This window comes from Mytilus galloprovincialis, chromosome 11, assembly GCF_965363235.1.
Source record: "Mytilus galloprovincialis chromosome 11, xbMytGall1.hap1.1, whole genome shotgun sequence".
Lineage (NCBI taxonomy): Eukaryota > Metazoa > Mollusca > Bivalvia > Mytilida > Mytilidae > Mytilus > Mytilus galloprovincialis.
In genome coordinates, this window is record NC_134848.1 from 73,111,005 (window position 1) to 73,171,952 (window position 60,948).

The window sequence follows — 60,948 nt, forward strand, 5'->3', positions numbered from 1 at the left end:
CTCTATTGCTCGATTTATTTGGCAAATTAAATTCATATCATTAACAATCAGCATTGCTGTCATTATTTAGTATTAACGGGGTAACATATTTCTGGTTTATCCCTGCACAATGTCGATCACTATGACGCTTGATGAACATTAAAAATGCAGGACTTCAGGCGTCCCCCTGCATCCAGTAAATGACGTCAAACATGCGCGCACCCTTGACGATGAAACTTATCTTGAAAGTAGTACAATTAAGAATTAGACAGTTTTTTTATTATGATAATGTTATTCATTCACAGGAGTATCATGCGATGCGCAACCTTGTAAAAACGGAGGCACATGTAGTTACCGGGGGAACAGCTATTTATGCACTTGTGCAGATGAATGGACTGGTCAAAACTGTGAAAGTAGGTTTTATTTATTATGTATTATGTTCGTTATAAAAGCCCTATTGTTATACTGGCTAGTTTGGAAAATATTGGAAAGAGTTATTATAGAAAGATTGACAAAATTAAAGAATTTGTAAATCATGTTCTTCAATTTTCAAATTAAAATGAAATTAAATTTCTTATTGACAGTTCAGCATTCGAACAACGACAAGTAATCTTAGGTTCTGATTTAAGAAATCTAAATGCAGAACACATTTTAATTCTGCTTCTCTCTTTTGAACCTGAGGTTTATTTAACTGTTCGGCTCTATTCGTTAAAAAATGCAGTAAGAAAACAAGTGCTATGGTTAACATCGTTAAATCCTTATGATTATAAGTTTTAATGATTGTACGTTTCTCTATAATCATTGCATGACACATGTCTTGTATTGGTCGATAAATGGATTAAGGTAGCACAATACAAAGATTTTTCATCCCTAATCAGACATCTTTAAACTGATGTAATTCCACTCATCTTTCTTTAAATTTTATAAATGATGTACCAAAAGAAAGAAGAAGGATTAATCTTTCAAATTGTGATAATTTCATTGTGACATATTTATTACATAATTAATTGTTATGTAATTAGTTGCCATATTGTGATGTCCATACTTGAATGAATTAAGCTTCTTTGTTATTCATAGCATCCCAAAATATTTTATAGATTATTGCCAAACACAGTTTGACCTCCAAAACTGTGTCTCAGATTTTTCCTATTGCATTTCATTCTCTCATAATTCTTTAATGAAGTTTGCAACATCAATTCATAGGAGACCACTAAATTCAAGTGGGTATAGAATAAGTTCTATTTGTGTTTTTGGAAATCTGAGACACAGTTTTGGAGGTAAGGCTGTGTTGTACAAGAATCTTTAAAATATTGTGGGATGCTATGAAGAACAAAGACGCTAAATTAATTCAGTGTCGACATCACAATTTACCAACTAATTACATAATAATTAATTATGTAATAATTATGTCATAATGAAATTATCACAATTTGAAATATGTACGTGTCCGGTTGAATGGACTGGTCCTCAATGTGAAAGTAAGTTTAAGATATAATCTCATATAAGCCATATTGCTAGACTGACTAAGTTTTAAAAACTGAATAAGGTCGTTATAGAAGAATAACAAAAATTATAAAAAATAATAAATTGTGTTCATCAACATTAATAAAAAAATTCGGATGGAGAGCTCGGCAGTCGATCAACAGTCTATTTGAAGATGTTGGCCATACGATTGATTGCCGTTATGTATATTATTGATTTCTAATTTCCAATTAGTGTCAACCAACTGATATACAAAAGAATTGAGTGTATGGTACGGGACGAATAACTGGACACTGCATTGATGAGTTCCCCCCCCAAAAAAAAACCTGTCTATAGATGGACTGGTCTTAAATTAAAACAAAAAAACGGTTAAATCCCGCCAAGTCAAGTGAACTAAATCAAGTAATGATTGCATGTAAACATGTTATTATGTCGTATTACGTTTAATTCATGAACTCAGAAATAAGAATAAATTTGAAACAATGATTGACATAGATAGATACTTAGATAAGATAACAAATTATAATAGAAAAGTATGCCAAAAAACACAGACGACAAGACAAATTTCCGTAAACAAAATTTGGTTTTAGTGAACATCATTAGTGAGTGAAGATTCACTATCACTTCCGTTCACAAGTGGAGCGAGTGATTGAAATTATGATCCTCTATTGCTCGATTTATTTGGCAAATTAAATTCATATCATTAACAATCAGCATTGCTGTCATTATTTAGTATTAACGGGGTAACATATTTCTGGTTTATCCCTGCACAATGTCGATCACTATGACGCTTGATGAACATTAAAAATGCAGGACTTAAGGCGTCCCCCTGCATCCAGTAAAAGACGTCAAACATGCGCGCACCCTTGACGATGAAACTTATCTTGAAAGTGGTACAATTAAGAATTAGACAGTTTTTTTATTATGATAATGTTATTCATTCACAGAAGTATCATGCGGTGCGCAACCTTGTCAAAACGGAGGAACATGTAGTTACCAGGGGAACAGCTATTTATGCACTTGTGCAGATGAATGGACTGGTCAAAACTGTGAAAGTAGGTTTTATTTTTATTATTTATTATGTTCGTTATAAAAGCCCTATTGTTATACTGGCTAGTTTGGAAAATATTGGAACGAGTTATTATAGAAAGATTGACAAAATTAAAGAATTTGTAAATCATGTTCTTCAATTTTCAAATTAAAATGAAATTAAATTTCTTATTGACAGTTCAGCATTCGAACAACGATTAGTAATCTTAGGTTCTGCTTTAAGAAATCTAAATGCAGAACACATTTTAATTCTGCTTCTCTCTTTTGAACCTGAGGTTTATTTAACTGTTCGGCTCTATTCGTTAAAAAATGCAGTAAGAAAACAAGTGCTATGGTTAACATCGTTAAATCCTTAAGATTACAAGTTTTAATGATTGTACGTTTCGCTATTGTTATCATTGCATGACACATGTCTTGTGTTGGTCGATAAATGGATTAAGGTAGCACAATACAAAGATTTTTCATCCCCAATCAGACATCTTTAAACTGATGTAATTCCACTCATCTTTCCTTAAATTTTATAAATGAGGTACCAAAAGAAAGAAGAAGGATTAATCTTTCAAATTGTGATAATTTCATTGTGACATAATTATTACATAATTAATTGTTATGTAATTAGTTGCCATATTGTGATGTCCATACTTGAATGAATTAAGCTTCTTTGTTATTCATAGCATCCCAAAATATTTTATAGATTATTGCCAAACACAGTTTGACCTCCAAAACTGTGTCTCAGATTTTTCCTATTGCATTTCATTCTTTCATAATTCTTTAATGAAGTTTGCAACATCAATTCATAGGAGACCACTAAATTCAAGTGGATATAGAATTAGTTCTATTTGTGTTTTTGGAAATCTGAGACACAGTTTTGGAGGTCAGGCTGTGTTGTACAAGAATCTATAAAATATTTTGGGATGCTATGAAGAACAAAGACGCTAAATTAATTCAGTGTCGACATCACAATTTACCAACTAATTACATAATAATTAATTATGTAATAATTATGTCATAATGAAATTATCACAATTTGAAATATGTACGTGTCCGGTTGAATGGACTGGTCCTCAATGTGAAAGTAAGTTTAAGATATAATCTCATATAAGCCATATTGCTAGACTGACTAAGTTTTAAAAACTGAATAAGGTCGTTATAGAAGAATAACAAAAATTATAAAAAATAATAAATTGTGTTCATCAACATTTATTGAAAAATTCGAATGGAGAGCTCGGCGGCCGATCAACAGTCTATTTGAAGATGTTGGCCATACGATTGATTGCCGTTATGTATATTATTGATTTCTAATTTCCAATTAGTGTCAACCAACTGATATACAAAAGAATTGAGTGTATGGTACGGGACAAATAACTGGACACTGCATTGATGAGTCCCCCCCCCCCAAATCCTGTCTATAGATGGACTGGTCTTAAATTAAAACAAAAAAACGGTTAAATCCCGCCAAGTCAAGTGAACTAAATCAAGTAATATTGCATGTAAACATGTTATTATGTCGTATTACGTTCAATTCATGAACTCAGAAATAAGAATAAATTTGAAACAATGATTGACATAGATAGATACTTAGATAAGATAACAAATTATAATAGAAAAGTATGCCAAAAAACAAAGACGACAAGACAAATTTCCGTAAACAAAATTTGGTTTAAGTAAACATCATTAGTGAGTAAAGATTCACTGTCACTTCCGTTCCCAAGTGGAGCGAGTGATTGAAATTATGATCCTCTTTTGTTCAATGTATTTGGCAAATTAAATTCATATCATTAACAATCAGCATTGCTGTCATTATTTAGTATTAACGGGGTAACATATTTCTGGTTTATCCCTGCACAATGTCGATCACTATGACGCTTGATTAACATTAAAAATGCAGGACTTCAGGCGTCCCCCTGCATCCAGTAAATGACGTCAAACATGCGCGCACCCTTGACGATGAAACTTATCTTGAAAGTGGTACAATTAAGAATTAGACAGTTTTTTTATTATGATAATGTTATTCATTCACAGGAGTATCATGCGATGCGCAGCCTTGTCAAAACGGAGGCACATGTAGTTATCGGGGGAACAGCTATTTATGCACTTGCGCAGATGAATGGACTGGTCAAAACTGTGAAAGTAGGTTTTATTTATTATGTATTATGTTCGTTATAAAAGCCCTATTGTTATACTGGCTAGTTTGGAAAATATTGGAAAGAGTTATTATAGAAAGATTGACAAAATTAAAGAATTTGTAAATCATGTTCTTCAATTTTCAAATTAAAATGATATTAAATTTCTTATTGACAGTTCAGCATTCGAACAACGACAGGTAATCTTAGGTTCTGCTTTAAGAAATCTAACTGCAGAACACATTTTAATTCTGCTTCTCTCTTTTGAACCTGAGGTTTATTTAACTGTTCGGCTCTATTCGTTAAAAAATGCAGTAAGAAAACAAGTGCTATGGTTAACATCGTTAAATCCTTATGATTATAAGTTTTAATGATTGTACGTTTCTCTATAATCATTGCATGACACATGTCTTGTGTTGGTCGATAAATGGATTAAGGTAGCACAAAACAAAGATTTTTCATCCCTAATCAGACATCTTTAAACTGATGTAATTCCACTCATCTTTCTTTAAATTTTATAAATGATGTACCAAAAGAAAGAAGAAGGATTAATCTTTCAAATTGTGATAATTTCATTGTGACATAATTATTACATAATTAATTGTTATGTAATTAGTTGCCATATTGTGATGTCCATACTTGAATGAATTAACGCAGGGGTGTTAAGGTCGTTTCAAGAAAATTTCCATTTTTATACACAAAAAAAAATCATATTGTACTCAAAGTGAGTTTTCTCTGCCTAAAAGCCAAAATACACGTCATATGAGTAATCGGGGGAAAAAGGGTCTATTCTTATTTATATTACAAACTTTTATTTTTAGAAAAATATAAATACACTAGTGTCACGTGACTTTAAACTGAAAGTAAAGACATTTCCCAAAAAAGTCAAAAGTGCAGGTGCAAGATGAAATCGGATCGCCCTGATTTTGGGCTCGTTGTAATCAGGATAACTTGTTTTACTGGAAAAGTGCTGCCACTTAATTTTCATTAGAAAGGTTTTGTAATTAAAAAACAATAAAACATGGAGAATTTAATCGATTTATTGATTTTTTGGCACTTCGGGTTGTGAAATTTCTTTTACACGAACGCTATATAACTAGTAGCAGCACTTTTCGAAAAGTTTGAAATGTGGCCTTTCTACCAATACCAGCATGCAGTGGGTTAGTATAGCTCTTGCACCTGCACTTTTCAATTATTCTAACATGTTGTAGCATAATCGCCCTAAAATGCACGAAAAAAGCGTTTGAAAGACCCTCTAGTAGTCGGATCGGCTGACGGGAAAACTACGGTATATTTTGTTTTCACCGGCGTTTCATTTAATAATATGTTTGTGCGAAGTTTGAAACAACTATTGTCTTATTGCTATTTAAATTTTTGAAGGCAAAAAACATAATTATTCAGGTCATTATTATACACCCCAAACGTGGGTTACATGCATGTAGTGTTGGGGCATGCACCCTTCCCCCCTTTTTTGTTCAAATCCGGAATCGCATCTCGGGTGCTTGTATAGTTCTTGTTCTACAAATCAAAGTTCAATATATAAATTAATTTAATAGATAAGCCTACAAGGTCATTATTATACACCCCATACGTGGGTTACATGCATGTAGTGTTGGGGCATGCAGCCTTCCCCCCTTTTTTTGGTTCAAATCCGGAATCGCATCTCGTGTGCTTGTATAGTTCTCGTTCTGCAAGTAAAAGTTCATTATATAAATTTTAATAGATTAGCCTACTAGGTCTCTTCTAGTGTTTGTGTATTGTGAATCATTAACATTTTAATGAAAAAAGCTGCATTAATAAAGAAATTGGGTGTGTCATTGGTAATGTTTAAATTATAAATATACTTAACTCCTACCTGCATCACATCAATAGATGGAGATTTTATTTGTTGAATATCTCCTGCTTATCAAGTGTGCCTGGTATCAATTGTAAATCATGATTTGTCACTTTTAGATTCATTCTGGTGATTCTTTTGCATCTATTTTCACCAGCTGCTATGCCAGTTTTTTTGTATGGCTTGCTTTTTTTTTTATTATGTCGGACTCCATAGTTATTTCCTGCGTCTTATTACACAGAATATTCCCTTTCAACCAATCTGGAGCAGTATTTGACTTATTCTAATATCATTACAGTTACTTGGTAAAATTATTCTGCCCTACTTTTACTGATTTTATTATGTTTGTAATTCAAAGGCATACATTTTAAAATTTGTACACCAGCATTAACATTGGGGATATAATTCCTTTTTTCATAGAATGTGCGAGTTTCAATATTTGCACAAACTACCTTTTGGAGTAAAGATTAAAAGATAAGACATTGAGTACCCCAAATTTAAAAAAAACAAACTTTTTGCTCTATAATTTATGCTTCCACTACATGTATATACCAGTTTCAAAAATTATTTCAGATGCATACATTGTATACGACTTATTTTAATCTCATCTGATTTGTTTCAGATTTAGGTATATATGTACAGTGTACATTGTACCTATGATTCAATCTGCAGCCTTGTAAATATATCATCTTAATTTCTCAACCTCAAAAGACATCAAAGAATACAATTCTATCATGAAGTTGGAAATAGGGACCTATTTTTTACTGCCGCTCATTTCATATTAAATTCCTGCCTTCTGTGCAAAGTGTCCACCAATACAAATGGACAGCAAAGAAATAGTCGTATGTGCTTATGTGACATTCAGCACAATCAATCAATTGTGTTTTCATTATTAAGTGCCATAATATTTTAATTCAGGTTCATCATGTTCATCTCAAAGATGTTAAAATCAGAAAACTTATTTCTTATCAACTGCTGAGATTGGAGTCAACTGAAATGGTATTTCTTTTCTGTCCTAATAGAATAAATTTTATGTACCAGAATATACATCTAAATACAGAATTAACTAACTTAATATAATTTATACATAACCACAATCCCGAAGTGTCAGATCAATCAGAATGAATCGATTTCCATGATATAGGGGAAAGGACAATTAGTCAGACGGAAACTCATAAAATGATACAATGTACATTTTTGTATGTACGTGTTAACCATGGTAACGGTTATAGAACTACAATGTACTGCCTACCAAAAATCATGGGTTAATCTTTACCTGACCCAATCACAAAAAATAACACAACTTAATTGTTAATCAAAACTTCATTGGCAATTATACCAAATCATCTTTTTTTTTAATGAAATTCTAGCTGTACTACATATACATACATGTAATTACATGTATGATGCATTCAAATTTAAAATATATAGAAAGTAATTTCTGTCTGTGTGTTGGAAATGCTGTCTCATTGCCATACAAATGTACATGTAAAATGTATTATGTATGCACATGATACATATGGTAATATAATGCTGTACATGTATATCTAACATCAGTTGCTAATCTTGCTAGATATAAGAATTTTTTATATTGTGGAAATATTCCATCACAAGTTTCCAAGTATACCATGTATACCAGTAGAAAATTAAATGCATATGAACATGTTAATGTACATATGTACAAAAGAGCAGCTACATGATAAATGCAAGCAAAGAAAAATATCCAACATTTTTTGGTTCAAATATTCTGTGGATGTTACATTTGTACATTTGTACAGAGGTCTTGCTCAGTATTGAAGGCCAACATCAATATGACCAACAACTGAAATCAAAACACTTTATAATGCTTTTGAACATTTTGTAAACCTGTATAGTCTGTGTTATGAAATGAGATTGAAATATAAACCATGACAAACTATGATTTTCTTGTTCTCTGGTGGCTAATACATGTACATGTATATGACTAGTTGTTCTCTGATTGAGAGTTGTTTCATTGGCAATCATATGTCATGTATGTCATATTCTTACTTTTATAATTACATGTACATGTAACTACATAGGTGGTGCATCAGTGAATTGCATGCTTACATTTGTACATGTACAATGTACATGATGTAATTTGTATATGTCTGAAATGTACATATGATATCTGTAAGTTTTCTGGTAGGATTAATATCTATATTGAATTACTTTTTACATCGCTTTCCTGTAATTGCCATAAAAATAACAAAACACTCATAGAAGTCTTATAAATGAATATTTCAAAATTCCCCTTTACCATGTTTACAGTTCAACTGAATATCATATGTCTATCTGTAGATCTCTCACTCGTCTTGGTTAGATATTTCAGATTTTTTAAAACATTTCATGAAAGAGACATAAAATTACATTTCTGACATCTGTGAAATACAATATTTTAACTGAAATCCTTTTTGAAACTCCTATTTTAAGACTATTCACAAATCTCCAAACGGCCTTTATTATGTATATTTGGTATTCCTTTTAACTGTCACATGTGTCAAGTAAAAACTCTTTAAGATGGTATACATCAACTTCAATAATGATGAAAAAGAAGTTAAATTGTCCAATTAATAATATTCCTCTCTATTTCAGCATCAATACACTAAATTCCAATTCATTTGGTTTTGAAACAGTCAATGCTTCTACTTAGTACGGTGCATTATGTAGAATTGCTGTCATTTTTCTATTTTTCATGGACATATTTGGTGGCTTTCTAGACAAATTTTAATCAGATCTTCCATAATGGCCATGATGAGTTATAAGTAACTTTCAACTGGTGTCTGACTGCAGGTCTTCATCCCTGAAATATGAAAATGCAAATATAATACAAGTACAATGTATATATCAAATGAAATTTTCAATATGAGAAAAGTAATCAAAAGTTAGTGCAAACATACTTCTTCAAAAAGTACTGTTAAAATGCTAACAAAATAATTCTCGTCCTTTTTTACCAGTAGTAATGTCTTCATTCAACATTTGAACAAAAAATAAATTTTCCAAACACATTTTAATAAGGCGCACTATGTAAAATGTAATAAATATTTAAATATTATGTTGAACTTCATTATTTTGTATCTCCTTTTCCAAATGTGAACAGTGACAGGAATACGTCAATATCAACATGATCAATATCAAGAATCCACAAGAAATTTTAGCTAGCAAGTTCAGTATATTATTATTATCATGGTTATAGGCATATCTGTCATGTCTGTGTAAATAAATATTACTGCTCGTACATATATATACAGACACTGAAGGACGCCTCCGGGTGCGGGAATTACATGTTGGTGACCTTCTGCTGTTATTTTTTTTTATTTGGTCGGGTTGTTGTCTCTTTGACACATTCCCCATTTCCATTCTCAATTTTACTTCATTTTGAATTCAGAAATTATCATGATTTATATTAAGTACATTAATTATTGTATTGCAATTCTTGAAGAATGGAAAAAAAAAGTGAATTTGTAGGATACTTATACAAGTGAATCTTATTTACTTGTACATGTTGTATGGGTAAACCAAAAAATGGCATAGTTATGTCCCTTACACATTCAGAATGTTTTACATTGTACTTGTTTTACATCCTTTTTTCTTTCTTGTATTCTTGAGATTTCTTTGCACTAATCGAATTTTAAATTGTGTACTCTCTGCAGATGTCTTTACCAATCATTTAAGTGTAATTTCATAGACAATGAAAATCCCATTTGTCTGTTATCTTCACAACACTGCTCATTTACAAGCCTCAAAGGAGCAATTTTTGAAGGCCTTGCACAAATATACAAGATCTTTGCTCAATCAATTTCTTTGATGGATTCATATAATGAGATGAAACATTGAACTTAAAATAAAAAAAAAATTGAGCTAAACTGGGAAAAATCACCATGATCATTAAAGGCATGATTCACATCTCAAAACTTGAGGATTGTTTTTAGGATTGAAAGAAATGTTTACATGGTTTACTTGTACAAGTAAATTTTTGAGAAAACTAAGGCTAGATTATTCAAACATTATCTATTTACTTATACGTGTTATGTGTATTTTTTTTACTTCTTCAAGTAAATAAAATAAACTTGTACAAATACATGTAGTACCCCTGACTATGTATGTGTCTGTAATATTTAATTGAGCACTTGTTTGTTGCTGTTTGTTTGTTTGTTTGTTCATTCACTTTTTTCTCACATAAATAAGGCCATTAGTTTTCTACTTCAACAGGGCGTCCGTTTGGCTATGCTGGATAAACTAGATTGCATCCACGTCCGGTCAGAATGGGAACGTTTAATCTGATGACACGTGTGAAGAAAGTGCCTCTCTCAATGCCCGTAAAAAACCCTTGCACCAACTCTTTGAGGGGTGCGTAGGTGGCCTGTTGCAAAAGAACTTTTCTGTTCCTTTTTAATATATCCTCATTTTCCAGTGGCAGTCCAACTATCCCGACTATTATCTCGGATGGCCTCTATAACAAGACCTACCTATTTTATTTATTGTTACCTTGTTCTCGTCCTGAGCATGCATGAAATAATTGCCACTGGACGTTAAGCAACCAACAATCAATCAATATCAAATTCCATTTAGAGGTTATTTAAGAGTGTGCTGTAATAATAAATTGACATTATATGGCACTTTATAACAAACACGTCGAATTTGAATTAAAGAAAGAAAAGAAATTATGCTTTCAAAAAGCAGACAAAATATATTTTTTCCTAGTTTGGTATTAACCATTCTTTTAATGATCATATATTAACATAAATGTATATATTTTAACAGTCTCAAAACAATAGGCGTTAAATATATTTATTAATAGTATCGGAAGCACATGTCTGTGTTTGTTTATGTTCAACACGTGTTGATGAGCACATGGTTGCATACCTGGTTTGTTATTGTATGATTTGATTGGCTATTGTATGTCGCAATGCAGGTATCCTACCCGTTTTTACGAGGGTAGGATCGTGATTCTCGTGCAGAATCTTAATATAAATAATAGATATTTTTATAACCAGTTATTCGACGTTCTGCCTTTTCCGAGTAGCATACCTTCCGTTTCGTTATACATATCCCCCACACTAGCCAACCCCACCCGTTTTATAGATTTGAGTTAAACAGTTTAATGATGTGACAAGATGAATTCTAATAATAATGTATTTATTGTGTTTTGTAGATTGTTGTTGATTTTGATTTTTAGTTGGATGGAGTCCCAATACGGACTTTGTTGTATTGAACAATGAGCTAATTGAATTACATTTCTAAGATCAAGTATTACTTTTGAACATATCTTTATTGTAGCAAATATATGTGATGTAAAGATGGACTGTTCTGATCTCAAAAGCCCTATCTGTAAAACTGGTATATACCAACTCAATATAAATGGCACCATTAATGTACTCTGTGAAATGAATGATAATGGAGGCGGTTGGACTGTAAGTATTCCAAGTTAATGGTAAAAAGTTATCAAAGGTACCAGTATTATAATTTTATACGCCAGACGCGCCTTTCGTCTTCATAATACTCATCAGTGACGCTCGGATCAAAATAGTAATAATGCCAATAAAGTACAAAGTTGAAGATCATTGAGACCAAGTATTGAAAGTTAATAGTAAAATGTCCTTAAAAAATGGAGGAAAGATGCCAGAGGGACAGTCAAACTCATAAATCGAAAATAAACTGACAACGCCATGGCTAAAAATGAAAAAGACGAACAGACAAACAATAGAACACATGAAACAACATAGAAAACTAAAGAATAAGTAACACGAATCCCAACAAAAACTCAGTAATCTCAGGTGCTCCGGAAGGGTAAGCAGATCCAGCTCCACATGTGGCACCCGTTTATTTTGAACAAATAGAGCTCTTGTTTTAAAATTTCACAACTATGCAAAACAAATCCTAGGTTCAACAAGCCTCAAAAAGGAAAGGGAGTGATCATGACGTTAAACGATGATCAAGCAATGATTGGGACATGATAAATGCATTATTCGTGATCTGAAAATATGTGTGGCCTCATAATTGCATTATACGTGATCTGACACTAAATATTACTTCGTATGTGCTTTATCCGGGATCTTACAATGATTGTTATTCCTTACGTGAATTATCCATGGTCTGATAACAATGGCAACGTCGTAAGTGCATAATCCGTGATTTGACAAGAAGCATTATTCCGTTAGTGCATATTCTGTGAGTGACACTCTGTATGACTTTATAGGAACATATGTCTCTTTTTTCTTTCTTTTTTTTTAGCAATGGCGTAGTCAGTTTATTTTTGATCTATGAGTCTGTATGTTCCTCTGGTATCTTTTACCCCTCTTTTAAAATATCATTTGTTATGTATTATTGATAATATATTTTACGCCCTCAATTTGGCTTCAAATTTTAACAATTATAAAAATTGTCTCTAACAAACGGGCATTGTCAATTATCGTTAATTAATTTGAGAAGGTATATAGAGTATTTTTTCATGTAAACATGTGAAAAGTGCCTTTGACATTTAAATAAAATAGAGTATTTACATTGTTATAAAATAGAATCCACTTATATTTTACGCTTCATCCGCAAGTGTAGAAGTCATCAAATAACCAGCTTAACAATTTCACACATAATTTATTTTATCAATAAACGGTTTTAAATCATGTACTAAATGTCAAAACTACAAAAAAGATAGATTTGGCAATCGAGAACGCAAAGCTTTTCAGAGCGTATATCTTTACAGGGCCTCAATATTATTCAACCTGAAATAAAACAAAAACAAAAAATTTACATTTAAAAATGGTGTAATTAGACATCATATAATATCTCCTTATTTGGATATAAAATATTTATTAAGGCATGATTGAAGGGAACTGAAAACTTGCATACTAGTAATAATTTCTCAATGTATAACTACTATTTCAAAACCATTATTCTGTTTTTTTCTGACTGTTACCATGTTCGATTTGTGAGATTTTCCGTCTGTATATTCGTGCATTTATGTATTATGCAATTCATATGTATTTATAAGCCTTGCATCTTTGAAAACTATAAATACAAATACAATTTACACAATACATTATTTTTATAATTACAGATACCTTTTGTAAGTAGTTAATCTTGTTTAAATTCCCTGTTGATAGGTTATATCACAATTTGTATGTTGACAAAACTGCTGTCATTATACCTGCAATTAAATTGATTAAGGAGAAAGAAAATAAACTCTTTTTTGTTGACAATATAATTGGTTGAAGTCAACTTTAATCACGTGATCATAACTTGATATCTTTTATATCATTGTTTCTGTAAAAATAACATAGCCAGTAGTTTATTATCCGAGTTTAAAGATTAAAAAAGACAAGAATAACAATTTGACAAATGCCATTTTATTGAATTCAATGTGGAATTCTTATTTGGGGTCCCCAAGGATGACTGGGGAATAAAAATATGCTCATTTGGTCTTCTCCCGACCGGCAGTAAAACGCTTGCCGATGTGGGGCGTCCGTTTGGCTGTGCGGGATGTATTTAGTTTGCAGTCACGTCCGGTCAGAATGGGGACGTTAAATCCGATGTCTCGTGTAAAGATAGTGCCATGCTCTTTGCACGTTAAGAACCCTTGCAACAACTCTTTGCGGGGTCCGTAGGTGGCCTGTTGCAAGGCAAAATTTCTGTTCCTATCCATTATACCCTCATTTTCCAGTGGCAGTCAAAATTTCCCCGACCATCATCCCGAATGGCCTCCATTATAACAAGACCTACCTATTGTATTTATTGTGAACTTGTTCTCGTCCTGAATATGCATTAAGTATTTGCCACTGGACGTTAAGCAACCAACAATAAATCAATCTCATTTGGGGTTTAACCACAGTCAATTAGAATAATAATAATGTCAACCAAAAGAAATCGAGAAACCATGTTTTTTGTAAACAATGGTAATTTACTGAGACTATCTTTTTTAAGATACATGTAGCTGATAATTATGACGGTCCACTAATAGGTTACTAATTTAGGTGCAAATATAAAAAAAAATAGAAGCTGTGGTATGCTTGCCAATGAGACAACTGTCCACAAGAGACCAATTTGCAAATTGATTGTCTGTATCGATAATAGGATGTGTCAAAATCCATGTGATTAAAAAGATTTCACTATTTTTTTAAGGTATTCCAGAAAAGACAGAACGGCAATGTTGACTTTTACAGGGATTGGAATTCTTACAAACTCGGATTTGGAAATATGAGTTCTGGCTAGGTAGGCTGTATTTCTACGTATTTGAATTATTATTTAAATTCGTATAGAAAGTGCATTACAAAAGTAACACAAATGCTTGGCTTGTCTGATCAGATCGTGAGTCTTGAGTACGGACGCCTATAGAAAATATAAAAGTGTTTTTTGAACTGTTCTATTGTTCAGAAAAAAATGTAATATACATGTACAATAAACAACATTACGTCTCTTAGCCAGTAAGCATGATAAGATGCAAAATATTTTTATGAACGTTTTTCAACAACGATGATACTCAAAAACTAAGGGAATTGCAAATTTTTCAAATTTATATCCTTTTTTATACGCCCGTCAAAATTTTGACGGGACGTATTATGGTATACAAATGTCCGGTGTCCGTCCGTCTGTCCGTCTGTCTGTCTGTCTGTCCGTCTGTCTGTCCAGCGTAAGCATGTCGCACCGTAACTTGAGAACGACTTATCCAAATTTAATGAAACTTAATATAGTTGTTTCTTATGATGGTCAAATGATCTGTATACTTTTTGGTGAAAATAAGATTTAAACTTTTTGAGTTACGGCACTTTGTAACTAAAACAGGGGTGTGTTTTTTTTTTTCACATGTCGCACCGTATCTCAAAAACGATTCTTGATTATTGCTTAAAACTTTACACACTTCTTAGTTATATTAATCTTAATATCTGTATACTTTTTGGTGATGAATCAAAATTTCATTTTTGAGTTGTTGAGTATTTTGTAAAAAAGGGGGAGGGTTTTTACAAGTCGCGTCGTATCTCAAAAACAATTTATGATTATTGCTTGAAACTGTAAAAACGTATATAACACTTCTTTGTTATGTTAATCTAAATATCTGTATACTTTTTGGTTTGATTCAAAATTTTATTTTAGTGATATTTGTAAAAAACAAACAGGGTGGGGGGGGGGGGGGGGTTTACATGTCCCGCCGTGTCTCAAAAGCAATAAATGGTAATTGCTTAAAACTTTCTCAGAAACTATTTATGATTATTGCATAAAACTTCCACACAAGACGTCGGGCGTATCATGCGCTCATGGCGCAGCTGTTTATTTAATCAGTTATTAAGTGGACGAAACGCGCGTCTGGCGTAATTAATTATAATCCTGGTAGTAGACGAAGCGGGCGTCTGGCGTTATAAACCTGGTACCTTTGAAAACATTAAAGGAAACGAAATAGAATTCGGTTAAATCCACATATTTCAATCAATTGAATACATCTATTTACATTTTTGGAAATATATTGCGTTTAACATTTGATGCTACAACTAAATAGAGTATAATAATTAAAACTACCAAGTTAATCAAACTCCCTTTGTACACGTTTGATTAATCTTACTGTACTGGTAAAACATACGGGCATTTGAGTCACCTTTGGGTTCAGAAACAGATCAGGACACGCATCCAGTCTATTCATAAAAGAGGGGCGAATGAAAGTTGTCAATATTCAAAGTTGTAATGCCAATTGTTTTTTTTTTTTTAATTTATCTTGGAAAAGATCTTGCTAGATGAACAATTATTTGCCAAGGATAAATTTCAAATTAAATCTAAATAGCGTAGCATTATCTATCTTATCCTTTATCTTATTTTGGTTAAATGAAAGAAATGCCTATTGGAAAATTTTTAAAAATGTTAAAGGCCCGAGTGAAATCGAATTCGAAATTAAAACTTGTCAATTACAGTAGAACATGCCAATAACGGTCTTCCTAGGGAGTTGGGAACACTGATCTAACATGAGGGTTGATATAGATTATTTAAGAATTGAATGCTTCTTTTTGTAACTTTATTGGGGTGTAAAAGCGTTGACCAAAGTACATTTTGTATGAAGTGCGGAAACGCTTCATTCTAAAAATGTGCACAGTGCAAGGTCAGCGCTTTTACAACTCTATGAAGTTGCAAAAAGAAGCATTCAAAACTTATAATTACATTTTTTAGCTAGGATCATAAAAACACGATTTTTAACGATTTTATCAAATTAACCTGTGCACTTTATTGTGGGACCTCGTGTTATCATGAATGATAAGTTTTATTGGGGAATGTAATTGCTTAATGAATAACACGTGATGCGCAGTTAGCCAATCAGAATAACGTATTTTAATGTAATTATTCAGGTTTAAACTTTATGAGGTACTCATGTAACTACAGTGACAAAAGACAAAGAATAGTGACAAGAAAGTTGATATTTATAACAGCTTTGACTGTACTTTAAAAATTCGTTTAATTTCCACATAGCACGAATAACAAACCCTACTGTCAATTAAAATATAATCCATTTAATTTTCGGTAATACATATCTACATCTTTTAACAAACCCAGGCAACTTTACAATGAGAATCGAATTAGAGGATTTTGACGGTAATCATCGTTATGCTGAATACACCCACTTCTCTATCAGCGATGAAAGTTCTGGATTCAAACTGAAGTTCAGTACCTATACAGGAGATGCAGGTATTATTTGAAAAAAATGGGAAAAGTTGTTACAGTTTAAATCTTAGAGGTTGTTTACATAACCTTAAACACGTCTGACGTCAATTAGTCTAAGGGAGTGTTAATTAAGAAACTACAATTAAAACAAATATTTGAACAAGGTAGACTTCAAGGTTGCACGAGTGTCCTCCGCCAGTTTGTATAGTAAAACAGCAGTAACTATTGCATTAAAATTGAGAATGGAAATTGGGAATGTGCCAAAGAGACAATAACCCTACCATAGAAAAAAACAACAGCAGAAGATCACCAACCGTTTTGTGCAATTAAAACTTTTTAATGCTTTTTGTAAAAATACCCAGTCAACAGAGTCAAATGCCTTTTCAAAATCAACCAATAAAAGTAAGTTTGTGATATTCAAGATAATACATCAAATCATACAAAAATCTAGTACTCTCCCCAATGAATCTCCCCTTGCTAAATTCCTTTTGAGTGTCACTAATAATAAATGGTAATACAGACTTGACTCTGCAGAAGCTATCTTAATGTCTGTATTTAATAGGCTTGGGCTAATAGGTCGCCGATTGCCAATATATCGCCTATCTTTTCCTTCTTTTGGTATACAAGTTATGATATTGGAAATCTGATAAAAGTCCATACTCATATCCATAGAATAATGATTGATAAACAAATGGTTCAAGATCTCTCCGAAAGAATTTGTAAAAAACGACAGTAAATCCATCGCTTCCTGTGGATTTACCATTTTTCATCTTACTTTATGCTATAGCACACTCCTCATATGTCAAGTTACCCTCAAACAGGTCATGTTGTTCCTGTGTGAGGGCAACATCGTGAGAAAAAAAGCCTTCACTTGAACAATCAATGTTTCTCTTTGAATACAATTTTCTATAAAAATTATGTTGTTCTGAGAGAATCGTGGATTGGTCTGATATATGATTACCCGGATCACCAATCATTTAAACCATTGTCTTCTTTATAAAATTTCTCTTATGAAATGATATGCGATGATGTGAACTACATTTGTCAAATTATTAAAAGATTATATTGATTTGAAGTGAGCCATTTACGTAGTATACAACATGCGAAAAAGGGTCAAAAACAATAATCCCCTAAAATTAACAGTTGTAGGTATTTAATCCTACATTTCGTTGACGTAAAAAAAAAATATTGGGTCATAAACATATGTATTGGTTGTGTCAAAGCACCATTTTTTTTTTAGTTTGTGTTTTCCTGTTTTTTAGAGAATATATCAGGAACTTGAAGTTACATGCTCACTAAAACTGGTACACAGGTAAACAAAATAGGCGAAAATTTGATTTTTTAACCAGTGATGGTTATTTTCCTACATACAATGATATCTTTGTGAAATGTGATCTATAGTACTGGACAAGACAAATCTTTACGCATGCCAAGTATTTCTTTATTTCAAACAAAGATAAATTTTGCACATATTTTTAAAGGTGCAAACTGAACAATCTTTAATAGGGGTAAATCAATGGTGGTATTAAATATTTATCAACATTGCGGGTCTTCCTATCGGTAATCGATTACACCAAATCAAATTAATATATAAATATATTTTAGGAGATTGCCTTGCGTATCATAATGGACAGATATTTTCGACTAAAGATAAAAACAACAAAGGTTGTGCCAAGGGATTTAAAGGCGGTTGGTGGTACAATAATTGTCACCATACCAACCTGAATGGTCTGTATCTGAGCGGAACATTTGCATCAACTGCAGATGGTGTTACCTGGAAGCTGTGGAGAGGACAGCAGTACTCACTTAAATCGACAAGAATGATGTTCCGTAGAGCATAACAATCGATCATATGTAACTTACAGTACAGAACATTGTTAACGTCATGTCAGACTCTCAATCGTATTATGTACCTCAATAAAAACAAAAAAATCATTTGAAAATGTGTGACACTTCGACTCTGCTATTCATCTGCGAATTTTTTATCTATTAAAATGATTAAAATACTACTAAATGTATATATTTTTGTTGACATGAGTGCCCTATAAAAAAAATATTTTACAATTTGAAATGTGAAAAATACAGTACCTGGCAAAAAGTATTCGTCACCTTCATTTTTTTGCTATCTATTTATATAAAAACACATTTTTTCAAAAAATTGTTTTGAGGGCATTTATCATGTTTATGGTTAGGTTTGATTAACAAGGCCTTAAAAGACGTAGAATTGTCTAAAGTATGTTTGTTTATTTGGTTAAAGTTTTGTCCTCAGTTGTTTTTTTGTTTTCTCTTGATATAAACACATACACTAAATTTTTATAATTTAATTTGGTTGAATATATAGCGAATTTTTTAACAGAAAAAAATATTTTGTGTTTATCTTGTGAAAAAAAAAATGATCCACAAAACAATATATAACCAAATAAACAAATATACCTGTGACAAATCTGCTTTTATTGGTACCAAGTTGCTTAAAATCAGACCAAAATTGACCCCAAAATATTTTTTTGAAAAAAAAAGTTTTATATATAATATATAGGAAAAAATCTCAAGTGACGAATACTTTTGGCCACACTCTGTACTTTGATTAAAAGACAATCGGAAACTTTAATAACAGGCCAGTGTGTTATTCAGATTAACACAGTGTAGAAACGGAATTGTACGGGTTTATATTAAATATTTTGGTCATTCGGGTTTTTTTTTCAAGTGGCATTTTCGACATTCGAAAAAACAGCAAGTTGCAAAATGTAAGTTTTGATTGACGCACACATTACAATATTAGTTTTCTGCTTCAAGATTTGGTAACGAAAACATTCTACATATATATAGAGACCAACCAAATACTGAAAACGACATATGCAGCCACACGTTTTCTCTTAAATGGTTGAGCTCCGAGTAACTCGCTCAAATTCTTCATCAACAGGGAATAAGATTGTTTTTTAAAACGCAAAGAGACAATCGTCACTACAAAAGAGGGACGAAAGATACCAAAGGGACAGTACAACACTTTTTACAATTAACCTTTTTCTGATGTATAGTTTAATAATTCTTTGAAAATCATCGATTTTTTTTTGTTCAAGCACTTGACCAAAATAATAGAATAGATTGCATAATTTTTTTTTTCTTCTATTTCTTCACTCAATAGTGATGTTTTTAATATCCAAATAAGAATGAACATAAATGTAGCTAATGCTTGCCAATTAAGCTTCTATCAATAACACCAATCTAACGCACACGTCGTTTTTCTATACCAGAGAGACAGAAAATCTAAAATCAGTATGCAAAACAAAAAGTACAGCACACATGATAAAAGATCTCGATTCAAAAAACAAAGCTCGTCACACAAAATATATTCAATAAAGTCATTATTTTGAATATTTCATTATTTTCAATATAAAAAAATGACTGTTTTGCATTGATTTTAGCTTTTATTCCTAATGCAAAAAAGGGACATGCAAATTCCTTGATAGTTCGAATCCATTCAATGGTTTTGGAATGGAGAGGCCTTCTCAAATATAACAACAATATACAAGAAATTATGAGGTTATTTTTTAAGAAAGAAATCTCCAGCATGGATATGCAATGTTAAGCGCTTTAGTTCAGCAGTCCAGCGCTGGAGATATAAATAAAGTCCACCTCTTTAGAAAACAAGTCAAGAGCTTGCGGTGTAAAGTCCAGCGCTGATGATGAAAATGTCCAGCGATGAAGTATTAAACTGATAATCGTAACTGGAATTATGACGATCAAAATATGGCGACGGCAGAAATAGGTAAAATCTTTTCAGTCATTTTTTTCAAATGAAGCCTGTGGTTGTCAAGAGTTAATTGGCTGCAAGGTTTTTCTATACCATAATCAGCATATTTAAATCGTTACAGTGTACTATAATTGTCTAAGCGCTTTGAAAATTGCCGTCGAAAAATACGGGATGATAATCGTATTTCGAAAAAAAGATAATCGTAATTCCGGTAGTAAAAAATAAGAAGATAATCGTAATTGGATAGTGTTTAATTGATATTGACATTAAAACAGCTATCTGATAGCATATGATTAAAATATGGTGATGAATTAATCACGAAAAAACATCCAACATCTTATGATTTGTTTTTGTGCATAATTATATGATTAATAGTTCTAATGTAAAATGCTATATACTACCATATCATAAAATTGGAAGGGGGACAATAAATTTATCAAAGGTACCAGGATTATAATTTAGTACACCAGACGCGTATTTCGTCTACATAAGACTCATCAGTGACGCTCATATCAAATTATTTATAAAGCAAACAAGTACAACGTTGAAGAGCATTGAGGATCCAAAATTACAAAAGTTGTGCCATATACATCTAAGGTAATCTATGCCTGGAATAAGAAAATCCTTAGTTTTTCGAAAAATTCAAAGTTTTGTAAACAGGAAATTTACAAAAATGACCACATTATCGATATTCATGTCAACACCGAAGTGTTGACTACTGGGCTGGTGATACCATCGGGGACGAAATGTCCACCAGCAGTGGCATCGACCCAGTGGTGTAAATAGTTATCAAAGTTAAAAGGTTCAAAGGTTATGCATACTGTTGTCATTTATAAATCGAAATTTTTATGTAAATTTGTTCCAGATATTAACCTGTAAGTCGATTCATTTTTTTTTTATTTCGCGTAAATGTCAAACTGGGCATTTCTGTCTTTACACACAACATATCATTAAAAAGCTGGAAGACACATTTAATTATTTTTCAGTTACTAATAGACAATTGCGGAGACTAGTTTTTTACCTAGGTTTACACTTTAGACTAACGATTACAGGCGACAAAAAAAACGGGTCATGTCAAAATACAAAAAAAACAACAACACAGATACAAAATAGCAAATGGTGTCTTCTATAAAATAAAAAACAAAAGATGTAAGCAAAACATTAGGATTTCATGTGTTCGAAGCGCTTTTTTGAATTGAACATCATGACCGCACAAAGCCAAATATTTGAAGACAAGGATTTAAAAGGACCGAAGCTGTAGATATATGTAAGATATATATATATTATCAGCAGGAACAATAGACTTTCCATGCGAAACAAGGTACTTTAAATACAATGGTTAGGTATACACGTACGAAAACCAGCAATAATATTGTTCAGAGGATACTCCACAAACTGTTTCATTTGAAATAGTAATGTTGATGTCTTTTTTGTTATTATTACAACTTTGTATCCGAAACCGTTGCTTTGCCGATTAAAATAGATCGTGATTTTATAACAATTTCTTCTCGCCTGCTACACTTTTGAATTTTTTATCCCTTACAATCAATTGTATAGATTTGCGTATTAACTTTGTGCTGAAATGAAACACGTCTTAGAGAGAGATCACAGGCTGGTCCGGGGCTTGGAACACTCCTTTTCTTGCCGGTCAATGTTTTGGATGAATAGGGACACATGGTCTGACCCCCTCCCCCTTTATCTTGGGGTGGATTCCCCATTTGAAAATGGCTGGATCGACCCCTGCGTCGTCAGTGCACTCTATATTACAATTCAATAAAAAAAAAAGTATCAGTCTCGGAACAGGGATTATAGCTCATGTTTCAAGCATACCAGTCCCAGCCATGTTCACGGGGGGACAATTTTCGACACCGCGAAAAGTAACATCCATACTTAATAATTCCCAAGATCTCTTATAATAATTGTATAAAAGAAAAACAACTTGGAACTCGTTTGTTATTTCTTATTTGTTGCTGTTGAAAACATAGGTAACAAATATTTAACTTTCTTACTTATAATGGGGTCATTTCATCAATAAAATCATATAAAAAGGCTTTAAAAAACTATATATCCACAAACAATTGTTATAAAACACTAGGACCAATTATGCCAAATAATATAAGAATATTTTTTTTATCAAGAAAAGGCTCGAAAGATATGTATAATGTTTTATTTGAAAAAAGCAGTACTAAACTTAGATGTGAAGAAAAATGGTCCTTAACACTCAACAAAAATTTTGATTGGAAAACTGTACATAATATGTCTTTTTACTCCACAAAAAGCTCAAAACTCCACTGGTTCCAATATAGAATAATACACAGAATATTGGGCACAAATAAATTTTTATTTAAGATCAAAATAAAACAAAGCGATAAATGTACTTTCTGCAGTGAAGTTACTGAAGATATTGAACACATATTTTGGACATGCCATAAAATAGCAGATCTGTGGATAAGACTCATGGACTGGATTTATAACCAAACACAAATAATTATTCCATTTAACATGGATATTATTTTATTCGGAAATTTAGGAAAAACAGAAAATAATAAAATAAAAAACTTAATAATACTTTTATCAAAATTCTTTATCTATAGAACAAAACTGTGTGAAAATCAAGTAAATTTTGCAGGGCTAAAAAACTATCTAAAAGAAAATATAATACTAGAAAAGAATATATTTTTTAAAACAAAGCCTCTTCACATTGCCAACCTCTACTGGGACCCCTGGCTTCCATTATTAGAATAATTTACACTTAAGCAACTTAATTAGCATTACCCTATGTAATGTTATTGTGCATTATATTTTAGCCTTCTCACACCAACATATATGTTTTTATATAATATACTGTTATATGTTGTTTATTGTTTATTGTCTTTTGTTCTTGTTTTGTGCCTTAAATGCATATACATTCTCTAATATCTGTTTTGTGTTTGTATGAATTATTTACAATGGAAAACCAACTTTGCCAAATTTATTTAATGTTGTATCTTAAGAAAAAAATACTGCTGCCAAATTCCAAATTTCAAGGACTTTCTATTTGTTATTTTTATTTTTTTTCTCTAGTTTTTATTTTTTTTTGTTTTTGTTTTGCATTTGTGTTTTAATTATTTATTATTTTCTCTTCTCTTCTCACATTCTCTCTTAAATAAAATCCTCACTTTATTGATCAATATTGAAATAATTGATACACAATAATATACTGTATATATATTTTATAATTTTGAGTACTAACAATTACTAACAATTTTTCTAAATATACAATCTAATGTTTAACGAGGCCGGGATAAGGTACCGGTACTTTCTGTATCAAACTAACAAATGTGAAAGTTTTCAATAAAGTATGTATAATTTAAAAAAAAAAAAAAAAAAAAAAAAAAAAAAAAAAAAAAAAAAACAAATATTTTTAAACTATTTGAGTACACCTATTCTTACTGGCGAACAGTTTAAAATATATTTCCGACACAGAGAAGTTCGTTGTAACTTTTTTTGTTGTTGTTTTTATCTCGAATAACTGTTATATTTTTTTGTCTATTTAAACCAAAAACGTAGACGTGTTTATCCTATTCAGGAAACATAAATGATTTCAAAATTATACCGAACGGCATGTGAAATTTTATGAAGAATAAATAGCTCAAAAACACCCGTCCGCTGTATTTCCTCATTCTCTTAAAAAACAAAACAAAACAAAAGAGAGAAAGTATGTCTTAGCATTAACATGCTAACAGGCTCCATGGTTTCCTAACACAAAGTATTGCTTAATTTTTTTTTTCGGCAATTGTCCCAATCTAGCTATTGCAACGACAATTGCGATATTTTCAGTTTGTGTGTCTCACGATAAAGGTATTTTAAAAATAATGTTAGGTCCCTCTATAACAATTCGTACAATTACAGCATTTTCAACCTGGATAATACCGTATACAATAATTAATGTTAACGTATTGCTGCAAATATATTAGAAAAGAAATCGTTGTTCAACTACAGAAGATTATCACTACTATATCATTACATTGTTTTGGATCGACAGTTTATTTTTTACACTTTGAGAAAGCCCAAGATTTATATGCTTCCTGTAAGTATAATTGTAATCCTAATCGTAGACAGTTTCCGCAAATGTCTATTATGAGATAACGAAATAGCAATTATAAATTAAGAAAACTGGCAATGAGTTACGATTATCATCCCGACGGCAATTTTCTAAGGTCTTAGACAATAATAGTGTACCGTTACGATTCAATTATGATCTAATGGTATCGAAAAACCTTGCAGCTGAGTAACGCTTGACAACAACAGCCTACATTGGAGAAAAATTACTGAAAAGATTTTACCTATTTCTGTCGTCACAATATTGGGAACGTTGTAAATCAAGTTACGATTATCAGTTTAACACCAGTGAGATGTAACTGCAGATGTATAAACAATTAAACGTTGGAGATATGAATTTTAGCCCTATAGATGTCAAATCAAGCGTTGTAGATTAAAATTCAAGCGCTAGAGATGTAATGTCATTCACTGGAGATAAAATGTATAGTGCTGACGATATAAATCCCTATTCTAACGTTGTAGATGTATAAATAGTTAAGCGCTGGAGATGTGAAGTTTGGCGCTAAAGCTGTAAATTCAACCGCTGTAGTTTTAAATTAAAATAATTAAGATGTACATCTACAGCACTAGACTTTGATATGTCTTTAGTGCTAAACTTTGGACTTAATATCTACAGCGCTGACAGCTGATGGAAGAGACATACTCACGCTTTAAACTTAGAGAAAAGAATTTATTCGGTTTTATTTCGATCCAAATAATTTAAAGATGTATTTGTATGTCTCACACAAATAAAAGGTTGTGGTTTTTGAAGTCCAGCAACAAAGGACGAAAATAAAAGCGTCATAAATCTCAAAATCCAGCGCGTCTGATCTAAAGTACACCTCTAAAGATTTGAGTTCAAGTGCTTGGGATGCTACAACTCAAGCGTCCCACTTTATATCTACAGCGCTACATTTTTTATCCACAGCGCAGGACTTTATATCTTTTGATCTCTATCGATGGAATTTTAAATCAACGGCGCTTGAATTAAAATACCACCCGCAGCAGAAAACAATCCTAAAATTATAGGAATCGAAACTAGAGGATCTCAGGAGTCTGTGTCCCTTACCTTGGTCTATGTGCATATTGAACAATAAACACAGATAAATTCATGACAAAATTGTATTTTGGTGATGGTGATGTCTTGTAGATCTTACTTGACTGAAAAATCTTGTTGCTACAATTGTCTTTAGCTATAATGAACTTGGCCCAGTAATTGCAGTGGAACATATTTTGTAAACATATACAAACATTTATGACAATTGTTAAAAAATTACTATAAAGGGCGATAACTCCTTAAGGGGTCAATTGACACTTTTCGTCATTTGACTTATTGTAGATTTTACTATGTTGAACATTATTGCTGTTTATAGTTTATCTCTATCTATAATAATATTCAAGATAATAAACAAAATCTGCAAAATTTCCTTAAATTTACTAATTCGGGGCAGCAACTTAAAAACGGGTTGTCCAATTTGTCTGAAAATTTCAGGGCAGATAAATCGTGACATAATAAACAATTTTATTTCATGTCAGATTTGCTCTAAATGCTTTGGTTTCAGAGATATAGGCCAAAATCTACAGTTAAACCATACGTTCTATTTTTAGCCATGATGGACATCTTGGTTGGTAGGCCAGATCATCGGACACATTTTTAAAACTAGATACCCCAATGATGATTGTGGCCAAGTTTGGTTGATTTTGGCCCACTTGTTTCAGAGGAAAAGGTGTTTTTAAAAGTTAACGGACGACGGACGCCAAGTGATGAGAAAAGCTGACTTGACCTTCAGGTCAGGTGAGTTAATAAAATAAATTTATAATAAAGTTATTTATTTTTAAGTTAAAAATGGAGGTTGTTGGGTTTTTTGTCTTCATTACGATGGGTTGTCTATTCTTTTTTATTGATAAATATGAGGAACAAATCTATGTATCTTTTTATACAGACGTGAAATTTTGAAAGATTTGAAACTATTAGTGAGTGTAAACATGTTGAAGTCTAATTTTAGAAAAACTACATATTAATTCTTATTAAACAACTTAAAATGTTTTAAAACAAGTCTTTTTAAAGTCAAAATTACAACTGAATGAACACCACCATTTGCATAATTTGGGTCAGAGTTCTTAGTTTTATTCCATTTTGTCCCCTCTTTTCTTGCCTAAAGAATGTTTTCTGCACCTGAATGTTTGCATTTTAATCGATTTAACGATCGTTTCTAACAGGCCATCCTCAAAGTTCTCGAATTAGTGATACAAGTAAATGACTTTGAGTTTAAAATGTCATGCAATACTAGAAGGCATAAATTTGTCAAAGAAAATCGGTGCCTTTTTGTTACAACTGCTTAACTGACATGAAAGCGGAAACTCTATATATTAACGTGAAGAAAATACAGCATGGTGACTGATTATCATAATTATCATAACCCTCCCTCAAACTGAGACAATTTTAAAGGAATGCATAAAAGACAGACCCTAAAAACTAAGAGATAGTCAAACTCATAATTATGAAACAAACTAGCAATGTCTATGCAAAAAAAAAAACAAAAAACAACAAAAAAACAACAAAAAAAAAACACATACACAGAAAACTACAAACTGCGCAACAATCAGTTAATTTCTTTGTTGCGTCCATTATTGAATTTTGTTCGAATTATTTGAATGCCATGGCTGTGTTATAAAATTTGAATATGAGTGTGTGATGCAAATACTTCTGAATATGGATTTATCAAACAGAAAATTTATGTTTATTTCATCCATGAGAGTCTTTCCTTTTGAATATGAATTTGTTAAAATGAAGTGGTATGATTAATTTGTAAAAAATATTGCATAAAAGTATGAGGAGGCATTCCTCTTGAATAACGAGTTATTTAAAAGAAGTAACTTGATTAGATTGCTATGAATATGTTTCTAGAATAATGAGGGGCTTCCCTTTTGAGTATGGATTTTTTTTTAAATAAAGTATCATGATTACTAATACTTATGTTATAATTTGTTCGTATAAGTACGAGGGGCTTTCCGTCCGGATATGGATTTATGTAAAAAAAAGTAGCATGATTACTTGTGTTATAATTAGTTCAAGTGAGTATGTGGGGCTTTCCTTCTGAATATGAATTCATAAAAAAGAAGTATCGTGATTACTTATGTTATAATTAGTTCAAATGCGTATGTGGGGCTTTCCTTTTGAATATGGATTTATGAAAAAGAAGTATCGTGATTACTTATGTTATAATTAGTTCAAGTTAGTATGTTGGGCTTTCCTTCTGAATATGGATTCATTAAAAAGAAGTATCGTGATAACTTATGTTATAATTAGTTCAAGTGAGTATGTGGGGCTTTCCTTCTGAATATGGATTCATTAAAAAGAAGTATCGTGATTACTTATGTTATAATTAGTTCAAGTGAGTATGTGGGGCTTTCCTTCTGAAAATGGATTCATTAAAAAGAAGTATCGTGATTACTTATGTTATAATTAGTTCAAGTGAGTATGTGGGGCTTTCCTTTTGAATATGGATTCATTAAAAAGAAGTATCGTGATTACTTATGTTATAATTAGTTCAAGTGAGTATGTGGGGCTTTCCTTCTGAATATGGATTCGTTAAAAAGAAGTATCGTGATTACTTAAGTTATAATTAGTTCAAGTTAGTATGTTGGGCTTTCCTTCTGAATATGGATTCATTAAAAAGAAGTATCGTGATTACTTATGTTATAAATAGTTCAAGTGAGTATGTGGGGCTTTCCTTCTGAATATGGATTCATTAAAAAGAAGTATCGTGATTACTTATGTTATAATTAGTTCAAGTTAGTATGTGGGGCTTTCCTTCTGAATATGGATTCATTAAAAAGAAGTATCGTGATTACTTATGTTATAATTAGTTCAAGTGAGTATGTGGGGATTTCCTTTTGAATATGGATTCATTAAAAAGAAGTATCGTGATTACTTATGTTATAATTAGTTCAAGTGAGTATGTGGGGCTTTCCTTTTGAATATGGATTCATTAAAAAGAAGTATCGTGATTACTTATGTTATAATTAGTTCAAATGAGTATGTGGGGCTTTCCATTTGAATATGGATTCATTAAAAAGAAGTAGCATGATTACTTATGTTATGATTTAACAAGTCAGGAATATGACAGTTGTAATGAATTCATTTAATATACTGGAACTTTTGATTTTGGATTTTGTTTAATGACTTTCCGATAGAAGTTTTTTTTTTGTTATTTAACTTTTTGGTAGCGTGTACAAAAAAAAAACAACAAAAAAACAACAAAAAAAAACACATACACAGAAAACTACAAACTGCGCAACAATCAGTTTATTTCTTTGTTGCGTCCATTATTGAATTTTGTTCGAATTATTTGAATGCCATGGCTGTGTTATAAAATTTGAATATGAGTGTGTGATGCAAATACTTCTGAATATGGATTTATCAAACAGAAAATTTATGTTTATTTCATCCATGAGAGTCTTTCCTTTTGAATATGAATTTGTTAAAATGAAGTGGTATGATTAATTTGTAAAAAATATTGCATAAAAGTATGAGGAGGCATTCCTCTTGAATAACGAGTTATTTAAAAGAAGTAACTTGATTAGATTGCTATGAATATGTTTCTAGAATAATGAGGGGCTTCCCTTTTGAGTATGGATTTTTTTTTTAAATAAAGTATCATGATTACTAATACTTATGTTATAATTTGTTCGTATAAGTACGAGGGGCTTTCCGTCCGGATATGGATTTATGTAAAAAAAGTAGCATGATTACTTGTGTTATAATTATTTCAAGTGAGTATGTGGGGCTTTCCTTCTGAATATGAATTCATAAAAAAGAAGTATCGTGATTACTTATGTTATAATTACCGGTAGTTCAAATGCGTATGTGGGGCTTTCCTTTTGAATATGGATTTATGAAAAAGAAGTATCGTGATTACTTATGTTATAATTAGTTCAAGTTAGTATGTTGGGCTTTCCTTCTGAATATGGATTCATTAAAAAGAAGTATCGTGATTACTTATGTTATAATTAATTCAAGTGAGTATGTGGGGCTTTCCTTCTGAATATGGATTCATTAAAAAGAAGTATCGTGATTACTTATGTTATAATTAGTTCAAGTGAGTATGTGGGGCTTTCCTTCTGAAAATGGATTCATTAAAAAGAAGTATCGTGATTACTTATGTTATAATTAGTTCAAGTGAGTATGTGGGGCTTTCCTTTTGAATATGGATTCATTAAAAAGAAGTATCGTGATTACTTATGTTATAATTAGTTCAAGTGAGTATGTGGGGCTTTCCTTCTGAATATAGATTCATTAAAAAGAAGTATCGTGATTACGTATGTTATAAATAGTTCAAGTTAGTATGTGGGGCTTTCCTTCTGAATATGGATTCATTAAAAAGAAGTATCGTGATTACTTATGTTATAATTAGTTCAAGTGAGTATGTGGGGCTTTCCTTTTGAATATGGATTCATTAAAAAGAAGTATCGTGATTAATTATGTTATAATTAGTTCAAGTGAGTATGTGGGGCTTTCCTTTTGAATATGGATTCATTAAAAAGAAGTATCGTGATCACTTATGTTATAATTAGTTCAAGTGAGTATGTGGGGCTTTCCTTTTGAATATGGATTCATTAAAAAGAAGTATCGTGATTACTTATGTTATAATTAGTTCTAGTGAGTATGTGGGGCTTTCCATTTGAATATGGATTCATTAAAAAGAAGTATCGTGATTACTTATGTTATAATTAGTTCAAGTGAGTATGTGGGGCTTTCCTTCTGAATATGGATTCATTAAAAAGAAGTATCGTGACTACTTATGTTATAATTAGTTCAAATGAGTATGTGGGGCTTTCCATTTGAATATGGATTCATTAAAAAGAAGTAGCATGATTACTTATGTTATAATTTAACAAGTCAGGAATATGACAGTTGTAATGAATTCGTTTAATATACTGGAACTTTTGATTTTGGATTTTGTTTAATGACTTTCCGATAGAAGTTTTTTTTTTGTTATTTAACTTTTTGGTAGCGTGTACAATATTTAAGGAATAACAGTACTGTAGTTGAAGAGTTACCACCGTCAATTGTAGATTTGACGGTCGCAAATGCAGTTTTACTGGCGACGCGTAGCGGAGACAGTAAAACGGAGATTTGCGACCGTCAAATCAAAATTGACGGTGGCAACTCTTCAACTACAGTACTGTTAGTCCGATTCTAATGCATTACAATAAGAAAAAAATCCGATAAAACTTGAAAAAAATGTCTAAATTTGACAAATAGAAAAAAATCCGCGAAAGTTCATGAATGATTTTGGCACAAAGACGTCATGGCTAAACGTGACGTCATACAATTGAAAACTTACAAACTGGAGGTTATTACGTTACCTGTACGCTTCAAATTCTGATTAAATTACATTAAAACGGCGAATTCGAGGTAGGTGTTGTTTTATTTTCGATTATATAGTAGTAAACGAACATTTGTTGATTCAATCAATTCAAAATGGCGGGTCCCTCCTTAGTTACGCCTTGTCAACTGTGGATTTGACGGCAACTTTTAGCCAATGAAAAAAACCGTTAGATCCAAATAGCATTAGAATTCACATTATAGTTCCACGTAGATTGAATGTGTTTTACAAAAATAACGTAATTGTGTGCTGTTTTATATATACTTGTAGCGTTTGAAAGCTCGATTGAGAATACTTATATTTGGGTGTTGTAATATTTAAAACAAAATGTCTGACACTTGATAAATAACATGTCAAATATAAATAAAAGAGAGAAAACAAGCAATCAGGCGTGCAAAATAGGAAATCAGAGTAATTTGAAAGTCTCAAAAAGAATGGCACATTCAAATATTGTACTTGTTTGATACATTATCACTTTTTGTTTGTAATATTGTTACATGCGACTAGACTTGAATAAATGATCGAACTTTGAAATTTAAACTTTATCTGATTTTGTTCATCATTGAATAACACGATAGTGTTGGTAAACAAAATCAATACTTATTGTGGCGGTTAAATTTATTATTGGTTAATCAAATATTGTTCTAATGTAATATTTAATTACATTATCAATATTAATAATTAACCAAAAACGATCATTGATGAACTTTTCCAATAAAACTCTTCATAATTATTTACAAGAGAAACGAAGAAGGATGTTTATACTTAAATTAGTAACAATTTCTTACTTGACACTTTCGTGTTATATACAAAACGTGTTGGCTTTATTCCTCCAGAAAGATAAACAGATGGACGCACATGTGATTTTTGCAATGGAAAATAGAGGACCAAATATGTGTATTCGGGAATGTACACATTATAAAGGTTGTAATGGTGTTAATTACAGACGGGATACACTGACTTGCCAACTGTTGTCTGTATCCCTACCAGGAGACAAACTAAAAGATAGTGAAGGGTTTTCATTCGCTAATTTAGACAATTTTACTTTAGTAAGTTTTTTATTCTGATTCTAGTTTACAATATGCTTAATATTATACAAATATTATATTATTACTTTAATTACAATAATTACTATGCAGTTGTAGTTATGATAGAAGAAGGGGAGAAACATGTGGAGGAAATTGATGAGTATAATAGTTATAGGAAGATTATAGGCACTGGCGCCTACCTTCTTCCAATTCGGCTATACATTTAATTTTAAACTTTGACAAACATTGACTGACTGATTGATTTGTTTTTTTTTAGACTGCAGCATCACCAAGGTCTTATCGCGTTAAATCATTTGACATTAAATCTTATGTGTTCTTAAGGGAGAAATAGAGATTGCGTGGCACGCTCTTTCCACGTCAAAGAACCAAAGCAACAGCTAAATGATAAGTGTTAGGTGACTCATGCAATTTAAAATGTCTGTTCATATCCAACATACCTTTATTGTCAATTGGCTGTCCAAATTATCTGCCTTTAATCCCGGTCGTTCTAATTGCAGAAACTACCCATTGTATCAACTTGTAAATATGTTCTTGTCTTGAATATGCACAACTTAATTGCCATTGGAAATAAAGCAAGCAACAATTATTTTACAGACGGGACTAGGTTTTGTCCATGCAAAATACAATTAATCTAAATATTATTTTAACCACATTTTAACATTGATATAAATAGACAGCAGCTAAACGTAATTTTACGACGCAATAGTTTTTCATCAAACATTATTGCTCAAATATTACACGACACCGCTTACAGATTATGACAGTTGTTTCCATTCGTTAGATGTGTTTGAGCTTTTTGATAAGGAACTTTTTCCGTTGTGATTTTTCACAGATTAGATAAAAGAGACATGTTAAGATCACGACTAAGAGCTTCCTGCCAATCACTCATAAATGCGGCTATTTTTTATTCTTTGGTAATCGCTACATAGTTATAAGATTCGAAGTACATTTGCCGGAGAAGTGATTCAATTTTACGAAATAACCTTTTAAGTACAATGTTTATATAAATGTATCTCTCTACAATATTTATTTATATATTGTCATAACTGTGCACTGGACGGACGTTAACTGTATTGATTTTTTTAAGATTATAATTTCAGGATGGAGATAGTTGTCTGCCTACCAATCCCTGTAAGGAACGTGAAAAGTGTGTTCCATTGAATATAAATGGACACGTTTGCATATCATATCGTAAGTATACTTCAACACCTACGGACATTCTTAGTAAGAGTTATTTCCCAACTAAAAAGTTTGGTTGAGTTTGTTATTTTTTCTTATTTCATGTGTGCAACGTTTATGTTAAAAAAAAAAAGTAGAAATGGCACTTGGATATGTGGTTCGTCAAAATATATATCATATACTATGTATTTTATTATTCCGTTCGATCAACTTTAAAGTTATAGTCATTTCCACATGGTACAGGCATTTACTGATGTTGAAAATTGTGGATAAAACCTGGTTTTATACCTTGTTGAAGTTCTTACTTTTAAAAGACATGAAAGTAATCAAAAGGAAAGTAAAAGTGAAAAGAAAGCATACAAGAATGTCGAGGAACGGCGAAAATAATGGCAAAAGAACAAAAGAAAAATAACAGCAAAAAGGTTACGAAACCGCTCACAAAATACAGAAGATGAGAAACACACTCCTTTCGAAATACTATGGTTGGCCTTAATGTGTCTGATTGAACAATCATTAACATAAACCAATAGAATGATCGATTGATCTAACTATATTTGCTTATAGAGATTAGCAATATAGAAACAATAAAGAGCAACAAAAAGCGGTTTTTCATTGACAAATATTATTTTTCTCAAATTTCCTTTTATTTCATCCTGTCCATATGCACCCTATACATGCTATACTATATGTTATACGCTAAGGCTATAAATCAATCAAATTAAGGTCAATACTCAAGAAATTTTACGGTTGCCATCATGATCTGATTGGCCATTATGACAAAAGTGTGTCAGAAATCCTTTCTGATATTCTTTTTCAGTCATAATAACCTTCCATCATTACCAAACTGAACAAAGAAATAACACGACGGGTGCTGTATACGGTGCAGGAAATGCTTACCTTTCCGGAGCACCTGATTTTACTCCCGGTTTTAAGTTGAGTTCGTGTTTCTTATTCATTACAAATAACTGTTGATGTAAATGTCTTTTGGTGTTACGAGTCTTTGTTTACTCCTTGGTTTTGATTGTTATTGTCTTGCTATACATTTTTTTGTGGTTGAATGGTTTTCTTCTGCCATTCAAATATGATGACCTGTCAGTTTTTGTAAACCCTAAATTTACAAATTAATTTGTACATTCATTTTTGCATTTCTAGTCTGTATGAACGCACTTCTCTTCATTGATTGTATTAAATAAATGGTTTTTAGCTCATATGTAGTAGCTAGGAGATAACATAAATGTGTGGGCTCGTGTCATTGACGCAACAACCTAACATCACTTACAAAAATCGCACAAATGTCAACAGTTAACAGGTGTCTGCAGATAGTTTGCTGAGGTAAAAGTTTTATCACAGCAATTACAATTATCGAGATTTCTACTGTTCTCTCCTGGCATGGCCCAATGGAGTGCAAATGGAATTAATGAGTTTACGAAGATAAAAAAGTTGTAATGTCATAAAAATAGAAACTTTGTTTCAAAAATTGTAACTACGAATTTTATTTAACTTTTAAAAAAAAAACTGAGATGAGTTGTATTAAGTTCGTTACAGTACCAGCATGTCCCAATGTGTATATTCTAGTTCTCATTCCTTCAAAGAGGTTAGTTAATCAGAGTTTGATTATGTTACTTTTTCTTAGCAAAAACTCTATACAATATATCACGATAACCTAAATCACTACCAGCATATATAATTAAATAATTCTGAAGCAAGTCAAAAGTACAAATTGATTAACCTATTTAATCTGTAATCATTTCATGTATTAAATTGAATGTTTCAATGCTTGATTAACACCTTAATTAATATTTCTTTTACTCAAGTAATCTATATATTGATGTTTGCCAATAAACATAGAGATGAGCAATCATAAAATAATTGAACGATAGATTATTTGTAAATGATATGTGGACCTATCTATTTAAACATTATTAAAATACCGAGTAATGACATTTCCTTTTGTTACAATCTCAACTAATGAACAGCTTCGCATTATAAACAAAATATCAAATGGATATTACCACTAAAATGAAATATCAAAATTGTAATGTTTTCTAGACTTGTTTGCGTTATTGACGATATTTCCACTTCTTGTGCTGCATCTTTTCAGAGATAATTTACTAATTGATGATTATTAACGTACTTTAATAAGCAATCACTGTAACAGTTGTAATAGTTTTCTCCATGTTAAGGTAAAGTTGAGCTGTCAAAGATATGCCATATACATTTTTGTACCAATACACATTTGACATAACTTTCCTTTGACAGAAGTTAACTTGCAGTGGTCTTCGTGAGAAAATGGGTGTTATAGTTGTGTTCCGTATATCATCGTTAGTTTTAGTGACACTCTTGGTTCTATTTTATTTTTGAAGCATGTCATCATCAGCCTTTTAACTACAAATATTGAACTTTTTTCATCATTTGTTGCAGTATAATGCATCATTAAAAATATCAAACCACACACAATCTTGTTTTAATTTTGTTTTATCTGTATCATTTATTTTTCCGAAAACGAAATGGTATAAAGATAACTATTCGAAAAAGTACACTGACATTTGAGTTTATTACATACACTGCTGCCACACCAGTATAAACATATTTCAAACATCTTTTATACGTCAAAAGTCATTAAAAAAAATTAAAAACGTTTAAATCTCTACAGAGATAGCCTTATGTATACTTTACTTATATAAACGACGTTGAACTCGAAACAAATGCTTGATACAATGCTTTGATTGTTATATGCATGTGACAAAGAACTAAAATCATGCAAATCGAGATATATCCGGGGTAAGGAAAACTTAAGAATTCTTACATGCATGTTAAATCTGTAAATAATTGTAAGTCGTATTTTATAATTGTCATTAACACAATACACAACGAAATTTTACACGGAATCGAATAAACTATTTCCCTAATTAGAATTGTATACTAGCAGAAATTATTATTAAAATAAGAATATGAAAATTTAAATAATTATATCGATTTTATCAATAAACAGGAACGCCATGCGATAAGCAGCCTTGTACAAATGGAGGGGTCTGTCGAAATCAGGTGAACAGCTATGTATGTACGTGTCCGGATGAATGGACTGGTCTTAACTGTGACAGTAAGTGATAACTTTTTTGTTATATTAGTACTACATATGTGATTGACTAGGTGAACAAAGATTGGTCTTCGTGCGCTCGGACCATGGTCCTTGATTTTAGTTGGTAATATCTGATATTGTATGTGTGTGTGCTTACGTTGGTTTCCATTAGTTTATCCTCCTTGCTTATATCATTTTACGATAAACGTAGTATAAACATGCTCCCTCACAGCTACATATTTTGAGGAACAGCATATATAGCATAATTGTTATTTATTGTAAAGATGATAAGACATGAATGAGTACACACATTTGAAAAAAAAAATACAATATAAATGAGCTAACTGGCTGTTACGTATCTTTACCAAAATAAACCAACACATGAAGATATCTTTCTTGTAAAAAGGGTTTCGGATAAATTGCAAATGTCACAAGATAAAATGAAATACTCCAGAATGTTCATACGATTGAAACATTAACTGTTGTCTTTTGAAAACGCTTTGTACGTTATAGTGTGTAATGTGTTCTGTTGTTTGTTACAAATCTTTTTAATCCATGGCAATGTCAGCTAATTTCTTACTTTTCTAATGAATTTGAGTTTCTTTTTGTTATCATTCGCCTCTTTTAAATTTCGATGATACATGGTAAACATATTACAAGGCGTATTGCGCTTTTAATATTCCGTTTTGACCAACTGCCAATGTTGAAATGTATTACAATCTTAAGAGCAAGTACTACATTTCACCACATCTTTTTCTTTAAGCAAATGTGTGTGGTGTTACGAAGGACTGTTCTGACCTTAACAGCCCTATCTGCAAAACTGGTATATACCAACTCAAAATGAATGGCACCATTAATGTACTCTGTGAAATAAATGATTATGGAGGCGGTTGGACTGTAAGTATTACAAGATAATTGTCAGATGTTCTAAATTGTCATTGTTTGTTTAACGATTTTGTTTCTTTGCAATGCAAAAAAAGTCTGAGGTTGGACACACTGTATCATTGCAATAACACAGGAAGTGAAGTAACCATTGTCTAGTATGGGGGGTCAGACAGTTATTTCACTCCGTTAATGCATTAAACAAAATGTATCATATTACTTAAGTTTTTCCTAGGAGTTATGGATCGTTTCAATAGATAAATTGAGAAAATTGAAATAAGATTATCTATTAGCATAGTAAGAAACTACAGATTATTTATACGGCTTTTAACAATATGTAAAACCACGTTAAAATGGTCTTCGTTAGACCATATTAAATACAAACAAATGTGTTCTGGTCAAAATTCAAATGCAATATATCTCTGTACGTAAATACTATTTAGGAGATAACTGTATTGTATGAAACGCTTGGCATTCTAAAAACAAAAATAGACTTAACAGTCGCAAATTGAGATGACCAAGCGAAGCGTAGCGGAAATGAGAAAAGAAACTGATGTATGTCAGAACGTAGACATCGTGTTGGATTTGACATTATTATTTAACCACTGCTTATCAGAATGGTTACGACAAAAGAATACATTCTAAGTTAAAAAAAAAAAATTCTCCAATCAATGCAAATTTATTTAAACTATTTGTTTGAAATGGCTACAATGTAATGGATATGACATCTCATTGAATGGTTTCATTAGTGAAGGTTGCCTCAGAGGCATATGTCGTTAGCACATATTTTTGGTATATATCCATCGTGGTTATATTATAAGTAATTGTAAAATTATGTCGAATGACCAGCCAGCCTAAACTAATTATTTTAGGTATTCCAGAGAAGGCAGAACGGTAATGTTGACTTTTACAGGGATTGGAATTCTTACAAACTCGGATTTGGAAATATGAGTGACGAGTTCTGGCTAGGTACATGGGCTGTATTTTTTAAGTTCAATTGGCAAAAAAAATGCATTACATAAGTAAAACAAATGTATGGTATATCTGATCAGAGATTTCGTCTCCAGTGCAATAGGCGATAAGAAACAGAAAAACGAATATATCTATTCTGATCTAGAGTCAAGAAAAAATGTAATACACCAAAGTACAGATGAAAGCTTTTTATCAAAGTTTTTTCGACATGAGTGGCCATAAAAAGTTAAGACCTGCATATTTTCTCTAACAGATTTATATATATATATAATTATTTCGTTTTATGTATCAATTATTCAAAAGAAATTACAGACAGAGACATGATAATAAAATCCGGATAAAAAACATACCAAAAATTAGAATTTGCAAAATACAGTTGAATTTACCAATAAAGGTTTTATTTGGGATCACATGAACTTACTTTGCACATGTAACAAGAGAATTAATACTATATTTGATGTATTCATTATAAAAAAAACAGGCTTTCGATTGTAAGAGAGGACATTTAAAGCAGGTTTGATTGTACCTTGTACTTTGTTTCTTATGAGTTTTTTCTTCAAACACTGTATAACTTTATCATATCAATGATTTCGGTCGCATTGAAAACAAAACTATTTTTTTTTGAAAGGCTGGTTATAAGCTAGGTTAGGGTCTAAGACCCACACTTACAATATTAAGTATAAGATCATGACCTCCAGTAGCCACTTAACAATTCAAGAATCTTTTAAAAAGTCTTTTGTCAAAATAAACCATTTGAATAATGAAATTATCCAAGCGTTGATTACAGGTCCATGCTAGAAGTGAAATTGTGTATAGGCAATTCACAAACATCGAGGCAACGATCCATACTATGGTTTTTAACTGTGTGTGACAACAATGCATATAAATACTCTTTAGCAAGTGTTCCGGGGAAACATTTGGAAGACCAAAAATACAAAATGTTTTTTACCATTCTCACCGACATAACAAACAAAAACAAAACTTCCTAGAGTTTGCAAATCCTGAGGGATTAACCAGACTAATTGTAACAGTTTAAATCTTATCCATTTATTTTAAGGTAATAAATACCTTCATCTACTAACAAACCAAGGCACCTTTACTCTTAGAATCGAATTGGAAGATTTTGACGGAAATCATCGTTACGCAGAATACACCCAATTCTCCATAAGTGATGAAAGTTCTGGATTTAAACTGCAAATCAGTGACTATACAGGAGATGCAGGTATTATACACACATAATCAATTGTTGTGCAAATTTTGTGTTGATGTGGCTTTTACCGAACATGGGTATCAGAATGTCACTGTAAGTTAACAACACAAACCAACATGTTTCGTTATTTTATATAGTTAAATATGATTATTGTGTTTTTGAAATACACATTAAATGACGGGTATAACTAGTTGGTCTACTCATTAAAATACCGTGTGTGCATCACGTGTTTTGAAGTACACAGTGAATATTCGATGTGTACAATACCTAAATCAGGAATACGCAGTGAGGAACCGTATGTGCAACACGTACCTCTTAAATGTTCAGTACATAACATTGTGTACAACACGTTTTTGTAGCATGAACAATAAATAAATATACATGCGACAGGTGTTTCTAAAATCTGCAGTAAATAACCGTGTGTGAAATACATTTTATTAGGCAGCTTTACACTTCTGTTGTCTATATAGAAAAGTTCGTGCAATGTTGAATTCATGTCACATTTCTACACAATTTTGGGTTCATTCTAGGATCGGAAAAAATGATAAATATATGTATAGCGATGTTTAACTGCACTACAATCCACTTCCTTTGCATGAATGTGACCTACCGAATCATACTATTTCCCGGATTTGTAATCACATAAGCAACACGACGGGTGCCACATGTGGAGCAGGATCTGCCTTCCCTTCCGGAGCACCTGAGATCACCCTTAGTTTTTGGTGGGGTTCGTGTTGTTTATTCTTTAGTTTTCTATGTTGTGTCATGTGTACTATTGTTTTTCTGTTTGTCTTTTTTCATTTTTAGCCTTGGCGTTGTCAGTTTGTTTTAGATTTATGAGTTTGACTGTCCCTTTGGTATCTTTCGTCCCTCTTTTAAAATCAATGTAAGATAAATGTTAAAAAAAATATCACTCTTTTGGTATTCATCATAAAACTGCAGGTCTTCTAATTTTTAACAAATATTGTTTACAGGAGATGCGCTTGCGTATCATAATGGATATATGTTTACAACTAAAGATAAAAACAACATGGACTGTTCCAAGACCTATAAAGGAGCATGGTGGTACAATGCCTGTCACTATAGCAACCTGAATGGTCAGTATCTAACAGGTACGCATGCTTCATTTGCTGATGGTGTCAACTGGTATCAGTGGAGAGGATATTACTACTCACTTAAGTCGACAAGAATGATGTTCCGTAGAGCATAGAAATGATTTATGTGTTACGTATGATATAGAACATTGTTTTATGACAATAATGTTGTTCCATAGATATGGATATCTTTCATGAGTAAAGAACAGTACAAAACATAGCATATATTGCAACCGCTGCTTAATCTTTTGTGACAATAAAAGCAACATGAAACTGTTTCAAAAATATGTTACAGTTCGACTGCTATAACCTGTCGGATTACTTTTATAATAAAATGATTAAAATGCTATAGTTTTTATCAAACAAATAAATAGTATGTTACCCATTTTACACTTTTACACTTTAACAGACGTACATTGATTTGAACACAATCAGAAATGTATTTAACAAACGAGTGTGATATATACAGGTTGAATGGACCATATCGTATTCTTCATTAAACTTTTTAAAATGATTGATTCATAACTTTCAACCGTACTTTGTGATCAAAGTTAAATCTTATTAGAATAAGTAATACTACCAGTCATCTTGTTTGTTTGTTTGTTCGTTCGTCCGTCCATTCGTCTGTGCGTCCGTTCTGGTTAAATTTAGACCAAAATGGCCAAATTAGACTTTTGACCCCAATTATACGGTTTACTGAACATCGAAAATGAAAGTGGGATTTTCAGGTAGATTTTGGTCAGGGTAGTTTTTGATGAAGCTGAAGCCCAATCAACTTGACACTTAGTACACTTGTTGCTTATGATATGATCTTTCTAATTTTAAAACCAAGTTAGACTTTTGACCCAAAATTCACGGTCCACTAAAAATAGCATAACATCACAACACAGAAAACCACACGGTAAAATATCAATTGGCAGGCTTAAATCAATCAAAAAACGTTAATTAAGACGAAGTGAGTGAAAATAAGAATTTTCCAAATAATCTAAGCTGGTACATAGACAAGATCCATATAAATATAAAATAACAAAAAAGCATTAAAAACAGTATCAACAGGTCGAATTAACAAGTAAAAAACGATTTGAGAGTATTCAAAGTTACTGACAGCAAGTTAAAAGCCAAAAACAATAAATAATAAAAAATCATGCATCAGAGACCAAAATCAACTAAAACACATCCCAGGGATTTAGTATTTTAACGTCAAGAACAGTCAGAGAAGACATGACTTGTGCAATGCCAAACATAAATGTATCGACAGGTAGTAGGATAGCGAGGAGCGACTTCTATAGAGATAACAATTAACGTCTCTGTGTCTCTATACACCCCGCCTCAATGGTTCATATATGAATGCCTCTGTGGATCTTATAGGTTTTTCGTTTTTTTTTTATATAGATTAGACCATTTGTTTTCTGTTTGAATGGTTTTACACTTACTTATAATTTTATGGGCTATTTATAGCTTGCTGGTCGGTGTGATCCAAAGCTCCGTTTTTAAATAGTTATCAAAGGTACCAAGATTATAATTAAGTACGCCAGACGCGCGTTTCGTCTACATAAGACTCTTCAGTGACGCTCATATTTAAATATGTATAAAGCCAAACATGTACAAAGATGAAGAGTATTGAGGATCCAAAATTCCAAAAAGTTTTGCCAAATACGACTAAGGTAATCTATAGTTATCGAAGGTACCAGGATTATAATTAAGTACGCAATACGCGCGGTTCGTCTACATCAGACTCATCAGTGACACTCATATCAAAATATTTATAAAACCAAACAAGTCCAAAGTTGAAGAGCATTTAGGATCTAAAATTCCAAAAAGTTCTGCTAAATACGGCTAGGCTAATCTATGCCTGGGATAAGAAAATTTCAAAGTTTTGTAAACTAGAAATTTATTAAAATGTATGCCTGGGATATGAAATTCTTAAGTTTTTCGCAAAATTCAAAGTTTTATTAACAGGAAATTTATAAAAATGACCACATTATTGATATTCATGTCAACACTGAAGTGTTGACTACTGGGCTGGTGATACCAGCAGTGAAACGTCCACCAGCAGTGGCATCGACTTAGTGGTGTAAAGAAGACCGTTCTTTGACATATAATGGTTTACTTTTACAACCTATGATTTGGATGGAGAGTTGTTTCATTTGCACTCATAACACATCTTATTATATACATGTAATACTTGTACAATGACAACAATAATGTAAATGTTAATTAAATCGAGAGTTAAGAATAAGATTTAATGTATGCAAGGATTTCAGTTCATATAAGTTTATCTGTTTAACGTTTTATTTTGCTTAATGCATTCTAAACGGATATCTGCACGGTAAAAAGACTTTTTTAGAGAGAAAAAACACATTCATTAGAGAAAAAGATAAAAAAAAAAATCAGTAGTATATGCTAGTGGTCGAATGAAATTTCCCTCAACTCCTTTTGACTAGATGTATCAAATTAAACATGGTAAATCATATTTTATAATGTTAAAAAAGCTTGGTTGTGGATTTGTGATAGTTTATGTCAATCTTATTCACTTCTTTTCTACATCAACAAATTGATACGTTTTTTTATAAACAAAATAAGTCAATTTTCGTTACTCCTCCATTTAGGGAAGCAATCCGGTCCATTTGTAGCTTGAACAATAAAACTTCACCATATATTTTGAATACTAGTAACGTTACAAATATAATTTGTAGTAACAATATTAGATGGTTATTCTAATGGTATTGACATTAATTGTCACTACGGGATGATCTTGTGTTGAACAAAATTAACAAACTTCGAGGAAAATAAAAAAAAAACGAAAAATTCCTACTCGAATAATAAAATCAAAAGCTTCAACACATCAAACGAATTAATTAAACTGTGTCAATTCTGGACTGATAATTGTAAATTTAATATTAACATATACTTATTTGAATTTTACCGGCTGGTCAACTTCTGGGGTGTGCACAAACCCTTATAAATGCATTGACTTTTATACTGATGATTTGAACCATATATACTGATAAGGACAAGTTTATATGTATATACGGCTAATGGTACCCATGTTGATTAACCTGTCAAATAGTGATTTATCTTAACAAATCTTGTCGTGAGATTCAAGTTGTTTACATCTGCCATGACACCGTTCTGTACTTTCACTTTGCGATCTCATGTCAATATTTGTTAAAGTTAATACCTTAACAATGCAGATAAACTGTGTATTCATTATGTTGGTGCCTCCCTTTTCATTTACATTGTCTATATCTATGATAGAACATGGTTTTCATTGATCTCAGTTAAGCATTATAGCTAATGTACACCTAAGTTCATCCTCTCTAACGCGAAGGGAAGTTACTGTCCGTTTAAAAATAGCATATAACATATAAATGTTCTTTTAGTGTTTTTGCTTTCAAACATTATTGGTAAAAATGTCAACAATAGGAGTACAGCAGTAAATAGCGTGTTATAATTGATCCATAACAGTGTTAAGGGACTGACGACAATTGTCGTACCTATTGTTTGTTTTTGTTCATTTTTTAACAAATTAACAAAACTATTGTTATCTATAAGAGTTTCAGTCAAAAAAGGTATTACGTTGACTGGTGGGGCATCGACTACAGCCAGTCTCCTGGGAAATCACATGTCCCTTTTAAGTACTTGAAAAAATATAGGGAGTATAATTGGGATGGTATATTATTTAAGGTTTGTCGTGTTGTGTAATTATAACGTTTGGACCAATTATTATAAAAATAAAAGACCGTGTGTGAATTTTAAGTGTCCGCCATGTTGGACAACTTAAGAGTAAAATTTGTGTTTTCTTATCTAAAGACTTGTTTGCTTGAAAGTTTTAAGTTATAGTGTGACACTTGATTTCTTATTTAAATTGGAATTGAAATAGCTGTCTCCACTTGATAAATAAGATAACTTTTCATCAAATTCTTCTCTCACTTAAAAATCCCACAACCATCACCATAACCGGCAGTTCGAAATTACACACACCAAAATAAAAAAAACATGCCTTACGAGAGAAAACCGATAAAATATCACAACGCCAAAAAAATCACAATTTAAGGTAATTGTTTTCAATGTATTTAAAATATTTGTATACCTCTTTTAACTAAAATAATTAAAGATATAATATTTGATTCAAAATATTTGTGCGGTTTTCACTTTTTAAAATTGTGAAAGTACTTTTTAAATTGTGAAAGTACTCTTAAAATTGTAAAAGCACATTTAAAATGCCAGTGCATTAGTTTAAATTGATCAGTATATTGCTTTTGGTTATTCTACCGCATATAACAGCTGGTCTACTCATGTGTATTACTGATGTGTTAAATGAACCATGAGCAGGAAGGGGTTTTCAAGTATTATGTTATGCAACAAAAAACAAGAATATTTAAATGGAATTGAGTTTGTATTATTGGTATTTTGCAACCATTTCGTATTTTCTCCTAAATCAAAACTGTAAAAATAAGGTATATATATATATATATCTGTTTAACTCATTAAATTGTTTAAATGGAATAAACTTTGTAATAATGTTATGATTTGTATTTTGCAAAGCTATCGTATTTTCTCATAAGTCAAAACTGTGGAAAAAAAAGGTGCATATATCTGTTTTAATAATTGAAATATTTAACGATGAGAATTAACGAGATTTAACGATAACGGTTGTCATAGTTGTTTGCAAGAACAGAGAAGAAAGATGTTAGCTCTCTTATCACTTAGAGTAGTAACAATTACTTACTTGGCACTATTGTGTTATATTTTTAACGTGTTAGGGATATTTCAGAAGAACAAACAAATGAACGCACATGTAATTTTCGCTATGGAAAATACAGGACAAATGATGTGTCTTCGAGAATGTACACGTTACAAGGGTTGCAGTGGTGTCAATTATAGAGCAGATACCCTGACTTGCCAACTATTGTCTGTGTCCTTGCCAGGAGACCAACTAAAAGATTGACATTAAATCTTATGTGTTCTTAAGCGAGAAATAGAGATTGCGTGGCACGCTCTTTCCACGTCAAAGAACCAAAGCAACAGCTAAATGATAAGTGTTAGGTGACTCATGCAATTTAAAATGTCTGTTCATATCCAACATACCTTTATTGTCAATTGGCTGTCCGAATTATCTGCCTTTAATCCCGGTCGTTCTAATTGCAGAAACTACCCATTGTATCAACTAGTAAATATGTTCTTGTCCTGAATATGCACAAAATAATTGCCATTGGAAATAAAGCAAGCAACAATTATTTTACAGACGGGACTAGGTTTTGTCCATGCAAAATACAATTAATCTAAATATTATTTTAACTCCATTTTAACATTGATATAAATAGAGAGCAGCTAAACGTTACTTTACGACACAATAGTTTTTCATCAAATATCATTGATCAAATATTACATAACACCGCTTACAGAATATGACAGTTGTTTCCATTCGTTAAATGTGTTTGAGCTTTTTGATAAGGGATCTTTTTTCCGTTGTGATTTTTCACAGATTAGATAAAACATACCTGTTGTAAGATCATGACTAAGAGGTGCCTGCCAATTACTTATAAATGCGGCTGTTTTTTATTCTTTGGTAATCGCTACATAGTTATAAGATTCGAAGTAGTGTTTATATACATGTATCTCTATATAAATGTACAATAGCTATTTTCATATTTTTATTACTGTGCACTGAATGGACACGTTAACTGTATTGATTTTTTTAAGATTATAATTTCAGGATGGAGATAGTTGTCTGCCTACCAATCCCTGTAAGGAACGTGAAAAGTGTGTTCCATTGAATATAAATGGACACGTTTGCATATCATATCGTAAGTATACTTCAACACCAACGCACATTCTTAGTGAGAGTTATTTCCCAACTTAAAAGTTTGGTTGAGTTTGTTTTTTTTTCATATTTCATGTGTGCAACGTTTATGTTCAAAAAAGTAGAAATGGCACTTGAATACGTGGTTCGTCAAAATATATATCATATACTATTTATTTTATTATTCCGTTCGATCAACTTTAAAGTTTCCACATGATACAGGCATTTACTGCTGTTGAAAATTGTGGATTAAACCTGGTGTTATACCTTGTTGAAGTTCTTACTTTTAAAAGACATGGAAGTAATCAAAAGGAAAGTAAAAGTGAAAAGAAAGCATGCAAGAATGTCGAGGAACGGCGAAAATAATGGCAAAAGACAAAAAGAAAAATAACAGCAAAAAGGTTACGAAACATCTCACAAAATACATAAGATGAGAAACACACCCCTTTCGAAATACTATGGTTGGCCTTAAAGTGTTGTGTCTGATTGAACAATCATTTACATAAACCAATAGAATGATCTAACTATATTTGCTAATAGAGACTCGCATTATAAAAACAATGAAGAGCAACAAAAGGCGGTTTTTCATTGACAAATATTATTTTTCTTCAATTTCCTTTTATTTCATCCTGTCCATATGCACCCCATACATGCTACACTATATGCTATATGCTAAGACAGGGCTATGAATCAATCAAATTAAGGTCAAAACTCAAGAAATTTTACGGTCGCCATCATGAGCTGATTGGCCATTATGACAAAAGTGTGTCAGAAATCCTATCTGATATTCTTCTTTAGTCATAATAACCTTCCATCATTACCAAACTGAACAACGAAATAACACGACGGGTGTCGTATCCGGTGAAGGAAATGCTTACCTTTCCGGAGCACCTGATTTAACTCCCGGTTTTTAGTGGAGTTCGTGTTGTTTCTTATTTATTACATATAACTGTTGATGTAAATGTCTTTTGGTTTTACGAGTCTTTGTTTACTCCTTGGTTTTGATTGTTATTGTTTTGCTATACATTTTTTTGTGGTTGAATGGTTTTCTTCTGCCATTCAAATATGATGACCTGTCAGTTTTTGTAAACCCTAAATTTACAAACTAATCGTAAATTCATTTGTGCATTTCTTGTCTGTCTGAACACACTTCTCTTTATTGATTGTATTAAATAAATGGTTTTAGCTCATATATAGTAGCTAGGAAATAAAAGAAAAGTGTAAGTTCGTGTCATTGACGCAGCAAGCTAACAACACTTAAAACAATCACAAAATTGTCAACAGTTAACAGATGTCTACATATAGTTTGCTGAAGTAAAAGCTTTATCACAGCAATTACAATAATTGAGATTTCTACTGTTCTCTCCTGGCATGGCCCAATGGAGAGGAAATGGAAATTATGATTTTACGAAGATAAAGATGTTTTAATGTCATGGAAATACAAACTTTGTTAAGTCGGCCTCATATCTTGACTTACATCTAGAAATTGACAATGAGGGTCGGTTGAAAACAAAACTTTACGACAAAAGAGATGATTTCAGCTTTCCAATTGTGAACTTTCCATTTCTGAGTAGCAACATTCCAGCAGCACCTGCATACGGGATATATATCTCCCAATTGATACGATATTCCCGTGCTTGCATTTCCTATCATGATTTTCTTGATAGAGGGTTGCTGCTCACAAGGAAGCTATTAAACCAAGAGTTCCAAATGGTGAAGTTGAAATCATCCCTTCGTAAATTTTACGGACGTCATCACGAGTTTGTTGACCGTTATGGAATAACCGTTTCACAAATGATATCGGATATGTTCCTTACGTCGTAACTACAATCCCCTTCCCTTTCATGAATGTGACCTACCAAATTAGACTATTTACCGGATTTGTTATCACACAAGCAACATGACGGGTGCCGCATGCGGAGCAGGATCTGCTTACCCTTCCGGAGCACCTGAGATCACCCCTAGTTTTTTGGTGGGGTTCGTGTTGTTTATTCTTTAGTTTTCAATGTTGTGTCGTTTGTGCTGTTGTTTGTTTGTCTTTTTCATTTTTAGCCATGGCGTTGTCAGTTTGTTTTAGATTTATGAGTTTGACTGTCCCTTTGGTATCTTTCGTCCCTCTTTTGTATTTAAAATTGTAACTACGATTTTTTTCTATTTTTTTTCATTTTTTAAAAACCAGAGATGAAGTTAATTAAATGCGTTACAGTACCAGCATTTTCCAATGTGTGTATTATAGTTCCCATTGCTCAAGTTAAGCTCGAAGGATCTTATACCTTCAAAGAGATTAGTAAATCCGAGAATGATTATGTTACTTTTTCTTAACAAACGCTCTATACAATACATTACTACCATCTAAATCAGTACCAGTATATAAAATTTTAAAAAAAACTTTTGAAGCTAGTCAAATTGATTAACTTATTTAATCTGTAATCCTTTCATGTTTTACATTAAATGTTTCAATACTTGATTAACAGCTTAATTAATAGTTTCATTACTCAAGTAATCTATATATTGATGTTAGCTAATAAACGTACAGGATAAGCAATTATAAAATAATTGAACGATAGATTATTTGTAAATGATATATGAACTTATCCATTTAAACATTATTAAATAAAGTGTAATGACATTTTCCTTTTGATACAATCTCAACTAAACAGCTTCTCATTATAAACAAATAACCACATGAATATTACCACTAAAACATAAATATCAAAATTGTTTCCTAAAATTGATCGTCCTGAAGATCATAAAAAACATTTTATTAAAATAAAGTATGTCAATAAAGGTTTTGATTTTGTTAATATTGCTGGTATTTTTAACGACCATTCTGTTGAAGAACAAATTCCTGGATATTTTGATAATACTGAGCTCCATCTTATGTGTTATATTTACAAGAAATCTACCCGGACATTTGTGTTTAATTACAGCCAATTGTGTAAAGATGTTAATATCAGTGAAAATACACCTACTTCATGTAATTGCAGTAATTCCAAATACATTGAAGGACCCATTTCCCATGTTATAACAGGAGATCTTAACATCGTTCAAGACCGAGAGTTGAAATCATTCCTCAGTAAAGGACCTAAACATCGCCCCCTTCAACTATTGATTGGAATGAGTGTCATGATATCATCCACGACTCACTCCGTACTTACGATTTAAAATGGATAAAACGGGAAAAAGCTGACACAAAATCTTTGGACTCTTTTTTTAATTCAGTTATAAACATTGTTGATATACGTATTCAACATTTTAAAGAACATTTTACTCTCAACAATAACCACAATAAACCTATTTCTCGTATCAAACATAAACTAAAAGAACTAGCCAAGGAATTTGTTTTTGTCCCGGCCGATAAAGCTGCTAATGATATTATTATTGTTTGATGTAAATTTTACATTGAGGTTCTACAAAAAGAAATCACAAATTCACCAACATTATAACTGACTCCATTTTCAGAAAACGACATCTGTAACAAACATAAACTTTTAGCTACCGCTTTACAAGCAGAACCAAAAACAATGAAAGTCCCAACTATGTATTGGCTTCCGAAACTACACAAAACACCTTACAAATATAGATTTATGTCGTCTTCAAGCCATTGTTCCACTACTAAATTATCTATTCTTCTTACCAGTACACTTGGTACAATTAAAAACTTGATAATAAATTGTTCAAATAAGGCCTTCGAAAATAGTGGAATTAATTACTTTTAGAGTGTCAAAAACTCGTTGGAAGTACTTGATAAATTGCATGCTTATATTGGTGATTTTGAATCTGTTCAAAGTTTTGATTTTTCTACCCTATATACCACATTGCCTCACACTCTCATTAAGAAAAAATTCACACACCTAATTAAATGGGCATTTAAAAAGTCAGAATGTGAATATATATGTTCAAACTCTTTTAGGCATTTTTTAGTAGCAATAAACAAAAAAACTATGTCAATTGGACATGCTTTGATACTATATCTGCCCTTGAATTTTTACTAGATAACATTTTTGTTCGCTTTGGTGATTCCGTATATCGTCAGGTTATCGGAATTCCAATGGGGACTAACTGCGCACCACTTATTGCGGACCTGTTTTTGTATTGCTTTGAGTTACAATTTATGACAAAAATCAGTAAAGACCCATCGAAACAACATCTGACACACAAATTTAATAATACTTTTAGATATTTGGATGATATCTTAGCTCTCAATAATGACGACTTCAGTATATATACTTAAAAGAAATTTATCCTGTTGAACTTACTTTAAATAAAGCTAATACTAACAATGACCACTGCCCTTTCCTCGATCTTGATATATATATCATTAACGGAAAGCTTAATACTAAAATTTATGATAAAAGAGATGATTTCTCATTTCCTATCGTTAATTATCCATTTTTAGATGGTGACGTTCCCTTGTCACCATCTTACGGTGTTTATATATCTCAACTTGTACGATTCGCTCGTGTATGTAACAATGTTTTACATTTTAACGAGATAAATTTGTGTATTACTGAAAAATTATTACACCAGGGTTTTCGATAACACAAACTAGTCAAAACATTTACTAAATTTTATCATCGGTATAAGGACATCATTCCTAAATATAGCTCAACATGCAGACTTCTTATACGTTCAGGTATTTCACATTCAATATTTTATGGAAATATTCTTTGTAAAGCACAAAAATGACAGTATTCACCTCAGAAGCTTACAAAACCTTTAAATAGACTTATTAAGAAGGGATATAGTTACGATATTGTTGTCAGGTCATTGAAGATTGCCTATTTTAGCGTTAATATTGATTCACTTATAGGGTCTTTGCATCGGAACTAAACACATTTATTATTTATAAACCAGTTGTTGGCATGACACGGGTTATGTTCTTCTCATATATGTTATGATGGTATGATACTAAACCCCTCACGGGGAGGATTGTGCCTGATATTCATATGATGAAGACATAATTTTTCAATCAGTTTAATTGAGGTCCGGAGCTGGCATATAAGTTAACTGCTAGTAATCTGATTTTATTTATATATTATTGTCATTTTGTTTATTTTCTTTGGTAACATCTTAGGACATCAGACTCGTACTTCTCTTGAACTGAATTTTAATGTGCGTATTGTTATGCGTTTACTTTTCTGCATTGGCTAGATGTATAGGGGGAGGGTTGAGATCTCACAAACATGTTTAACCCCGCCGCATTTTTGCGCCTGTCCCAAGTCAGGAGCCTCTGGCCTTCGTTAGTCTTGTATTATCTTAACTTTCAGTTTCTTGTGTACAATTTGGAGTTTTGTATGGTGTTTATTATCACTGAACCAGTATATGTTTGTTTAGGGGCCAGCTAAAGGACGCCTCCTGGTGCGAGAATTTCTCGTTGCATTGAAGACCTGTTGGTGACCTTCTGCTGTTGTCTGTTCTATGGTTGGGTTGTTGTCTCTTTGGCACATTCCCCATTTCCATTCTCAATTTTATTGTTCACGTTTTGGACGATATTCCCACTTCTTGTGCTGCCTCTTTTCGAATTTAATTCACTGATTTAGATGATTATAAACGTACGTACATAAACACTCACTGTGACAGTTGTAATATCATTTTCCTTGTTAAGGTAATGTTGAGCTGTCAACGATATGCCAAATTCATTTTTGTACCACCCAACTTTTTATATACTAGTATTTCCTTTTACAGAAATAAACCTACAGCCTGGTGGTCGTTTTGAGAAAAAGTGTGTTATTATTGTGTTCCGTATATCTTCGTTATTTTAAACATGGCTCTTAGTTCTATTTTTGTCTACAATTATGTCATCCTCGGCCTTTTTACTACAAAGTTTGAATTGTTTTCACTATTTGTTGTTGTTAGATGTATCATTGAAAATCACACCATACAGCCTTGTTTGAATTATGTTTTATCTGTAACTTTTGTTTCTTATTCCGAAGACGAAATGGTCTAAACATTGCTATAACGTTATAATCAATATGACTAATATTCCAAGAAGTGACAAATTCGAAATCGTACAAAGTCATTTGGGTTTATTACATACAAAGCTGCCATAACATGTACCATGGTATATCAAGCAGTATATACATATTTCAAACATCTATTATTCGTCAAAATTCATTGAAAAAATAAACCTATTTAATACTCGACAGAGATAGCTTTATTTATACGTTTATTTATATGAACGCCTGTGAAGTCGCAATCCATGATTGCTACAATAATACTCTTGAAAAGAAACAAAACTACACAAATCGGTATACATTCTGTGTACTGAAAACATAAGAGGTCTATACAGTAAAATCTGAAATATGTCGTATGTGCTGATTTTCCTCATAAAAATACAACATTTTACACTTACTGGATTGCTCAGATCCGTGGTCATTTATAAAATAAATAATGACAAACGATTTCACACACAAAAAATAAGAAGATTGTTTACAAGTAGTTATTAATAAAAAAAGAATATGATAATTAAAATAATAATACCGATTGTATCATAAACAGGATCGCCATGCGATGAGCAGCCTTGTACAAACGGAGGGGTCTGTCGTAATCAGGTCAACAGTTATGTATGTAAGTGTCCGGATGAATGGACTGGTCTTAGCTGTGACAGTAAGTTACAATTTTTTATACTAAATATGTGACTGACGAAGTGGACGAATAAGGGTATACATGCTCTCGGAGCATGGTCCTTTATTTTGTTGTTTTATTATCTGATAGTGTATGTGTGTTTGTGCTTACGGAAGTGTTATTTTTTTCTTAATAACATCAACGAATTTTCTATTAGTTTATCTTTCTTGCTTATATCATTTCACAATGATCGTAGTTTAAACGTGCTCCCTCACAACTTTATATTTTGCATAAGAGGAACAGCACGTATAACTGTTGTTATTAATTGTAGAGACATTTGGAAGAATAAGATAAAATATAAATGAGCTAAATGGCTGTTACGTATTTTAAAAAAATCAACATTACGATATTGTTCTTGTGAAATGTTTTCGGATAAATTGCAAATGTCACAAGATAAAAAAAAATATACACAACAGAATGTTAATACGATTAACACATTAATTGTTGTCTTTTAAAATACTTTATACGTTATGTTGTGTAAAGTGTTCTGTTGTTTGTTATTTAATTTTTTAATCCCTGGCGTTTGAATTTCACTTTGTTAGCATTCGCCTTCCTTCACTTTCGATGATACATGGTACAAATATTTCAAGGCGTTATGCATTTTTGATAGTCCGTTTTGATCAATTGCCAATGTCGAAATATATTACAATCTTAAGATCAAGTACTACATTTGAACACATCTTTTTCTTTAAGCAAATGTGTGTGGTGTTAAGATGGACTGTTCTGACCTTAAAAGCCCTATCTGCAAAACTGGTATATACCAACTCAATATGAATGGCACCATTAATGTACTCTGTGAAATAAATGATAATGGAAGCGGCTGGACTGTAAGTATTACAAGATAATTGTCAGATGTTCTAAAATGTCATTGTTTGTTTAACGATTTGTTTCTTTGCAATGGAAAAAAAAGTCTTAGGTTGGACAAACTGTATCATTGCATTAAGACAGGAAGTGAAGTAATCATTGTATAGTTTGGGGTATCAGACAGTTATTTCACTCCGTTAATGCATTACACGAAATGAATTATATAACTAAAGTTTTTCCTAGGAGTTGTAGATCGTTTCAATAGATAAATTTATAAAATTGAAATAAGATTATCTACCAGCATGGTAAGAAACTACAGATTATTTATACGGCCTTGAACTATATGTAAAACCACGTTAAAATGGTCTTCGTTAGACCATAATACAAACAAATGCGTTCTGGTCAAAATTCAAATGCAATCTATCTCTGTTCGTACATACTATTTAGGAGATAACTGTATTGTATTTAACGCTTGGCATTCTAAAAAAAATAGATTTAACAGTCGCAAATGGAGATGAATAAGCGATGCGTAGCGAAAATGAGAAAAGAAATCTGATATATGCCAGAACTTTGACATTGTGTTGGATTTGACATTAATATTAAATCACTACTTATCAGATTGGTGACGACAAAGGAATACATTTTAAGTTAAAGATTTTGTTCTCCAATCAATGTAAATTGATTTAAACTATTTGTTTGAGATGGCTACAATGTAATGGATATGACAGCTCATTGAATGGTTTCATTGATGTAGGTTGACTCAGATGCATATGTCGTTAGCACATATGTTTAGTATATATCCATGTTGGTTATATTATAAGTAATTGCAAAACCATGTCAAATGACCAGCCAGCCTAAACTAATTATTTTAGGTATTCCAGAGAAGACAGAACGGCAATGTTGACTTTTACAGGGATTGGAATTCTTACAAACTCGGATTTGGAAATATGAGTGACGAGTTCTGGCTAGGTACAAGGACTGTATGTTTTAAGTTCAATTTTGCAAAGAAAATGCATTACATAAGTAAAACAAATGTATGGTATATCTGATCAGAGATTTCGTTTCCATTGCAATAGGCTAAAATAAATAAAAAAAACAAATATATCTATTCTGTTCTAGAGTTACGAAAAAAAGTAATACACCTATACAAGAAATCATGTCCTGGCTCTTTGTTTATAAAATAGATGAATTCTTTTTATTAAAGTTTTTTCGACAAGAGTGGTCACAAAAAGTTAGGAGCTGCATTTTTTCTAAACAGATTTATATATATATAGGTGTAAAAACATAATGTTCACATGTGCAGACATATATATATTCATTAGATAGAATAATAAAATAAGTAAAAAGTTAACAGTTCCATTCTATCGATTTCATCCTTCCATTGGGACTCTTTAGGATAACTGATGTAGTGTCGCTATAGGCGATGTCGTTGAGGAGGTTTTTATGACATTCCGCCATTGATCGTTATTAAAAGTTCTCTGGATTTAATTTCGATCGGAACGTTGTTATGAAATAACGTTCCATCTCTTTTCTGTATGCTTCATCCCGTCTACTTTTAAAAAAAGGCATTATTTGAAAATGTTTTTTACCACAAGTATCAAGATGAGCACTAATCGGCGAATTTCTGTATTGTGGGTGTTTTATTTGTTCTTTGTGCGCTCGCACCCGTTCACAGAGGTTATTCCCGGTCTGTCCAATATAATTTTCGTGACAACCAGGACATGTGACACAGTAAATAAGATTTGTTGTCTTACAAGTCATAATGGCGTTCACATGAATTTTTTTGCCACCTTTAAATGATTTCATTTTACCCGTTTCTAAGTATTTTTTATGTTGACCGCAAACACCGCATCTTGAATCTCCGCAAGACTTTATTTCAAAGTCACTAACCTTCGGTTAGAACCGAGCTCTGGTTAAGTGTTTCTTTAAGTGTTTAAGTTGTCTTCGGCTGTAGATTAAGTTTCCTTCCGGTATCAATTTTTTCATAGTTGCACTTTCGTGTAGAATCGGGAGGTTTGAATTAATTGTATTAAAAGCGTTTGGTAAATATGGGTCATGTGTACTAACAAACGGTATTTTCTTTAAGTTTTAATCCGTGTCTTTAACTTTCGGGGTTCGTAATTCTTGAAGTGTCAATAGTTTAGATTTTCAAATTCCACTTTCGATTAGACCCTCTGGGTATAACTGTTGTGTCAAATAGCCCATTAATTCCTTTAAACGTACTTCTCGAATGTTATGGTCAGATACTATAGCACAAATCCGCCTGGCCATACAGTAAGGTATATTTCGTTTTGTATGGGACGGATGACACGAATGAAAATTTAAGTATTGATGGGTGTCTGTGGATTTATAATAAATATCCGTTGTTATTTGTCTGCCGGATTTTAAGCTGAGGATATTCAAAAAATAGTAGTTGTGTGTCACTGGTTTCCATGGTGAATTTAATCGACGCATGTAAGGAATTGATTAGATCTTTAAATTTATATAAATCTTTTTTCTGATCTGCTCCAAAATATTATGCAGTCATCTAAATATCTTTTCCAAAATTGAATGACATGATCACAGAAATTTTGATCGAATTGGACAGATATTTGTCGATACATCTGTTGCTCTAAGTATCCCATCACTAAGTTTATGTATGTTGGGGCAACTTTCCCATGGCTGTATCTTTAATTTGTTTCCGTCGAAATAAAATGTATTTTCTTCCAGAACTATTTTGGTAGCCTATAGTATGAAGTTTGTTTCAAATCTACTGTCAATTTCATCCCGTTTTTCTTTAATCCAGTATTTTACGACTGTAAGACCTAGATCATGGGGAATATTGTGTATAGACTTGTAACATCAAAGCTTGTTAATAGTGTTTCTTCCGGAACTATAGCAGGAATGTGATTTAAAAATTCCATACCATCTTTGATATAACTTGGAATTGACGGACATAGATGTTTGATAACACGGTCGATAAAATGACTTAGTCTTTGAGTTAATGATTCCGGTCCGGCTATAATTGGTCTTAATTTCAAATCGCCGGGACGGAATGTTTCAACGTAGATATTGTTTTGATCGCGAACAGTATTTTGTATTTGTGCACTTTTATGTACTTTTGGAAGTCCATAAAAATTACTCTCTTTCGGATCAAAGTCATACAAGTACGCTATTTCCTTCTCGGTTAGACATTTGTCGTAGTCTTTTATCAGTTTTTTTAATCTCTTTTTATTTGCTTTATGCGGTGTTTGCGGTCAAGATACAAAAATACTTAGAAACGGGTAAAATGAAATCATTTAAAGATGGCAAAAAATTTCATGTGAACGCCAATATGATTTGTAAGACAACAAATCTTATTTACTGTGTCACATGTCCTGGTTGTCACGAAAATTATATTGGACAGACCAGGAATAGCCTCTGTGAACGGGTGCGAGTTCACAAAGAACAAATAAAACACCCACAATACAGAAATTCGCCAATTAGTGCTCATCTTGATACTTGTGGTAAAAAGCATTTTCAAATAATATATATATTTTATTTCATGCATCAGTTTTTTACAGACAAAGCCATTATAATAAAATCCGGTTAAAACAAACCTAAAATTAGAATTTGCAAACCACATTTGAATTAACCAATAAATGTTTTCTTTGGAATCACATGCACTACTTTTCAAGAGAGGTAATACTTTATTTGATGTAATCGGTATAACAAAAAAAACAGGCTTTCGATAATAAGAGAGGACATTTAAGCAGGTGTTACTGTACTTTGTTCTTTGTTTCTTATGAATCTTTATCGTATCAATAGTTTCGGTCGCATGGCTGGTTATAAGTTGAGGAAAGTTCAAAGACCCACACTTACTATATAAAGTATGAGATCATGACGTTCAGTAGCCACGTAAGAACACAGGAAAACCTCTTAAAGTCTTTTGCAAAATAAACCAATTGAATAAAGCAATTATCGAAGCGTTGATTACAGGTCCATGGTAGAGGTTTAATTTGGTAAAGGCAATTCACAAACAGCGGGGCTTCGACCCATACTATGGTTTTTACCTGTTTGTGACAATAATGCATATACATAATCTTAGGCAAATGTTCCGGGGAAACATTTGGATGACCCAAAATACAAACTGTTTTGGACCATTCTCACCGACATAACTAACAAAAACAAATCTTCCTAGAGTTGGCAAACCCTGAGGGATTAACCAGACTAATTGTACCAATTTTAATCAAACTCATTTACTTTCAGGTAATAAACACCTGCACCTATTAACAAACCAAGGCACATTTACTCTTAGAATCGAATTGGAAGATTTTGACGGAAATCATCGTTACGCAGAATACACCCAATTCTCCATAAGTGATGAACGTTCTGGATTTAAACTGCATTTCAGTGACTATACAGGGGATGCAGGTAGTATACAAACATGATCAATAGTTGTATCAATTGTTTATCGATATAGCTTGTACAGAACATGAGTATCATAGATTGATGTTCTTCATCTGAATGTCACTGTAAAGTAACAACACAAACCAAAATATTCCGTAAATTTATAAAGCTGAATATGATTACTGTGTTCAAACATGTGTTCTGAAATACACATTGAACAACACGTTTTAACATTTGGTCTACTCATTAACATACCGTGTGTGACTAACACTTGTTTGAAGTACACAGTCAATAACCGATGTGTACTATACATATTTCAGAAATACGCAGTGAAGAACCGTACGTACAACACGTAATGCTTCAATATTCAGTAAATAGCCGTGTGTACAACACGTGTTTCTAGCATGAACAATAAACAAACGTGCATGTGACAGGTGTTTCTAAAATAAAAAATTTAAAAAATAACCGTATGTGAAATACATATCATTAGGCGGCTTAACACTTCTGCTGTCTATATCACCTAAATATAGATATGTTCGTGCAATGTTGAATTCATGTCACATTTCTACACAATTTTTGGTTCATTCTCGGGTTGGAGAAAATTATAAATATATGTATAGCGGTGTTTAACTGCAGTTTAAATCAATAAAAGATCAATGAAAAACTATAAAAACCTTTTGGTATTCGACACCATACTGCGGGTATTCTAATCTTTAAAAAATATTGTTTACAGGAGATGCGTTTGCGTACCATAATGGATATATGTTTTCAACGAAAGATAAAAATAACATGGAATGTTCCCAGACCTATAAAGGAGCATGGTGGTACAATACTTGTCACTATAGCAACCTGAATGGTCAGTATCTGACAGGTACGCATGCTTCATTTGCTGATGGTGTGAATTGGTATCCGTGGAGAGGATATTACTACTCACTAAAGTCGACAAAAATGATGTTCCGTAGAGCATAGAAATGTTTTATGTGTAACAAACGATATAGAACATTGTTTTATGACAATAATGTTGTTCAATAGATATTGATATCTTTCATTAATAACGTACAGTACAAAACGTAGCAATTATCGCAACCGCTGCTTAATCTCAAAATGACAATAAAAACAACATGAAATTGTAACAGTTCGACTCTGCTATAAATTGACGGATTACTTTTATATTATAATGATGAAAATGCTACAGTATTTGTCAAAATTGGTGAACTATCAAAATATAAATAGTATGTTACAATTTTACACTTTTACACTTTCTCAGAAGTACATTGATTTGAAGACAGTCAGAAATATATAAGAAATATATGTAACAGGTCAGTGTCATATACATGTTGAATGTACCATATCGTATTCTTCAATTTACATGTTTTAAATGATTGATTCATAACTTTAACCCCATCTTTGTTAACAAAGTTTTATCTTATTAATATAAGTAATTATATTAGTTAACTTACTTGTTTATGATGAGAAGCCATGGTAACAATAATCTGTTATTACATTTTGCAATTATGTTTGAAATGAATAAGTTAATATGTGATTTATAACATAATCTACATCTAATAATTTCTAGTTGCTCATTCTTAACGTTGATACCATGATCTCCATCTTTACTTTGTATACCAGCTTTGATAAGCGCTTCGTATGACTATAAATGTTCACATCATTTTGTATTCGTTCTTTAAACAACACATTTATTTATTCAGCTAAAAACAATATTATTTTCATCAACCTGTGTAAATTATTTGGCGGTATTAAGTCCAAAGTTATCTTTATCTTTCTAATATCGTTTAACATCTTACTCTCTATATTATTGATTTTGTATTTACATTGTGTCTTAGATCACACGCATTCGTTCAGTATATGTTCACTTGTTTTTGTTTATATGACTTTTGATTGAGTTAAGTCATTTTAATATATATTTTATGATGTGTCTTCCTATGTTGTGATGTTACAATGTTGTTTGTATGATATGTAATAATGAAGGTTCAACTTGGTAACTATGGAAAAGTTTAAACCCGCTGCATTTGTTTGCAAGAGTTCTAATTTAGGAACATGATGTTGTATTTGTCTTTTGTTGATGTGGTACATATAGGTTTCTCGTTTTTTAAATAGATTAGACCGTTGGTTTTCTGTTTGAATACTTTTACACTGACTAATAACTTTTGGGGGCTTTTATAGCATGCTGGTCGGTGTGTGCCAAGGCTTCATTTTGATGACTGTTCTTTTCCTATAACGGTTTAAATTGTGAGTTGTTTCATTGGCACTCATATCACATCATCTTATATCTATGAACTACTTGTACAATGATAACAATAATGTATCTGTTAATTAAATCGAGCATTAAAAATAAGACTTAATGTATGCATTGATTTCGGTTTAAGTAAGTTCATCTGTTTAACGTTTTAAAACTGAAATACTTAACGTAAGAAGATTTTTCAGGAAAAAAACCCGATTCATATGAGAAAAAGATAAAAAGCATATTAGTAGTATGATAGTGGTTGAATAAAACTTCCCTTAACACATCGGAC

General features: G+C 31.8%; 2 protein-coding genes across 2 annotated transcripts; both read left to right on the forward strand.

The window, feature by feature from the left end:
* Positions 1-38,411: 38,411 nt before the first annotated feature.
* On the forward strand, positions 38,412-40,925 carry LOC143050893 (techylectin-5B-like). Its single transcript, XM_076223998.1, has 3 exons — positions 38,412-38,502; positions 39,563-39,727; positions 40,690-40,925. Exons 1-3 carry the CDS (start codon positions 38,481-38,483, stop codon positions 40,923-40,925), a joined length of 423 nt encoding a protein of 140 aa, XP_076080113.1. The 5' UTR covers positions 38,412-38,480.
* A 13,016-nt stretch (positions 40,926-53,941) lies between these two features.
* On the forward strand, positions 53,942-58,469 carry LOC143051374 (ficolin-2-like). Its single transcript, XM_076224301.1, has 3 exons — positions 53,942-54,069; positions 54,919-55,015; positions 58,274-58,469. The coding sequence occupies exons 1-3, from the start codon at positions 53,956-53,958 to the stop codon at positions 58,453-58,455; spliced, it is 393 nt and encodes a 130-aa protein (XP_076080416.1). The 5' UTR covers positions 53,942-53,955; the 3' UTR covers positions 58,456-58,469.
* The last annotated feature ends 2,479 nt before the right edge of the window (positions 58,470-60,948 follow it).

Excerpts from the sequence above, each read along its gene's own strand:
- LOC143051374 (XM_076224301.1), top strand. The coding sequence starts at position 53,956 with ATGGACTGTTCTGACCTTAAAAGCCCTATCTGCAAAACTGGTATATAC. Across the intron at positions 54,070-54,918 it reads ATAATGGAAGCGGCTGGACT|GTATTCCAGAGAAGACAGAA; the intron begins GTAAGTATTACA and ends TAATTATTTTAG. Across the intron at positions 55,016-58,273 it reads GAGTGACGAGTTCTGGCTAG|GTAATAAACACCTGCACCTA; the intron begins GTACAAGGACTG and ends ATTTACTTTCAG.
- LOC143050893 (XM_076223998.1), top strand. The coding sequence starts at position 38,481 with ATGAGTGACGAGTTCTGGCTAG. Across the intron at positions 38,503-39,562 it reads GAGTGACGAGTTCTGGCTAG|GTAATAAATACCTTCATCTA; the intron begins GTACATGGGCTG and ends ATTTATTTTAAG. Across the intron at positions 39,728-40,689 it reads TGACTATACAGGAGATGCAG|GAGATGCGCTTGCGTATCAT; the intron begins GTATTATACACA and ends TATTGTTTACAG.